Below are 72,089 nucleotides of genomic sequence, written 5' to 3' on the forward strand. Positions count from 1 at the left end.
GTCAAGATACAGTAAATGAAATACACTGGTAAAATAGGTTATGATTTTATATGAAAAAAAGTCTTTAAAAATGTAAAGATTTACCCATCCTGTTAAATATTCTATTTTACATATGCAGAGTAATATATCCAAAACAAACCAGTAATTAATCACCTCAAAATATCAGCATGAATACAGTAACTTTGCTTTTGCTTAACTCAGTGATTTTCAATAGGCATGCTGCAAGAATTTATAAAACATGCAATACCTGACTATTTAGTCAAGGGTACTGACCTCCTTTCCCTTAGATTGTTTTTAAAAAAAAATGGCCCTGACCAGTTTGGCTCAGTGGATAGAGCGTTGGTCTGCAGACCTAAGGGTCCCAGGTTCGATTCCAGTCAAGGGCATGTACCTTGGTTGCAGGCACATCCCCAGTAGGGGGTGTGCAGGAGGCAGCTGATTGATGTTCCTCTCTCATCGATGTTTCTAACTCTCTATCCCTCTCCCTTCCTCGCTGTAAAAAATCAATAAAATATATATTTTTTAAAAATGACAACAGCCAAAAAAAATAGCCATCCAGTGTGAATGCCGTCTTGAACCATAAATATATAGGTCATATAATAGAGTTGCATCTTATTGGTCATGTTCTATATGGTTGCATCTGATTAGTTAATTCTTGGTACCAGAAATTTTTATATCCAAGTATAGGCACCTGATTTCTTAAAAAGTAACTTTGGAGCAAAAAGTGTAGGTACTTACTAATATTATTTTGTAAATCAATCAAAATTATACCTATTTTTTTAGTCAGATCAGCAAAATAATATATTTTTTGGTGCGCCACAGAATATTAGTAATTAGTTTATGTGTATCACGTGATGAAAAAGGTTGAAAATCACTGGCTTAATTGAATACTTCACCCATAAATGTAGTCCTGGGGTACATGTCTGTCATAGGAAAGGCTGTTATACTGGGAGCAGAAGTCTTAACTGATGGATGATAGTGGCTTACGGCCGCTGGAGACCATATCACTTCCATTTTCCTTTGAAGATGACAGCATGACCACTTTAAAGTTGGCAATAAGGATGCTTTCTTAGGAAACTATGCATTGTTATGAGATACTAGAGAATTGGGCAGTAACAGAAAAATACCTGGCAGTACAATTACACATTGCCTTTTTGACACACTCAAGTCTAAATCATGGTATTAAATTGTTGCTGATCTGAAAAGCAGCTTAGTCAAATGTTTTTAAGCTTTTGCCTTTTGTGTCTTAAAGTCAATGTGGTAATGGCTCACTATCAGGAGTTTGCTTTTCCAGAAACCTAAAAAAATCATAAATGAACAATGAAGAAACTAAATGAAGAAATATTTTGGTCTAGTGAGCAAACTGTTTCAAAAGTACCTTCATTTTTATTTCTAAAACTAGAGGCCCAGTGCACAAAAATTTGTGCACTCGGGGGGAAGGGGGGGTCCCTCAGCCTGGCTTGTGCCCTCTCTCAGTCTGGGACCCCTCGGGAAATAACGCCCTGCTGGCTTAGGCCTGCTCCCGGGTGGCAGAGGGCAGGCCCAATCCATAGGTGCAGCCCCTGGTCGGGCTCAGAGCAGGGCCGATTAGGGTGTTGGGGCGCCAGCCCCTGTCATGCACAGAGCAGGGCGGATCGGGAGGTTGCGATGCCACCCCCAGTCACGCTCAGGGTAGGGCTGATTAGGGGGTTGGGGCACCGCCCCCTGTCACACTCAAGGCAGGGTCGATGGGGGAGGTTGCCGCGCCACCCCCTGTCACGCACAGAGCAGGGCCAATCAGGGGGTTGGGGCGCTGCCCCCTGTCACACACAGAGCAGGGCCCATCAGGGGGTTGGGGAGCTCCCCCCTGTCACACACAGAGCAGGGCCCATCAGGGGGGTTGAGGAGCTCCCCCCGTCACACACAGAGCAGGGCCGATCAGGGGTTTGAGGAGCTCCCCCCTGTCACGCACAGAGCAGGGCCCATCAGGGGGTTGGGGAGCTCCCCCTGTCACGCACAGAGCAGGGCCCATCAGGGGGTTGAGGAGCTCCCCCCTGTCACTCAGAGAGTAGGGTGATAGGGGAGTTGGGGCGCTGCCCCCTCACACACAGAGCAGGGCCGATCAGGGGGTTGGGGTGCCGCCACTGTCACACTCAGGGCGGGGCCGATGGGGAGGTTATGGCTCTACCCCATCACACACAGAGCAGGGCCCGTGTGTGTGTGTGTGTGTGTGTGTGGGGGGGGGGGGTTGGGGCGCCGCACCCTGTCACACACAGAGCAGGGCACATCAGAGGGTTGGGGCGCCTTCCCCTGTCACGAACAGAGCAGGGCGGATAGGGAGGTTGTGGCTCCACCCCGTCACACACAGAGCCCCAGGGCGATCAGGGGGTTTGGGCGTTGCCCCCTGTCACGCTGTTCCCGGTGCCGGGAGGCATATTACCCTTTTACTATATAGACTAGAGGCCTGGTGCATGGGTGGGGGCCGGCTGGTTTGCCCTGAAGGGTGTCCTGGATCAGGGTGGGGGTCCCCACTGAGGTGCCTGGCCAGCCTGGGTGAGGGGCTGAGGGCTGTTTGCAGCTGGTCACACACCCTTCAGGGTGGGGGTCCCCACTGGGGTGCCTGGCCAGTCTGGGTGAGGGGCTGAGGGCTGTTTTCAGGCTGGGGGTGACTGAAGCTCCCAACTGCTCCTTTTTTTCTTTTTTAATTCTGTGCCAGCTTTAGCTCTGAGGCTCCAGCTCTTAGGCCTCCGCTCCTGAAAGCAGGTATCTGGTTTGTTTCGGTTCTACAATCGAAACTGTATCAACTCCAGCTCTGAGATCCCAGCCAGCTGAAACCTTGTTTCTGGGGTTTTGTTTAGCGTCTGTATTTGTTACAATGTTTGAAACTGCAGGCTCAGAGGCCTGCTGTGGCAGGCGGGGAACGTTGGAGTCCTCCGTCACTGAAGCAAGCAAGCCTCATGTTAGTTTTAAGCTGCCGGGCTGCCAGCCGCCATCTTGGCTGACAGTTAATTTGCATATCACCCTGATTAGCCAATGGGAAGGGTAGTGGTCGTACACCAATTACCATGTTCCTCTTTTATTAGTGTAGATGATTATATTAAGTTCTGTCATTTGAATTTCTAACCTCAGCTAAAGAGAAGGGGAGGCATAAAGGCAGGTACATATGATGCCTGACAGAGGTAGAAAGTCCATTAAAAAGAAAAACTCAAGCCCTAGCTGGTTTGGCTCAATGGATAGAACATCGGCCTACAGACTGAAGGCTCCCAGATTTGATTCCAGACAAGGGCACATGCCTGGGTTGTGGGCTTAATCCCTAGTAGGGGGCATGCAGGAGACAGCCAATCAATGATTTTCTCTCACCATTGATGTTTCTCTCTCTCCCTCTTTGAAATAAAAATATATTTGAAGCAAAAAAAATGGGGGTGGGGGGAGAAAAACTCAAAATACACTATTTGAGTCTAAATAGAGGGCAGGTTATGGTCTCTTAAGTGCATCATTGCATTAAACTGACATTCTCTGTGATGAACTGAGAGAGAATGGGGCCTGGCTGCCTTATTACAGTGCTCAGATTCCTCATTTATAGAAAGCCTTATTGGTGGGGGGCCTCACAAAATGAGAGCTAGTATTTTTTTGCCTTATATATTATATACTAGAGGCCCAGTGCGTGAAAATCGTGCACTCAGGGGGGTCCCTCAGCCCAGCCTGCACCCTCTCACAGTCAAGAAGCCCATAGGGAATGGGCCTAAGCCGTCAGTCGGACATCCTTAGCGCTGCCGCGGAGCGTTGAGCATCTGCCCCCTGGTGGTCAGTGCGTGTCATAGCAACCGGGCGTTCATCCATTCAGTCAATTTGCATATTAGCCTTTTATTATATAGGACATTTTCTTCTACCTTAGCCACTGTATTTCCACATTGAGAAGGTAGAAATATCTGGGATGCATTTAGGTTAAAATAAAATGTTTTGGTGGTTAGCCCTGGCCAAATAGTTCAGTTGGTTAGAGCATCCTGATTGCCAAGGTTGTGGGTTTGGATGGGATATGTCACAGGAGCCAAGCTGAAAGATCTCCAATGGCCAAAGCTGAAATAATTAAAGCCAAACAATAAATACTGCATGGGATCATAACCTAAAATATAAAATACACATCCATGAGTCCATACTGGTAAATGACTGAATAAATGAGAACAAATTTTCATTACAGAAGAATTCTAAATAAAATGTGAAAATATACCCGCTTCCAGGGGGTAAAGTTTAAACCCCCTGGTGCCACTGAGGGTCGCCTGGACTTAGTGATTACTTCTAAAAAATAGAGTCTGGAAAGGGAAAAACAGTAACTTTACAGTGGAGAAGCTTGGCCGACACCACCATAACCAAGAGATAAAGGTTAGTATCATCTGTGTTAGGTTGATATCATGTACCCCAATCATGATGTGATGAGAAAATTACTTTATATCTGGGGTATTTTTTTCCTAAATCCATAACCCCAGTCCAATCATAAGAAATACACGAAACAACTCAAATTGAGGGACATTCTACACAATATCTGATCAGTCCTCCTCAAAACCCTCCACGTCAGGAAAGACAATAGGTGTCTGAGATACTGTCTGAGTTAAGAAGAGCCTACGGAGACAGGACAGCTGCGTAGTGTGGCCCCTGGACAGGATGCTGGCACAGAAAGAGGACATTAATGCAAAAACTGGTGAAATACAAAGAAAGCCTGGAGTTCAGTTACTTGAAACATAAAAATTTAGGTTTCTTAGTTATGACAAAGGTTCCGTGGTAATGTAAGATGTTAACAATGGAAAGCTAGTGAAGGGTATATAGCTCTTTGTACTATCTGCAGTTTTTCTTTAAATAAAAAACCAGTCCAAAATAAAAGTTTATTGAAAAAGAAAAAAAAGACATAATAGATGCTTTACCTTCTTTATTCCACTATGTATAACTGTTTTGTAGGATCAGAAAATATCTGCTGCAAAGGTGTGCTATGCAGTCTCTTAAGGCCGGTCTCTGTTCCTAAATGTAGAAGTATGGTCTGGATTCATGTTAAGAAATGGGAAATTCTTAAGACATGACACGGATGTGAAGAACACTGACTGACCTACTCTACGCTAGGACAAAACAAAGTCAGGACCCATTTGGAATCACGTACTGTGGTCTGACATAGATGTCTCTAGCATCATGTCACTTTCATTCATTTCAATTTCAAAGGTTTCTTCCAAAGAAGGTCTGGAATCTGGAGTTTTCCTTGAGGTTTCCAGTGGTGTAAGCCCTGTTTCTTCTGTAGTCTGTTTTTCTACTTCAAATTCCCTGAAATCCCACGGAGGTGAAATAATGTTTTTTAGTGTCTTCATTGTATGCACATCAAAGTCATAACATTTTAATTTGTCTTTAATGTCTGCTCCTAAAAAGAAACACCATAATAAGAACAAAATAAGAAATTCCATTATTTCACTATCATTTCCATTATTACATAACACAGCCTTTATCATTTAAGTCAAATGGTACTTTTAAGAGTACAAGTAAAGCTCAGAAAGAAAAAATGTTTCAATCATTTTCCTCCTTTTTTATTTTATTTTATTATCACAAGAGACAACTGGGAAGGCTTCTAGAAGTTCATGCAGTTTCAAGCTCTAGCATGGCTCAATAGCCATCCCGTTCCTAAAACCACTTACATAATGAAAGGAACCTGTGGGCGTTTTTTTCTCGACTGATAGATAAGAACTGCCTGTTGGCATTTTGGCATTGGTATATAGACACAAGTCTTATGCATATAAAAGCCACAGTGAAGGGAAATATATTTTCCACATATCAAAATCTTTAGAATGAAAAAAGGACTTTCAACAGATGTATGACATTCAATCATTTCTGACATAAAAACATGACAATTTTACACAGTACAAACTAATAGGTGTTTTGATAATGACATATAAGCCTTCTAAAAATATATTTTTATTTTGTACTATTTTGTACATCATGGTGACTATCCTATATAATAAAAGCCTAATATGCCAAGTGTCCGGTCGTCTGTCCAACCAATCAAAGCGTAATATGCTAATGATATGCTAAGGCTGCTCAACCGCTCACTATGATGTGCACTGATCACCAGGGGGCAGACGCTCAACACAGGAGCTGCCCCCTAGTGGTCAGTGCACTCCCACAGATGGAGTGCCGCTCAGCCAGAAGCCAGGATCATGATTGGCGAGCACAGTGGTGGTGGTGGGAACCTCTCCCACCTCCGTGGTAGCGCTAAAGATGTCGCAACTGCCGGCTTAGCCCTGGGCCTAAGCCGGCAGTTGGACATCCCCCGAGGGCTACTGGACAGCGAGAGGGCGCAGGACAAGCTGAGGGACCCACCCCCACCCCGAGTGCTCAAATTTCGTGCACCAGTCCTCTAGCAATTAATAATATTGTATTATATATTTGAAAGTTACTAAGAGAGTAGATCTTAAAAATTTCAGCATAAGAAAAAAATTCTGTAATTATGTACAGTCATGTTAACTAGACTTATTGTGGTGCTCATTGTGCAATACATACAAATATTGGATTATTATGTTGTATAGCTGAAACTTATATGTTACATGTCACTTATACCTCAATAAAATAAAAAGTAGTACAGGATATAAAATCATAGAGGAGACTTCTAAGTGTAGTGAATGGTAGACTTGGAAATCTCCTCTGTAAAATCATTACCTTTGTGAAGACAGGCAAAATATCTGCCTTACTCAGTATTGTATCTCCAGACCTCACTTAGCTGTATAGGAATTTTGCATTTAAGCCTCACAACTTGGCCAAATGAAGAAACATACTCAGATATGCCCCCAAACCACAGGGCTACTGAGTGGCAAAACTGAGATTTCAACCTAGGTTCTTCAGGATGCCAGAAGTCAAGCTTCTTTTTTCCTTTTTTAACTTTAAAAAACTGAGTCATAACCTACAAACCACAAAGTGTACACAGCTGGATGAATTCTCACATATGTATAAATCCACATAATCACCACCAGACCCAAACAGAACACTGCTGGCTCCAAGAAAACTACCTCATGCTGCTTTCAGTGAATACTTCCCTTTCTAAGCCAGAAGTAATCACTGCTTTGATGTTTGCATCATCAATGATTAGTTTTGCTTATTACTAATCTTCATATAAATGAAATTAATCAGTAAATATTGGGTTTTTTTTGGTCAAAATCTGTGAGATTCATCTATATTACGTGATTCAGTAGTTAGTCCTTTTAATTTTAATTGTGTAGTATTTTTTTGTATAAATATACCATAATTTATTTCTCCATTCACCTATTGGTGGACATTTGGTAATTTCCAATTAGATGCTTTTAAGAATAAAGCTAAGGCCCTAGCTGGTTTGGCTCAGTGGACAGAGCGTCAGCCTGTGGACTGAAGGGTTCCAGGTTCGATTCCAGTCAAGGGCACATGCCCAGGTTACGAGCTCAATCCCCAGTGGAGGGCATGCAGGAGGCAGCTGATCAATGGTTCTCTCTCATCATTGATGTTTCTATCTCTCTTTCCCTCTCCCTTCTCTGAAATCAATAAAAAGTATCTACACTAATAAGAGAAAAATGGTAATTGGCGTACGGCGATACCTTTTTCATTGGCTAATCAGGGCTATATGCAAATTAACTGCCAACTAAGATTGGCAGTTAACTGCCAACTAAGATTGGCAGTTAACTGCCAACAAGATGGCGGCTAATTTGCATATGTAGGCACAATGCAGGGAGGCAAAAGGGAAAGCAGGAAGAAGCCCCCTGCCACTGACAGTGATCTGAAACCCAGGGGGGAGCTAAGAGCTGGGGGGCAGGGCAAAGGCGGCCCTGGGGCCGCCTTTGCCCTGCCCCCCAGCCATGATCGGAGAATCAGGCGCCTTTGCCGCCCTGGCCAGTGATAGCAGGAAGTAGGGGTGGAGCCAGCGATGGGAGCTGGGCACGGTCAAAGCTGGCAGTCCCAGGAGCTAGGGGTCCCTTGCCTGGGCCCAAAGCGAAGCCCACAATTGCGGCGCCCCCTGCTGCCACTGCAGGTCCCCGCTGCCTGGGCCGGACGCCTAGGCCAGAGGCGTTAGGCCTGGGCAGGGGCGGAGCCTGCAACCGCGGGGAGCTGGGGGTCCCCTGCCCAGGCCTGACACCTCTGCCGGAGGCCTCAGGCCTGGTCAAGGGGCCGATCCGGTGATTGGTGATCGGAGGGTGATGAGGGTCAACTCCTCTGGCTGAGGCATCAGGCCTGGGTGGGGGGCGGAGCCGGGGATTGGGGGGATATGATGGTCCCCTTGCCCAGGCCTGAAGCCTGGGTCAGAGGCGTCAGGCTTGGGCGGGGGGTGGAGCAAGCGATCAGAGGGAGATGGGGCTCCCCTTCCCAGGCATGATTCCTGGGCCAGAGGCCTCAGGCCTGGGCGGGGGCCAGAGCCAGTGATCAGGGGGAGATGGGGGTCCCCTGTCCAAGCCTGACACCTCTGGCGGAGGCGTCAGGCCTGGACAAGGGGCCGATCAGGCGATCGGAGGGTGATGGGGGTCAACGCCTGAGGGCTCCCAGTATGTGAGAGGGGGCAGGCTGGGCTGAGGGACACTCCCCCCCCCCCCACCCAGTGCACGAATTTCGTGCACCGGGCCCCTAGTATTTTTATAAAAAAAAAAAAAGAATAAAGCTAAGAACAATCTTATGTGTGAACTTGGGTTTACTGAGGCCCTTGTTTCTGTTGGGCATATACTTGGGAGTAGAACACTACATATTAAGGTCAGTAATGCCCTAATAAGTCACACCTCCTGACACCTTTGCCACTCTTGAATAACCCCCTCCCAGATTGACGCTGCACTTAATCACATGACTCCTTTTGATGAAGAGAATGTGATGGAAGTAATTTTGTGTAACTTCCAGCTTTAAAGAGGGCTGGAATTTTACCTCTTGTCCTTTAGAACCCTGAGACCACCATGCTATGAAGAACTGGGATAAAAGACCACGGAGAGGCCCAGCAGTGTCAGGTGGGGCCCCCCACCTGTGTATGAAGCCATCTCAGATCATCGGCCCTGCCAAATGCCTGCAGACCATAGATACATAACTGAATGAGACCATCAAGAGCCAACTTTGAAAAATAATACATTTTTATTGGAGTGGTTTGTTAAGCAGCAACAGATAACTGATATAATAGGCCTGTTTAACTTTAGTAGATATGTTAAACAGTTTTATCTGTTTATAACCCTCCTGATAATAAAGTACATACAAGAGTTCTAGTTGTACTGTATCTATACTACACCAACACTAGGTACTATCAGTATTTCTAATTTTTAGCCATTCTGGCAGATGGGCAGTGTTATCTCATTATGGTTTTAATTTCATTTCCCTAATAAGTAAGATATTAAGCATCTTCATTTGCTTTGTAACTATATGGATATTCTCTTTGGTGAAGCTCCTGTTCAAGTATTTTGCCTGTTTTTGATTAAACTTTTTCTTACTGATTTGTAGGACTTTTTGTATTCTAGACACAAGTTCTTTGACAAGTCTATGTATTATGAATAACTTCTCTCAGTATATCACATGCCTTTTCACTCTCTTAATATTTGTGTTTTTGACAAATAGATCGTAATTGTATTGAAGCCCAAATAACATTTTTCCCTTTATGATTTTATGTTCTGTTAAAGAAATATTTGCCTATTCCAAAGTCCACATCTCAAGATTTAACCTCACTGTACCCTCTTTACCTTACAATGTTTATAAATAAATGAGTATCCAAGTACACCAATGCCATCCAAATTTATGACTTGCTTGTCATTAAAAAATAATTTAAAGAATTATGAGCACTGTAGCGTGAATGTAAACCAACTTAATATTCTACTAAAATATAAATATGCTATATCCTGCATTATAAAGTATTAAGGCCAGAGCCCTTTATCAGAAAAATGTCTCTAAGATTTTTCCATTATGCAATAAATTAATTCTTATATATCACAGTGCTCTGCACAAATTCTGTAATAGTATTTTGCATATAGCAAATATCCAACTTTAAACTCAATGAATACTTAATGAGTCATTAATTCTCACAGCATTGTTCTAACAAAAGAAAAGGGAGTTTCTTGATATTAATGTAGTTAGAATGGTAGGAAAAATAAACCTAGAACCCCACACAAAATTTTGAGAAACTGAAACAGAGATATATAACAATCTATAAAATGGACTATGACATCAATAATAATAATTGTAATCTTACCAATATAAGCTTCAGAATCACCAATGTACATTTCAATGCAATGACCAAGCATTGTAACAGAAAATGTATCATCTCGCCTAAGTCCAAGGGCCTGCCAGAAAAGATTCAGCATGGTTATTACAAGAAAAAATATTTTCTTCTCTTTTATTTTAAAATATTCTTGCTAAACTGAATTCAATATACTCTAGGGAATCTCAGGTGTGAATAGAAGGAGGTTGTTAGTGGGGATACAGCTAAAACAAGAGTAGCCATGAGTTAATGAATGTTGAAGTTGGGTGATGGTATGTGAAGGGTCATTACATTATTCTCTGTATTTTTTTATGTTTAAAATTCCCCTCCTCCAAAAAATTTTAAAAACTTTATGTCCACATGGAGCCCTTTGATTTGGTGGCCAAGTTAATTGCACAGGCCAGATCACAAACCTTGTGAGGGGAGACACAGAAGATATATGATTTGTGGCTGTTGTCTAAAACTTTCTGTTGACAGCATAAAATTTGCAGAGTCAATGTCTTTAGCTAACAGGGGTGGGGAACATCTGGCCTGTGGGCCATATTAGACCAACAAAATAATTTGATCTGGCCCTGCCAAGGCATTCGGGGTGAGTTAATTAAATGTTTGACCAAATATAGCAGGATAATTTTTAAGTTGATAGTTCTGTATGGCCTATGAATGATGTTTTAAATATTCAAATGGCCTTTGGCAGAAAAAGGGTTCCCCACCCCTGGAGAAGGAACCTGAGTCAATAGCAGGGTATGCTGGCACCACGACACTACTTTGGGAAAACAGGGTAATCACCTGGTACAAAAGTGATTTAGAAAAACCACACTCTGAATGTGAAGAACTGAATATCTTAACTATTTATTTCCCTTATATTTTCTTTTTATGTTGGTACTTGAGTGATCCCTGAAAAAAATCTATATGCTAATATATCCAATAGAGCATGTTTTAAGTACAAAACAGTTGACAGGAAATAATTATGTTAAAGTTTAAGTGGCAGTGATTGTTTTATTTTTGTGGTCAACTTGCTTATTAATGGCATCTTAGATTTGATGAAGCACAGCATATAGATTAAGGAGAGATTCTTTCCTTGTAATAAGTGCATATTGTTTTGTTCATATGTTTAAGTGATCTAAGGAAATTAATTATAACTCATAAATGGACTAAAAAAACCCACTAGAATTTCCAACGGGTTCTCACTGTGCAACACAAACGCCCTGCCTAGAATAACGGCCGGCTCAGACTGGGCTGACAGACATCACTGGATACTACTATATCTCACTGCACACATAAGACAAGTCTCACACTTGTTTCTAATTTATTGAATATTGCACAACATACTTTTCTCTGCAAAGAATAAAATATAAGGTCACCTAAAGAATTTTAAAATGGCAAAGTAACAAAACATTGCCTAGAAAAGATCTCTTTTTTTGTAAAGTGGTAAATGTTAACCAGATTTAAAATTAGGTACAAACAAAAGACATACTGTATGGAAATAGTCCACAGCATTTTCAAAGTTGCCCATCAGACTATGGATATACCCTATGGCAGAATAGGTGGATGCATTTTGCGGAATTAACACCAATGCCTGACGGTGATAATCCAATGCCTCAGCATACTTTCTGTGAGAGAAGAGAGAGAGGGAGTTGGGGAGGGGAGGAGAATGGGAAGAAAGAGATAAAACAATTAGTGAGTACAGTAAAAGTAGTAAATACTAAGTCTAAGATGAGAATACCTATTAAAAACATAAATACTTTCCTATACTAGAACAGTGATGGCGAACCTTCTGAGCTCGGTGTGTCAGCATTTTGAAAAACCCTAACTTAACTCTGGTATCGTGTCACATATAGAAATTTTTTGATATCTGTAACCATAGTAAAACAAAGACTTATGTTTTTGATATTTATTTTATATATTTAAATGCCATTTAACAAAGTAAAATCAACCAAAAAAATGAGTTTGCGTGTCACCTCTGACACGCGTGTCATAGGTTCGCCATCACTGTACTAGAATAACAGTCTAGACCAGCGGTTCTCAACCTGTGGGTCACGACCCCTTTGGGGGTCGAATGACCCTTTCACAGGGGTCGCCTAAGACCATTGGAAAACACATATATAATTACATATTGTTTTTGTGATTACTCACTGCTGGGGTCCAACCCCAGCAGGTCCAGGGGTCCCCAAAGGTGTGGACGGAGTCGGCGAAGAAGGAATGACAAGGAGGCAGCGATCAGTTGATCAGCAGCCTAGCCAGGATCTCTAGCCAGGATCTCCAGCCAGGTTCTGGTCTGGATCTCCAGCAAAGTTCTGTGTCCTTGTTCTCTTGCTAGGTTCTCCAGCCAGGTTCTCCAGCCAAGTTCTGGTCTGGATCTCCAGAGAGGTTCTGCTCTGGATCTCCAGCGAAGTTCTGGTTAGGATCTCCAGCCAGGTTCTGTGTCCATGTTCTCTTGCTAGGTTCTCCAGGTTCTCCAGCCAGGTTCTGTAGCCATGTTCCCTCGCTAGGTTCTCCAGCCAGGTTCTGTCCAGGATCTCCAGCCAGGTTCTGTGTCCATGGTCTCTTGCTAGGTTCTCCAGCCAGGTTCTGTAGCCATGTTCCCTCGCTAGGTTCTCCAGCCAGGTTCTGTCCAGGTTCTCCAGCCAGGTTCAGTCACCAGGTTCTAGTCAGGTTCTCTTGCCAATTTCTGTAGTCAGGTTCAGTCCAGGATCTTTTGCCATGTTCTCTCCAGCGAAGTTCTTCTGTCTCTAGAGAACGTTCTGTGTAGGTTCTGTGCCAATTTCTGTCTCTCTCTCTGTCTTGCTACATCTGTATTTATACCAGTTGATTCAATCCTATCAATCTCTATTACAAAGGTTAGGGTGTTTCTTATCTCCATTCCAGGGAGTAAAGATTATGTAGCTTAAGCATGACTGTTCGTAGTTAAAGTGATTAATTACCCGCCTGGCACTTAGTTAAGAGGTTTTATTCCCTCCCTAACTTCAGGGGGAAATCCCTACCTGGGGAAACAACCTTTCTCAGAGACCTTGGTTAAAACACATAGTGCCAAGAAGGTGAGCAAACATATTAAGAACAGTATGCCATATATGCCAGGTCCCTTGAAACAGCAAGCATGGACCAGCTCCCGGCAACTCACTATGCTTTAATTATGTTCAATTTGTAACAATGAAAATACATCCTGCATATCAGATATTTACATTATGATTCATAACAGTAGCAAAATTACAGTTATGAAGTAGCAACGAAAATAATTTTATGGTTGGGGGTCACCACAACATGAGGAACTGTATTAAAGGGTCGCGGCATTAGGAAGGTTGAGAACCACTGGTCTAGACTGTTAACTGATAACAGTACTTCATATCCACTTTTGCGTATCTTAACACCTCCTTGACATGTACTTTCCTGCCTGCTCACTCAGCCAGCTGAGGGTGCTCCTGCAGGGGTATTGCTGCATTCCTCCTGGTGCTTAATAGGAGACTGGAGCCAGCACCTAATCCCTGACACTTAGGCCTGTGCCCTATCACATGGCAAGGCCTCCTTATGTGAAGTCAAACCTCCTACACCAGAGGTGGTGAAAGGCAACTCAAGAGGTTTGCTTTAAGGTCAAAAGGAGTTACTTGGAAGGCATTTTCAAAAGTTCTCTGGAATACTTTCCCTGTAAAATCTTTTCTGAAAAAAAGGTTTTGTGCTCAATAAAGTTTAGGAAATGTTGCAGCTCATAATACATAGTAAAGACTCCCAAGAAATCCTGAAACAGAAAACCCATTAAATTTTGAGTAACCTAGAGTCTACCAAATTCATTTAACTAAAGAATCTATTTTCATTTTTTTAAAATATATTTTATTGATTTTTTACAGAGGAAGGGAGAAGAATAGAGTTAGAAACCTCGGTGAGAGAGAAACATTCATCAGCTGCCTTCTGCACACTCCCTACTGGGGATATGCCCGCAACCAAGGTACATGCCCTTGTCTGGAATCGAACCTGGGACCCTTGAGTCCGCAGGCTGACACTCTATCCACTGAGCCAAACCGGTTAGGACCAAAGAATCTATTTTCAACTGCCATCTGTTTCTCACACCACAAAACTGTTATCAAGCGGAAAACAGTGAGATAGAATGTAGACATCCTATATAATAAAAGGCTAATATGCAAATTGTCCCCTCAGGAGTTTGACCAGGAGTTCGATTGTTTGCTATGACGTGCGGTGACTGACAGGGGACGGCACGGACCATGGCAGGCGACCAGTGGTTGCAGGGTGCTGAGGGAGTGAGGGAAGGAGGCAGGGAGGCGGGGAAGTGGGGAACCTGATTGGCCCTGATCGCCAGCCAGGCCTAGGGACCCTACCCGTGCACATATTTCGTGCACTGGGGCTCTAGTGGTTTTATACTATCCTAATTCTTCTAAATTAATTTTGAACATTAAAAATTATTTAATCTAAGAAAATAAAAGTGATTATAATTCTTGACATAGTACTAAAAATTATTACTAAAAATTATAAGATTACTGAAAATTATATATTATTATAAATTAACGATAACAAAAACAACTATTTTTCCACAAAAATATGGAAAAGGCTAAAGAATGTAACAATGAAAATTAAGTTCACTTTCAGTCACAAGAATATTTCTGAAAATATTTCACTTACTTAAGTTTTCTGCAGACATGCCCCAAGTTGTTCAACAAAGGTTCCCATTTGTCAACAGTTACCTGAAACACAGCAACATCAAACCCATGACTTCCAGATGTCACTTTTCAGCCTGACCTGTTTGCACTGCATTATTTCATTCATCTATGCGAGTTGGACTCTCTCCTGGTGCTTGCACAGCACTAAGCAGGAGTATTTGCTGTTTTTTCCATCTTTCTTTACTACTACTGAGACTTCCTGAGGATATTACTATTTTACTTGAATATTTATGTATCGCTCTGTCTGGTGTGGCTCAGTTGGTAGAGCATCACCCCATGCACCAAGAGGTCGCCATTTTGATTCCTGATCAGGGCACATGCCCAGGTTGTGGGTTTGGTCCTTGAGGGTTTGGTCCCTGGGGGTTGGGTCCCCAGACTAGAGGGGGGGGGGGTTGGGGGGAGAGACAGGGACAGAAGGCAACCGCTTGATGTTTCTCACATTGATGTTACTCTCTTTCTCTCCCTCTTTCTCTAAAATCAATTAAAAAAAACCACATTTTTAAAAGAAATTACTGATTGGTTGATTTTAGAGAGAGAGAGAGAGAGAGAGAGAGAGAGAGAGAGAGAGAAAGAAAAACATCGATTTGTTGTTCCACCCACCTTTGCATTCATCGTTTGATTCTTATAGGTGTCCTGGCCAGGGCCCCGAGAACATTATTTTACTAGCACAATTTGTCATAGGGCCCACCTATGTTGAAGAAGTTCAAATTTTATATCTCCAGCTCAGAGCTTTATATTCTGTCTAATAAAATATTTCTACTTAGACATCTCAGAAGCACTTCAAATTCAATGAGCCACATGCTAAACTCTTATCGTCGCTCTCTTGCCATCCCAGCTCCCTAACCACACCTCCTCCTGAGTGCCCTCACAGTACATGGCACCCATGTCATACCTGACCCCTCCAAGGAATCACCAAGGCTTGTTAATCAGCCTTCTTGGTATAATTACAACCACCCATTAAAAAGTCTTGTCTGGGCCCCAATCAGACAAGTCTGACCATGCTGCCCTTCTTAAACCTTTTGTTGTCCCACGCCCCTCAGGATAAGGTGCAGACTTTAACATCACCTTCAAGACCCTTAATAGCTTCTGCCCCATTTTTTCTGCCCCATTCTCTGTGAACTCAAAATCCAAGTCATACTAAATTAGCTCCAACTTTGCACACACCGTTCCCTATTCCTGAAATACCCTATTCCTTACTTTTGCCTGGTTAACATCAACCATCCTTTAGGACTGAGGTGTATGATGTAGCCAGGCTTTCTTGATCCACCCCCAAATCTGGGTTAACTGCCCTTCTATGTGGGTTTCTTTATTTCCGCAATCACAACCCTTTTGTACCACAAAATTATTGCCAATTTACTTATCTGAATTCCCCAATCGATCTGAGGGCAGGAAATAGCAAACAAATTCCCTCTTGCCTCTCAATGCCTAGCTTAGAGCTTAGGGCACAGTCAATATGCATTAAGTAAGTCTGATCTGTAAATGAATACTCAGATCTGAGCCACTCTCTCTAACTCTCCTGAGCCTGGTACTGGGAGGAACAGCCCACTTGAATGAAAACAAACTCTTTGTGATTCTTTTTTTTTTCTTCTTCTTTTTTTTTTTAACTACCACTAAAAATATCCTCACCCGAGGAATTTTTTAGAGAGAGTGGAAGGGAGAGGGAGAGACAAAGAGAGAGAAACATCGATATGAGACACATCATCGATTGATTGCTTCCTGTGAACCTGCAACTGAGGTACGTGCCCTTGACCAAAATTGACAGGCTGACACTATCCACTGAGCCCAACCAGCTAGGGCCCCTTTGTGATTCTTCAGCATGACTGCTTTCCTGTGGCTATTTTGACATTTTCAGCAGTTGATTAACTAAGGTCAAACAATGTTTTCCCCTTTTCATATAACTTTCTAATGGAAATTCTGAGTTTAATGGTATTGTGTTTTTGTACTTAAAATCATTACTTCAAATTTCTGTAGAATCCTAAAATGCCTTCTGATCATCAAAGAATATAGTTTAAATTTTAAGTGTCATTTAAGACAGTGCATTTCAAACTTTTCTGTACATGAGAAATCACCTGGGGATCTTGCTAAAACTGCAGATTTTGATTCAGTAGGTCTGAGATTCTGTATTTCTAATGAGCTCCCAGGTAATGCTGATACGGCTGGTCCAGTTTGAGTACCAAGGTCCTAAGGTATTCAATTGTATGAAAACTGGCAAGGTGCTAAGTAGCAACCCTATATTAACAAAAACACATGTATTATCCAGTCCATCCAAGACTGTGCTGTGGAAGAACCTGTTTATATACATACATGTGCAAACACACAGAAATACAGTGTTTTTAAGTTCATATGACAAGTAAGAAGAGACCAAAATAAACAAAGCGGTGTCTATGGGGACAGGTGAACTGCCACCTGACAGGAAGCCCAAGGGAGCTGTATCTGTCTCAGCAAGGAGGAACTACGACCAAAGAAGATGTGGACTGTGGGCAAGTATGCCCAAGTATGTAACTGGAAAGTGGCAAACAGAATAGAATAAAACCAAATAGGTACAAGTAAAAAGATTCAGGAACCAGAGAGTAGAAACATGCAAATTCCTTATCTACAGAAGTTTACAATATCTAAAACTGTTAAAATAATATAGTATATACACATCCATGCTAGATGGAAGGTTAATTCATGAGTGCAAATTCATGGGGTACATCTTTCATACAATAGAACCTAGTAAATTTTTCAAATAGTTAATAGTCTAAATATATGTTAAGTACAAGGTGAGGAAAAACAATAATAGGTCTGAATTTGAATGACAGCCCCATTTCAGTGGGATCAGCTGCTATATTTAACCACTTATCAAAGATGAGGCTCTTTTGGGTGCTAGAGGACATATTATGTTATGTGCTGCAGTGCCCACCAGTTTCCACGAGTTATCACACATTCCTTGTATCAAATAATCATCAAATATATTCTGATTACTCCCACCTATCAAAACTAGAGCACAGAGCCAACACCTGCCCTCCTCTCCATTAGAAACAAATTCATTTTGTACCATGAAGTAAAACAGTTGATTGCCTGACAATTGTTACGATAAATATTAGGTTATTATATGATATTAGGTTACTTTTTTCTAAGCAAGACAGATTATCTATATTATTTTCCTCATTCAATAGTACACATACTTACGAGTGTGCGTATTTATAGATATTACATAAAATACCTCATTCCCAATTGCTTTAATTTTTTCCAAAGCATCAAGAAACCATTTTTCTGCTGTTTTCCATCTAAAATAGAAGGAAAAAAGATTGCAGGTTATTCAAAGTTAGAAAACTTAATAAACATTTTAAGAAAAATTTGATTCTCTTTTTAGTAATATAAAATGAAATGAGGTAAACCTCTGTAAATAGTACATTACAATGTACTATTTGCAATAGCAATTGTAATAGATGATGAATTTATGGCATTAATATCACTGGAGTTCAAGATGTTAGGAGATACAGTCGATTCTCATTATTCTCTGTGTTCTCTAGTCACCATGCACACTGTTAGTGCAGTCAGAACTACTGCTCCCAGTGGAAATACAGGGCTTAGGTTCCCAAACCTCTGCTCACATTTTTTACCAAATGTTCAACCTATAACCTGTTTTATATATGCTTGTGCTTAGTGATGCCTAATTTAACATATATTGTTGCTTCATTAACACTGAACTGAAGGCACTGTAACTTATGCCTTCACAAAGTTTATCTAACAAATGTATTTTCTGCAAGGCACAACACAACACAGCCTTCTTGTGCTTAGGAACACTAGACAGATCTCAGCACTACACTTGGGGGCCATTTTAAACAGTGAAATTACCAACAAAAAGCACAAAAACGTGTCACAAAATTGAATGTAAAAAAGAACACTTGTTTAAGTAGGAAAGTGGAAATAAGAAGGAAAAACATCATTTGTTTGACCTTAGCTGGGAAAACGCACATGTCCGCACAATGTGAAAGCACCTTGATTGACTTTGGGGGTAAAAATGAGTTGACTGTATATTAAAATATTATTATACATTATTTTTAAATCTCCAAACTTTCTTTTATAAATACTAGGTAACCCAATTTTTCACGCCACAACAAACCATTACAGAAGTACTAATTTACTGTTTTAAATTCATGTATAATTTAATGCAAAGAGCTATACATATTTTTCTCTTTGAGAATGACATTGAACTACTTATTCTATAAATGTTCAAGGCTACAGTTTATGCCTCAATTGACCAGTAAACTCAGGTTAGGCCATCCTAGTTTAATTTTGAGGTTAACTGGAAGCTAAACAGAAAACATTTTCATTCCAAAGTTGTAGAGAATGTTTCTCAAATGCATGACTCCAGCTCCTAATCAACAAGGAGATAGATGACTGAGGAATCTGCAGTGCCCAGGCCATCCTGCAGGGCTCAAGTGAGTTGACAGCAACAACAGTCCAATCTCAGAACTTAGGAGCTTGTAATAGCCCACATTAAAGGGGACCAAACCGGAGGTTTAGCATTTTTAAAGAAATCCAAGATAACACTTTCTATTTCTTTTTTTTTTAACTGTACACCCCCTTCTCCTAAAGAATACACTTTTAAAAATCTACTGAAGGGTCACTCTGAGCAGTTAAACTCTAGTGATTGAGGTTTTATTATACTAATAAAAAGGAAACAGAAGGGCTTTTGGCCTTTCAGTACTTACTCTCCATTTTGAAATGCAACCACGCCAACTTCATGCATAACAAAAGGATCTTCTGGTGCAATGCTTAGAGCCTGGCCAAAGAATCTTTCAGCCAATTTTGAGTTATTGGTTAATCCATATTCTAATCCAATATAGAGCATTGGCAAATGACACCTAAAAATATTGGAAATTTTCATATATTCAACACCAAAAACAATAATCCAGTAGAAATTAATTTATTGGCTTCAAATCCTGTCTGCAAAATAACTTAAATATAGGCAAAAACAGAGCATTTACTTTTTTCTAAAACTTGGTTTACTAATATTTAAAGAATGTCAAATGGACTTTTAGTTTAATCAGCTGCCACTTCTGGAACCTTTCAGCAACCTAGCCTTTATATCTCATTATTCAACAGTAAACCCCCAAAATCCTCTAAAGCAGAAAAACAAGTCTATGCTGACTGTTTTCCTACACTATGCTAATGTCATGGCCCTATTCTAGACTGTCCTCCTCATTCTCCTTTATGGACTCAGTACCATGTATCCTTCATGACTGTGTTAAAGTTCTGCTTCCCTTCATGAAGCTGCTTCTGACTTTCTAACTGAAATGGCTCTTCCTGTGTAGATTCCAATATACCAGTTATTATCAGTTCCACTGCAAAGAGTTCTGAATTATGTCATGTCTAGTCCATTTTCATGTTCTCTGAGATAGTTTTACATACAAAGTACAGAGATTACATTAAAGCAGAGAAAACATACTTTTTCTTTGCAGATGGATCTAAGAATGTCAATAATACTGACTGAAAGGTTGGTATGTGCTTTGGTTCAAATCTAGAATTATGACTCAAGAATCTATGTTCTACAGAAAGGTCAGGAAGAATGCTTTAAAAGTTTTTACCTGGAGGATGTATTTCTGAAATGGCAGAATACTATCTACTTCTCCATGAAAACAACAAAAGCATTGCCAAAAATCATCAAAATAAACTTTTTCAGAACTCTGGAAGTTAAACAAAGGCCTACAACAATGTGAAGAGTGTTTATTCTAGAGAAACAGCTGAGTCTCAGCAAGAACAACGGATTGTATGATGTTTTAACTTGTTCCTTTCCTGTCTCCCTTTTCTCAGCTCCACACTAGCCTAGAACATCAGCAGCCCAGAAGCCCCTGGAGGAGAATGAGCTTGGAGATCCTGATATGTGCCACAGAGAACTGTCACTAATAAGTCACCCACCTATCAGCTCCCTGGAAAACCCCCATTCATAGCTTGATTTTCTTTGACCTGACTCATAGCCAACTCAGTGAGATAAGCTCTCTCCCAGGGCAGTTGTTGAAAACAATCAGTGGTAACTGTTTAATATTAACCTGAGGCAGCCATACCAGTGGAGGCAAACAAGAGGCTGACCAAAAACTTAAAAGGAAATCGGGAAATGAGATGTCTGTAAGGGAACACACAGAGATGTGTGTCAGATTTGTAGCCAGTCAGTCAGAAGTATCATTGGCCTGGGACTTGTGATTGGCACCTGAAGTGGGGAGGGGCAGTCTTGTAGGACTAAGCCCTTACTTAACCTGTGAGGTCTGCACTAACTCTGGATAGTCAGTTTGAGAAATGAATTGACTTGGAGGTTCCAGTTGGTGTCTGGAGAATCAGAGAATTGGTTGTTGGTGTTGGAAAGAACCCTAGTTGTTATTAATCCAAACAAAATTGTTTTAAAATGTTACTTATAGTCCCCAAGATAATCACACACACAAAAAAAATTCCTCAAAATTATAAGAAAACAGGGAATTAAAATGGTACATTACAAAATATCTAACACAAAAGAAGGCAATACTGGCAAACAGAAGAACACAGAAGATAAAAGACATAAAAAACAGAGCAAAATGGCAAATAAACCCTATCTTATCAGTAATTATATTATGCATAAATATATAAAACTCCACCAAAAGATAAGAAACCAGCAGAATAGATAATAAAACCACAGTCCAACTATATGTTGTTCACAAGAGACAACTTCATTTATTTTAAAAATATGTTTATCTTTAATGACCCAAGATTTTGCAAAACACACTGATATACCCTGAACTGGGTGGAAATACAGCATTTTAGCAGTGCTGCTGCCAAGCCGGTGGATGCTTGCTGGAGACACTACTCCCCAGGTGGGGCCAATTCCAACCAACTGCACAGGGAACCTCAATGCCCTATCTCCATGGAAACCAGTCTAGCACAGAGATGGAGCTCTAAAGAGCCTGTATGAATGTCTCTGACAGGTATTTCCCATCAAAAACAACCATGAGTGCCCTCCCCACCCAAAGCACATGCCCAGCTTCCCTTCTTCCTCCTCAGCCACCACATAGAAGAAACAGAGTGACCATAAAATGACAAAAGTAACTGCCCTTGCCCTAGCCAGTTTGGCCCAGTGGACAGAGCGTTGGCCTGCGGACTGACGGGTCCTGAGTTCGATTCTGGTCAAGGGCATGTACCTCATGGTTGCAGGCTCCTCCCCGGCACAGGCCCTGGTCAGGACTCATGCAGGAGGCAACCAATCGCTGTGTTTTTTTTCACATCGATATTTCTCTCTGTCTTTCCCTCTCTCTTCCACTCTCTCTAAAAATCAATGGAAAAATATCCTAGGGTGAGGATTAAACAAAAAAGTGAATGTCCTTTATTGTGGAAGATAAGAGGGTAAAGGGTAGCAAGGTGGCTGTGGAAAATGAGGGTGTCATGCTTGCTAGAGAGCTGGGTGCAACCCTACCCCAGAGGTACCCTCTGTTGTAGTGGGGCCACTGCTGCTGGGGCACAGAAAAAGGCAGGGCTTCGAGGGTGCTTCCTCTTCTAGAGCTGCCCAAGGTTTGGGTCAAAAGGGGATGCAGCCCAGAAAGGCTCTATCACCCCAGGAGGTGGTCACATCCACTACCACAGACAGTGCTACCTGCATCCTGATGTGGTGTCAGGGATGTGAGCCCACACACCTCCCTTCCCAGCCTGCAGGACTGTCAGAGGTCTAGGTGGAGAAGAACGCCAGGGAAGACCAAGGCAGTGGGGGGACAAGAAAATTCTCCAAACTTGGCATCAAAACAGAGCAAGTTCAAGGAAACAAAACCTTGATTTATACAGCAGCTGCTCCTGGCCAGCTCACGACAGCAGACCTTCACCCACTTAGAGTTGGCACAGTAAAAAGTTGGGCAAAGCTGAGGCATGGCTGCCCTCAGGGCAGTGCAGAGAACTCAGAAAAGTGAGTTTACAGGATACAGGAGACAACAGCAGAGCTAAAGCCCTGCTGCTCACTGACACATGCTCCACTAGCCCCACACGCCCTGGGCCTTGACTCCACACCGCCTGTAGGAGCAGCTCTTTCAGTCTGAGTTCTGGCAGGGGAGAAAGTTCCCAGGCAGGTCTCTGGGAAGGGAAGTCTAAAAGGGGTTCCAGAAGGAACATGTGAATGTCCTCTGAAGGCCCCTGACTGAGTTCTTCAGGGGAGATGGAAAGGAGACCACCCACCCCCCATGACAGGCTGCAATCACTGTGCTCCCCTGTCCCTTTCAAGATAGGGAAGGAACCAGTACTGTGGGGCCTAGGTAAGGCACCCTGACTCTGAATGACTGTGTTCAGCAGGAGTGGGCGTCCTCAGGCGCTGTGTCTGGATATAGGAGAGGATATCCTCCTTGGACAGCTTGTCTGGGTCCTGGGGTTTCTGGGAGTCACGTACACGGATGCCATCTCCCCACTCCCAGAGGCGCCGGCCATAGTGGCAGGTGTGAAATGGGGCAATGGCATCTGCAGGGAGCTCACAGGTAGAGGCCTTGGTTTTCTTGTAGAAGAACTTCCTCTTAAAGCTTCTGCTGAATCCCATAGTCCATGGCTCAGTCCCTGTCCTAACAATGTAGAGACCAGTGGGCACAAGGTGTAGCTGAGCTTTGGTTTGCCACTGGAGCCCTTAATGATCTTCGTCTCCAACCTGCTAAAAATCTTCTCCATTTCCTCCAGCCTATACACCTCCTTCATCCTGATGGGATTCATGTCAGGCCAACTAGGCTTAGAAACAGCTTTCACAAATTTCTCAGCGAACTGAATTCACTGGTTAAAGTGTTGCTCCCGCACATCACTGCCATTCAGCACGAGGACATCAAGCTGGGCCTTCCCCTCCCCTTTCAGCTCATGGACAATCTCCACAGCGAGCAAAGTGTCCCAGGGTAGCTCTGTCTTCAGGTCCTACTTGACCCAGCAGTCTGATTGGCGGCCATCCCATGTGTAGATCTGTGACCTCACCAGGATAAGGAGGAATTTCTGCTCACTGCCAGACACCATGCAGCAGTAGTTGAGCACTGGGCGGATCTTCTCCAAGGTTTTGGAGGTGAGCAGCATGGGCTTAGAGCTGAAGATGTCAATCTCAGTGCCCTGTATTAGGTCAAAGAACTTAGATTTTGGGTCTGAGGAAGTAGGAGCAATTCAAGCCTGGTCTGGGAACCCCGAAAGACGAAGGCACTGTTTCTAGATCTCTGCCTGCCGAGGCTCAGGGTCACGTCTTGAACAAAGGCATAGATTTTGGCCAGAACTTTGATCTGCAGACTATAGTGACTCTCACTGGACTGTATCATGTAGTCAGTAAATTCATGGTCTCCCTTGATCACCTCCAAAGGAACCACAAGGTTGACATCAGAATCAGTGTTCTGCAGCTGGTTGAGTTTAATACTGATTGAGAAGAGGTAATCCTGTCATCTATGCCCACCTTCAGGCCCTTGCACACCACATACCTCTCCGAGTTGGTAGGACGGCTGGTAATGGGCTTAAAGAGACATACTCATTCAAATGAACAGCGCAGTAGGTAGATGAGCCCCATGCTGAATGGTGTGAACAGGTCAAAGGTTTTACAGATGAAGTGGCCTCCTGTCCAGACACAGAAAGTGCCACGAGGAACTGACAGAGCAGCAGCTGCTTGCTGAGGATCTCTTGTAGGTCCTCCTGTCCCACCACAGAGAAATCCCCATTGGCCATCAAAAAGTGGACACCCTTGCGATCTGTTATCCAGGACAAAATTCCTAAAAGCAGTGATGTTCTCTGGATGGGTGATGTCTCCATCAATCCCACCCTCGCCATAGTAAGGTTCAAAGAGTTCCCTGGAAGCTGAGTAGAAGGCCTCCAGCTTAAAGTTGTTCGGGCCCTGCAGAGCCATTCCAGAGCCCTTTGTGTGCCACTTCTTCCTCCACAGCACATACTCCGAGAAGACAACTGGGCCTGCACAGATGTCAGCACAGTACAGAAGCTCAATATCTATGCCTTTGTTCCCAGTCCTTCACCAGTGGTTTCCCACAAGAGTCCCTTGGATTTGTAAAAATGTGATCAAATACAAAATCCATGTTAGCCATCTTCCTTGCGCCCTGTTTAGGAAGAAGACTCCTTGGATCACCTCATAGGGATTGGCCCGGTCTGAGCTTGCTGCATCTCCTCCCCATCCAGGACATCAAACACACTCTTACTCTGCAGCGCATTGTGAAGCACGTCTTCCACACAAAACTCTGTTTCATCTTCAATAACCATCTTTCTCTTTCCCACAACCACCCAATCACTCATTTCCTCAGTGTCAGGAATTTCAGTGGTACATTCTGGAAACCATGACACCTGCTCATAGGCGCTATGCTCTGGCTCATCTTGCCAGTCCAGATTCAACTCTGGTCAAAACCTTGCAATGTCAGACACAAGCCTTTCTGATTAGAGGCCTCAACAATGTCCTCCCTACGCTGACTGTATCTACCCAACCCTTCACTTTCCCTGAAGCCCATTTGGCTTCTGGGAGATGCTGCTATACATGGAACAGCGGGAAAAAGTTCCCCCCACAAAAGAGTCTGCTTTGAATGCATCACCAAGAGAGCTGCGTTGCTTCCCCTTGGTCTTACTATCAGGCTTGTAGTAGATACTTTTGCTGCATGATTCACAGAGAAGGGAAGTTCATCCTCGGATGTAGAGCTGAGGTTCAGGCTAAGCTCTGCAACTCTTTTCTCCTGTTTTTTGATCATTTATCCCCTTCATTGTTGACTGAGGGGAAAGGGCAAGCTACCAGGGAGTGGGAAGGGGAGGGGTCAGGCAATTGCTGCCATTGCCACTACCGGGTCTGGCCCTGCTCCTGCCAAGAGACAAACTTTAGATTCAAAGACACAACAGGTTGAAAGCAAAAAGATGGAAAAAGATACAACATGCAAACAGTAACAAAGGAGAGCTGATGTGACTAGACTAATATCAAAGTACACTTACGACAAAACTTATTACTAGAGACAGTGCATGACCCAATATATACATGTAGTAAAACCTGCCCGAATTAGAGGGGAAAATAGACAATTCAAAAATAATAGTTGGAGACTTTAGTACCTCAGTTGCAATGATGGCAGACAATCAAGATGGAAATCAAAGATGTGAACAACACCATAACCCAATTAGACCTAAGGGACAGCTATAGAATATTGTACCCTACAAGAGGAGAATTCTTAAGTGCACCTGGATCAGTCTCTAGAATAGACCATGTCAGGTCACAAAACAAGCCTCAATAAATTTAAAAGGACTGAAATCACAGAAAGTATGTTCTCCTACCACAATGGAATTAAATTAGAAATCATAACAAGGATATTTGGGAAATTCAAAAATATGTGAAAATTAAACAACACACTCTTAAATAAGTAATGGATCAAAAAAGAAATCATAAAGGACATTTTAAAATATTTACACAATTTCATTTACCCAGACACAGGGCAAATTAAGAGAATGCAATGCTATTTTGACAGGGAAGTAAAACAAAGTAATGCTTATCTTGAGAAGCTGATTTGAAAATTTAATTAAAGTTTGCCTAGATTGGGGAACATTAAAAGTACTAATCAGATCATTAGTTATCACTGGTTTTTATTCTTAGCTAGCAACTAACAACTCATAATAACTAGTCTGGGTTTTAGAGAACCCAGAATAGAAAAAAAAATACATAAATAGCAGACCCTAGCATGTGCTGATGAGAAAGAACTCATAGTAAATTATTGAGATTTTTTTTTCTGACAACTTAACAGATTGACAGACTAAGGGTATATGCAGACGCTGGAGCCACACTTCAGCAAAGCGCTGGAAGAGGTTTCACACATCTTGGTGGACAGGATGGAGAAACCTGGATCACTTACAGGATCAATAACCAACTGAACAATTTTAATCTGGAGGATTATTTCTAGTTATAAGTGTTATGGACTGAATGTATGTATCCCTCCCGAAATTAATATGTTAAGGCCAAACAACCCAACATGACTGTATTAGTTAAATAAGATCATCAGATCATAATGCTGGGACCTTTATAAAATGAAGAGACACCAAAGCTCTCTCTCCACTATGTGAAGACACAGTGAGAAGGCAGCCATCTACAAGCCAGGCAGAGAGCTCTTATCTGCACCTGGGCATTACACTTTCCAGGCTCCAGAACTGTGAGAAAATGAATTTCTGTTAAGTCACCCAATCTGCGATATTTTGTTATGGCAGCCTAAGCAAACTAATATAGTTAGGGAGCTATCTCCTTTACAATGTTTTCATGGATGACTAGTTAGATTTAAAAGTCATATATCAAATTTAATATAACTAAAAAAATAAAAAATAATAACTTGAGGATCATCAATAATTTTGATGCAAACTGGGTACCAAAAGGAGTCTGATAGTCTGAAAAGGTAAATCAAACCTGACAAGATGAAATTCAAAACAGATAAATATGTGATCCTGCTCCTGAATACAAACAAACAAATTAAAGTAGCTAACTTTTATCAAGGTTCTTTCTACATGGCAGACACTGTCCTAAGTCTTTAACTGGTATTATCTCAATTACTCCTCATTGTAAGCCTACGAGTGAGTATTGCTGGTATTCCTTTTTTTCAAGAGGGTAAATAACTTGCCAAGATCCCCAAACAGTCTGATTCCAGCCCAGACCTCTGAACAGAGATGGAGGCAGAGAACAGCGAACACAGAAAGAACACTGCAAGGTGTAACTAATTTTGAGTCCAAAAGGAGTCAACAGGAGTAAATAGTAACACTTTACTCTCCAAAGTAACACACTCTTAGGGTACACTTACATTAACTTATTATATTAGTGATCCTAATCTCATGTAAAATAAAATATATTGAATGTTGATTTCAACCTAGAACATTGGCAAATATAGTCCTATACTACCATTAAGCCACATCAAATACCTTTTAGACATAAACAGAATACAAATAATTTTGCTAATGAATAATTTCATTCTCGAATGAGCATGTGAAAGAGAGCTTCCTTCCTCATTTGTTCCCTAGCCCAGCGGTTCTCAACCTGTGGGTCGCGACCCCTTTGGGGGTCGAACGACCCTTTCATAGGGGTCGCCTAAGACCATCAGAAAACAAATATATAATTACATATTGTTTTGTGATTAATCACTATGCTTTAATTATGTTCAATATGTGACAATGAAAATACATCCTGCATATCAGATATTTACATTATGATTCATAACAGTAGCAAAATTACAGTTATGAAGTAGCAATGAAAATAATTTTATGGTTGGGGGTCACCACAACATGAGGAACTGTATTAAAGGGTCGCAGCATTAGGAAGGTTGAGAACCACTGCCTTACCCTAATTTCCTAGTTCCCTTTTGTACTGGTTAAGATAAAACTGCTAGGCAAAATCACTACATCAGCTTCTTCCTCCCTCCATTTCCATAGTTATTATATAATCACAAGTCTTAGCTAGATGCAAGGAAGATATTTTCTTTAGTTTACCAACCAAATGACAGTGATAATAATAATAGAAATTTCATTTTGTTAGCAAAAAATCTTTTCATGCAGTTTGATCAATTTGCTCTGCCATACCCTTTCATCAGCTGTGCTGCTGTGAAGTAAGCAGCCATTGCTTGATCATGTTCACTTTCAACTGCAAATGAATGTCCATATGCTATCCACGCAGGCCCATAGGTCTTCTCAAGTGTCGTAGCTTTACTAAAATAAGAAACTTCATAAAATTAATATAATATTTATTCTTAAATTGTCAATTTTATGTAAGCTGATGGTTTCAAGGACATTCAAATTAAATAAATGAGCTGTCAATACATGAAACACTAATGTAACATTTGTGTTAATTTATTTGAAACTAGAGGCCCGGTGCATGAGATTTGTGCACTCGGGGGAGAGGGGGTACCTCAGCCCAGCCTGTGCCCTCTCACAGTCCGGAGCCCTCAGGGGATGTCCAACTGATGGCTTAGGCCCGCTCCCGGACATCCTTAACACGCTGCCATGGAAGCGGGAGAGGCTCGTCACTACACTCGCCAGCCATGAGCCCTGCTTCTGGGCTTCTGGCTGAGCGGTGCTCTCCCTGTGGGAGTGCACTGACCACCAGGGGGTAGCTCCTGTGTTAAGCGTCTGCCCCTTGGTGGTCAGTGCACGTCATAGCGACCAGTCGTTCGGCTGTTCTGTCGATTTGCATATTACCTTTTTATTATATAGGATAAAAAAATATTTACTAGACCAAGCAAAATTTTAAGAAATTTTAGGAGAGGTCCACACTTTTTAGGTACTATAGTTGAACCCATTAGCATTCTGTATAGAATTTATAAATATTACTTAATCCAGGAGCTTCATTTCACAACCGAGTAGGTAAATGGTGGTAGTAGCAACCATTTAGGGCCTGTTTTGTGCCAGGCAATATGACAGATGCCTTATATGCATCATCTAATCCTAATAACTTGCACGATAAATTATTATTTATATTTTAAAGATAAGTATACTGAGGCTGGAAGACTGACATCCTACAGAAGGTGCTAGGAGATTCACCGTGGTTCCATGAACAGGACTATATAGTCTTAAACGGTCAGTCTTCAATCAGTGGCCCATTGGTGACCCCAAACAGGAAATAAAACAAACATTACAAGACATGGAAAATATAAAGGGTGAGATTCACACTTCCTAAGGTTTTATTTTCTAAGTTTTCTTTCACCCAAATGTTCCCTGTTTCATGTAGAGTCCATCACTGAAGAAGCACAGTAATTCAAAGAAGCATAGCTCAAAGAACAATTATAACACACATCATCTTCTTACTCCAGCAAAGAGCACAAGCAAGGTTTTCTAAAATACTTTACACAACTAACCAGAGAACTCTCCCTATTTTCTTCCTAGAGCAGGATCCTTTCAAGTCAACTTATTAATTTTCCCAATAATCCTGGGATACAAGTATTATATCATTTTCATTTTTACAAAAAAAATAGAGGAATTAACTTTCCCAAGGGACTGTGGCTAGTAAGTGATAGAACTTGGATGAGCATTCAAGTCAGTGTCCAAAGTTCACACGTTTTCTCTTAGATCCATTTTCTATTTTGTTTACATGGAGGAAATCACAAATATCCTTATATTTTTAATCTTTAGTAATTAATTTTTCACAAACAGACATTTTCCTGTAATTGAATAATTGAATAATACTGGTTAAGTAGCTTGATTGGGCTGCATGGAGTTCCTTAAACTAAAACCACAGCAGATCCTTATATAAGCCAGTTCACTATGCCAAGAATTCTGTATTATAGTCACTTTTACTGATCCTAATCTCATGTAAAGTTTTATGTAACTTCACGACTAATTAACAAAAGACGTTCTAAAAGTAAGCAGTTAATAGTGTCTCTGTAAATGAAAAACAGAACCTTTCAAACTATTTTATAATGTTCTCTACTATTTCACATTTCTCATTTATAAATAAAAACTTAAATATGTTACAAGTTCCTTGAGAACAAGGTCTACACCACTGATTACTTTTGTCTCCCTCATGACATCATATAAAAGCAAGGTATATAACTAATGCAACTGAACTAAATCTGCCAAAGAAAACATTTTTTCTTTTACACTACTTTTAAAATACTTTCTACTTATTGCATTAAAGCAGATGAGCAAAAAAATCTCTCTACAGGTTCATTACAGAGTGAGGAAGACAATAAATTCGTACCTGAGATATCTTCTGGCATGTTCATTCTTATGACCAACCATGAGATAATAGCATCCCACTGCAAACCAAGAAACCTACAAAGTTCAAAATTTACCATGACCAAAGATCTGAACTTTGAATTAAAAATATCTAGCAACTTAGGCCAGAGGGTGGATTAGGTGTTCCATCCCATATTCTAGTTCAAGTTAGAAGAGAACCAAATCTCCACAGCCCTTACTCAAGAGGCCTTCAATCACTTCCCTGAAGCACTGAACACAAGAGGAGGCTACTGAATACTTCCTATTTCAAACCCACTCTGAGTCCTGGCCTCTCACCTGCACTACGAATCTTCCCTAACACTGGTTCCATATTGCTAGCTGACATCTCTTGCACTAGTTTTGCCTCTTTATAAATTATTTTCACACTGGTCTAGGTTGTAAACTGAGACTTGGGCCCTGATTCTTGACTTTTGTCTTTAAGGACAGTTTCTGATTCCACTTTCAATTTCTAGGTCTTAGTTCTGATCCATGGCCGTTTGGAAGACACGATGATTCAAATCAGTGCACAATCCAGTAAGGTACCTTATGTATGCAACATGAGAAAGCTACCAAGCATTTACTAGCATTACTTATGAGAGGTGGGAGTGTGATTTTGACTTTTAATATTTTATTTTTCTGTATGTTGAGTATTTTTAATAATAAGCATATACTGTATAATTTCTATAATAAAAAAATAATCTTTGTTTTAAGTTATGTTTCAATACACTAAAAAAAATACCTTCATGGATTGAGAAAGTTAATGCTGCTTCTATTATCATAAGCATTAGGAGATTCTGCTCCAACACTTCAAAATAAAACATATTTGGTTACATTTAAATATAAGCTGTCTAAATACTAGTTAAGCATTTTCTTTAAATTCAAGTAAGAAAAAACACTGTAAGAAAAAATTGTTTATATTTACTTACAGGGTTGCTAGGATATAAATCCACCAATTTATGAGAAAGATAGAAAAGTTCTACATTAGGAAAAAAAAAAAGAAAAAAATTATTCACACCAAATGAATTTTAAGACATGACTTTCCCCAGTCATAACTCTTCACAATCATATAAATGTTGTTCTCACAGCAATGATTTCATTCTTTTTTTTTTCTTTTTAGAATCAAAATTAATTTACCCAATAAAATACAAAAACTTCAAGGGTAGGATACTATGGCTGTTTTATCCAAACCCCCACCCCTAGACACAATTCTTTACCTGGTGCCCGACCCGTAAGTAGGCACTGAGCACTTGCTGAGTGACTTGAAAATTAGAATGACACATGGTAAAGCACTTCATGGTCCTTAAGAGGTGATTTCAAAGCACCTACCTATCTTAACAACTCATGTCTCTTACTCCAGGGGCCTATCATGGACCATCTTAATCACCCACAACCAGTTTGGTTGACCAAACTTTCAAGTTTATGATTTCCTCCTGAATAATATGTGAGTCCTTGGCATGTCACGATGGTGTTTCCTACATGCAGCCTTGGATTCATTAGACCAGGGCAGCTGGAGCACCTGCATCTCCAACAAGCTGCCAGGAGATGTGATGCTGTCGGTCACAGACCACACTGAAGCGGCAGGGATCTGGAGTTAAGAGTGGCTGGCTCTTTGACAGGACTCATTATTCAGCCTAAAAGATTTAAAGGCGAATGCAGTCCAAACACAACTAAATGTTTCTAAATGTAAAGATATGAAAAACCCAAGCAAAAAAATCTGCCTGCTTCCAACTTCTAAAAAGTTACTGAATTTTGCCATATCAATTTGCTTAAGAATTTTACAGAAAAAAGAAAAAAAAAGGCAGAACTGCCACTTAAGACGTAAACCACAAATTACTTTTGAGACAAGGGAGCAGAAAGCAGGGATAAAGAAATAGAGTGTTCTGTTGAGATAACAGAATACACCATTGGTTGCTTTGATAAGCATTTCTTCTTCCAGTTGTTACTTTTATTATAGAACTTCATTATGTTATGACCTATGACTTCAACTATCCAGGACTTGTAAGACAGAATTTCAAGAGTTAACAGAAAAATTCTTACCATTTGCTTTATTCAGCTCCACAAGTGTCCCTATATGTACAGGTAAACAATTTGCATGGAAAGGATCTTTTTCCATTACTCTGAAAGTTAAAGTAACACATTACTAACCCAGAAACAGTACAATACTCATAATTAGTTATGATTAAGTAGTCATTATAGCATTATGTACAATATTGTGGATTATAATAATTCTTTTACTTTCTTAACACATTATTAGGTTATAAGTGAAAAGGAAAATTCCAATTTGGAAGGAATAAAAATAAATATCGCCTACATTTACTTTAAATCAACAGAACTGTAACATTATGCTGGGGTCCAACCCCAGCAGGTCCAGGGGTCCCCAAAGGTGTGGACGGAGTCGGCGAAGAAGGAATGACACGGAGGCAGCATTCAGTTGATCAGCATGGTTGGGTTCTCTTGCCTGGTTCTATTGCCAGGTTCTGTAGGTTCTCCAGCCAGGTTCTGTAGCCATGTTCCCTTGCTAGGTTCTCCAGCCAGGTTCAGTCACCAGGTTCTAGTCAGGTTCTCTTGCCATGTTCTATCCAGGTTCTGTAGCCAGGTTCTGTCTCTAGGTTCTTCAGCCAGGTTTCGTCTAGTTTCTCCAGACAAGTTCTGTAGCCAGGTTCTGTCCAGGATCTTTTGTCATGCTCTCTTGCTAGGTTCTGTCTCTAGGTTTTGTTGCCAGTTTCTGTCCAGGATCTTTTGCCATGTTCTCTCCAGCGAAGTTCTTCTGTCTCTAGGTTCTGTGTAGGTTCTGTCTTCTAAGTTCTGTCTTGTTACATCTGTATTTATACCAGTTGATTCCAATCCTATCAATCTCTATTCCAAAGGTTAGGGAGTTTCTTATCTCCATTCCAGGGAGTAAAGATTATGTAGCTTAAGCATGATTGTTCGTAGTTAAAGTGATTAATTACCCACCTGGCACTTAGTTAAGAGGTTTTATTCCCTCCCTAACTTCAGGGGAAAATCCCTACCTGGGGAAACAACCTTTCTCAGAGAGGTGACCTTGGTTAAAACACATAGTGCCAAGAAGGTGAGCAAACATATTAAGAACAGTATGCCATATATGCCAGGTCTCTTGAAACAGCAAGGATGGACCGGCTCCCGACAAATCTATGCTGGGGTCCAACCCCAGCGGGTCCAGGGGTCCCCAAAGGTGTAGACGGAGTCGGCGAAGAAGGAATGACACGGAGACAGTGTTCAGTTGATCAGTAGCCTAGCCAGGATCTCCAGCCAGGATCTCCAGCCAAGTTCTGGTCTGGATCTCCAGAGAGGTTCTGCTTAGGATCTCCTGCCAGGGTCTGTGTCCATGTTCTCTTGCTAGGTTCTCCAGGTTCTCCAGCCAGGTTCTGTAGCCATGTTCCCTCGCTAGGTTCTCCAGCCAGGTTCTGTGTCCATATTCTCTTGCTAGGTTCTCCAGGTTCTCCAGCCAGGTTCAGTCACCAGGTTCTAGTCAGGTTCTCTTGCCAATTTCTGTAGTCAGGTTCAGCCCAGGATCTTTTGCCATGTTCTCTCCAGCGAAGTTCTTCTGTCTCTAGGCTCTGTGTAGGTTCTGTCTTCTAAGTTCTGTGTGTAGGTTCTGTCTTCTAAGTTCTGTGTTCTAAGTTCTGTCTTCTTACATCTGTATTTATACCAGTTGATTCCAATCCTATCAACCTCTATTCCAAAGGTTAGGGAGTTTCTTATCTCCATTCCAGGGAGTAAAGATTATGTAGCTTAAGCATGATTGTTCGTAGTTAAAGTGATTAATTACCCACCTGGCACTTAGTTAAGAGGTTTTATTCCCTCCCTAACTTCAGGGGAAAATCCCTACCTGGGGAAACAACCTTTCTCAGAGAGGTGACCTTGGTTAAAACACATAGTGCCAAGAAGGTGAGCAAACATATTAAGAACAGTATGCCATATATGCCAGGTCCCTTGAAACAGCAAGGATGGACCGGCTCCCGGCAACATTAAATAAGTAGTCCAATTATTTAGAATAAAAAACAATGTGAAATATAAAATAGATCACAAGTATTTATCAATTAAAATTTTTGTGAATTCAAGGACTTATGCAACCCTAAAGATCCACTAAAATTGTACATGTGATTTAGAAAAGAACAAGTTTGAACTATGTACACTGGAAAACTTGTAAGATGGTTGGCTAGTCAGTGAGCCTGACTGAACACTAGTACCTATTGGATTTTATTAGTCTCTAACAAAGAAGAGATTTTATAAAACTAGTTCCAGAATGGTATTTTCAAACTTGCAGACTATCAAAGACTGAAACAAGGGACATGTATACCCCATAGTTAATGGAATAACCCTCTTTCGTATTCTGCAAAGTAATAAAGGCAACTTAATTACCATCAATTAGTACAAGATTACTTAGAAAGCATGCCCCATGCATATCTTAGATGAAATGTTCTACAGAAAAATAAGTGAATATACTTACACAGAAGTAAGCTTGTAGCACATTTTAAAATCACAGTTATAATAATGTCTTTCAGCTAAAGATACTACCACATCCAGATTCTCTTGCAAACCATCTACAGACTCGGGGATGATAGTTTCACTCGGTTTATTATACTGAAACAGAGGAAGGTAAACGTAAACTCAGTGAGCTATACCAAGTCAAAAGGCAGATTCAATTTGACCCAAGTGTTTAAAGGATTTACATAAGGACACAAGTGAGCCTCTGGAAACATTTTTAACTTCAAGACTCATCAGTACTCCTCCCAATGAGTTTAATTTTATTCTCAATTTTATCACAGAATTCCATGATAGGAAGTATTTTACAAAGTAGAAGTTCAGGATGCATACGAAAAAAATCCTCATTTTCATGCAACATCATTCCATTTATCTGATAGCTCAATCTTTTTTAAAAAAAATATATTTTATTGATTTTTTACAGAGAGGAAGGGAGAGGGATAGAGAGTTAGAAACATCGATGAGAGAGAAACATCAATCAGCTGCCTCCTGCACACCTCCTACTGGGGATGTGCCCGCAACCAAGGTACATGCCCTTGACCCGAATCGAACCTGGGACCTTTCAGTCCGCAGGCTGACGGTCTATCCACTGAGCCAAACCAGTTAGGCAGTGGTTCTCAACCTTCTGGCCCTTTAAATACAGCTCCTCATGTTGTGACCCAACCATAAAATTATTTTCGTTGCTACTTCATAACTGTAATGTTGCTACTGTTATGAATCGTAATGTAAATATCTGATATGCAGGATGGTCTTAGGCGACCCCTGTGAAAGGGTCGTTTGATCGCCAAAGGGGTCGCGACCCACAGGTTGCGAACCACTGAGTTAGGGTGATAGTTCAATCTTTTAGTGTAAGGAGTACCTGGGAGGAAGACATATTTTTGGAAGTTTTTTAAGAAATCATATATTTTAAATAATCTAAATCTATTCTTGCAAATGTGCTAGATTAATAAGAATTTCTAAAAATGTAACTAGTAAAAGAATAGAGGCCAAATTGAATGAAAGAAATAAGGTACTTGCATAATGCAAATACTAACTTTGTGTTTTCACTTACCTTTTTTAATTTGTTCTCAAATAGAAAACGTAGCAATTCCTGTTCTTCAGTACAGAGCTTATTAAGAGGTAGTGATTCAAGAAGTTCTTTTTCTTAAAAACATTGAGAAAAAATGTCATCACAATATTTATGGGGGGGCTGAGTCAGCAACGAAAAATATTTATCTATAGTTCTTGGTCTAAATAATCAAACTCAAAAAAGAAAATAACAAGATCAACGTGTACTAGAGAAAGCTAAGACAGTGGTTCAGGCCCAGGTGATGAGGACTACCTGGTGGGTTATGCTACCACCAGGCCATTTCCCAGCCTCAGCACACTGCACTTTGTGTGGATAAGTCTCTGCTGTGTTGGCTGTCCTATGCACATAGGATATTTAGCACGATCTCTGGCCTCTGCCCACTAGCAATCAGCAGCAACCTCCTCCCTCCCTCCCCATGCCCAAGTTATGTCAATCAAAAATGTCTCCAGATCCTGCTCAATGTCCCCTAGGAGGCAAAAATCACCCTGTTTGAGAACCACTGCCCTAGGCTAAAATATGTTTGAATCTCATTAATGTAAGAACCCCATTTTCTCTCTGTTTCCCTTGCTTATCCACCTCACATCACTGCCGATGCTCTAGGTCAGTAATTTTCAACCTTTTTCATCTCATGGCACATACAATCTAATTACTAAAATTCTGTGGCACACCAAAAAATATATTTTTTTTGCCGATCTGATAAAAAAATTGGTTAAGTTTTGATTCATTACACCAAATGGCTATTGTGTTTGCCGGCTGTTGTCATTTTCTTATTTGACAATCTAAGGGAGAAGAGGACTAAATAGGTATTACTTTAGAATTTTTCTTGTGGCACACTGGTTGAAAATCGCTGCTCTAGGTCAATGGTTCTGGGCCCTTATTGTACCTTAGGATCATCTGGAAGCCTTAAACCATGCCACAGCCTCCCCACCAGAGATTCTGATTCAACTGGTCTGGAGTTGGGACCTGTACATTGAGGTTTTTAAAGCTCTTCGGGATTTAAAATGCAGTCAGGTTGAGAGCCACGTAATTAGATACTGAAATCTTGTTTATATTACCTCAAATCACTTCTCAAGGTCTCACCACATCACAATCCCTCAAGATTCTGACTGCAACAGGAACTGCCCAGTATTGTATTCTGTCATGCATCTCATATTTGAAGACATTAAGGAAGTTAATAGGTCTGTTTAAATCTAAATCTGTACATAGCCTGCTGTTGACTCACGGATTTCAGGGGAAAAACACACACAAAAAGAATATCAATTGTGCTAAACATACAAACACCTGAGTTTCCAAACCTTCTTGGGCTGTCAACATGTGATGTGATGTCAAAAGATCAAATGCTTCAAAACAATAGACATCGAGCTTCAAAGCTTCTTTATAGCTATAGGTAGCTAGGGTTCGGTTATCTAGAGCGTCATAGATTTTCCCTCGTAAAAGACAAATAGAACTCTTTATCTGTTGGAAAAATATGATGAGTCACATACTAAGCCAATACTTTTAAACTTAATTTATCAAAAATGTTATATAATCTAAAGGCCCAGGACTTTTTTTTTTTAATCTAAAAGGATTTTTCCACCCCACTGTCAGACATAGTATAAATAGAAACACAAAGGCAAATGAAACTTCTCTAATCCATCTTCCCTAGGTTCTCCTCCCTTCAGCATTTCTTTATAGTGAACGTGTCACTGCTACTTCTTTCATTACCTGTTTTTCTCAAATAGAGTAAGGATTTGAGACAGCAAACAGCACCGATATACTGAATCAAATTTTAACAGTTTAACAGGTAGATCTCAATGAAAGGATCTTAGTCACTATTAGAAAACTGGCAGCAATGTAGCATAGTGGTTAGGAGCATGGCTTTCTGGAACCGAACAAACCTGAGTTCAAATTCCAGTTCTGACACTTAGTGGCCTTGGACAGTGATGTAACCTCTCTCGGCCTCCGTTTCCTTTTCTTAGCTAAAGGGCTCTGTGAGGAGTGGAGGTGACAGTCTCTGTAGAGCCAGCACATGGTAAGGTGCTTACACGGTAGTTACCTCACTATCATCATCAACAAGAGAATGTAAAAATCTGATTGATGTTCCAGACTCCGAATGTCAAGAAACACATAACTGAGCTTAAAGGTTAAAACTGGTACAGGGCTGAAGAATATTCATCATAAGATCAAAATTTAAAAACACTGGAGGACCTTATGAGAGAATCTTAGACCTATGCAGTATCCAATAAGTTATTTTCAAAAAAGTATTTTAATAATACATTACAAATAAATCATGTATTTCTTAGCAGATAAGTTAATGGATAAGAAGTCCAAAGATGATGATAATACCAAGCTCCCTCACAAATGCATTTCTTAGCAGAAAAATGAATGTGCACTTCTTACTACATAAAATAGACAAACAATACAAAAGAGAGAGAAACACCTAAAAATGTATAGTATTAATACATTTTTGAGGTGACTTACAAGTTCCTTATTAACAGTTATAAAAAATAACTGGAAAAATGGGGGAAGTGATGGGTAACGGCTACACAGTCCAGGGTTTCTTTCTACAATTGATTGTGGTGAGGGTTGTACAGCTCTGTGAATATACTAAGAGCCAAGCAACTGTACATTTTAAATGAATGAATTACATGGCATGTGGATTATTTATCGAGAAAGCTGTTAAAAAAAAAGGAATAACAGTCCAGATTAGTAATCTGAATATGGATGTCACCTATTATTATATAACCTCTGCCAGCAAGGAATTTGCAATTTCATGCAAACAGAAAGTATACAAACTGAAATACACAAGTATCCTATATAATAAAAGTGTAATATGCTAAGGCCACTCAACCACTTGCTATGACGTGAACTGACTACCAGGGGGCAGTCAACCAGTCAACCAATTGCTATGACATGCACTGATCACCAGGGGGCAGACACTCTGACCGGTAGGTTAGCTTGCTCCTGGGGTCCAGCCAATTGGGACTAAGCGAGATGGGCAGGACATGCCTTGGAGTCCTCCCGTGGTTCCTTCCCAGCTGGCCAACCTCCCGCGTCCCTCCCTGGACCCGATCGTGCACCAGTGGGGTCCCTCAGCCTGGCCTGTGACTTCTCGCAATCTGGAACCCCTCGGGGGATGTTATAGAGCCAGTTTTGGCCCAATCCCACAGGCCAGGCCGAAGGACCCCAGTGGGCATGAATTCGTGCACCGGGCCTCTAGTCATAAATAAAACACCGAAGTTTCTTGGGAGTAGGTACAAACACTGTTGAAACTCAGTAAGGTAAAGACTATGCCACCTGTGGGGAGTAGTTTAAGGCATCAAATGGAAGGAAGATCTCAAGTCAGCTCAGATTCAAGCATCTGAGAACATGATTATTACTGCTTCCAACATGGCTCAAAAAGGTCTCGAAATCGTTTTGAATTTCGGTGGGCAAATTAGTAGGCAACCAATATGCTTGCTAATTCTTACTGATGTTACTGAAGCATTTTTGGTATAGTATTACTTACTGAGGACTGTGACATTTCCCAGTCATTGGGGGTGTCTTTCAAGCCACTTTCATCCTTTAAGTACTTCTCAAATAATCGTTTGTTGATAGGCTCCTCCATATCAAGAATATCGAGAGCCTGCTGATGCTCTTTTGCAGCATACTATGTAGAAAACAGAAATACCGTTCGTCAGCCATGACTTCAAACACTAAATATAGACACAAATACTGTAGATTTTATGGAATTTTTTTCAAAAGAGACTATGGGAGAGAAACATCGGTAGCTGCCTCTTCTATCTGCCCTGACCGAGACTGAATCTGCAAATTAGGTATGTGCCCTGACCAGGAATCGAACTCACAACCTTTTGGTGTATGGGATGACACTCCAACAAACTGAACCATCTGACCAGGACAATACTATCCTATATAATAAAAGACTAATATGCAAATCGACCGAACAGCAAAATGACTGGTTGCTATGATGCGCACTGACCACCAGGGGGCAGATGCTCAACACAGGAGCTGCCTCCTGGTGGTCAGTGCACTCCCATAGGTGGAGCACTGCTCAGCCACAAGCCGGGCTCACAGCTGGCGAGCGCAGTGGTGGTGACAAGAGCCTCTCCCACCTCTGCAGCAGCGCTAAGGATGTCCGACTGCCAGCTTAGGCCCGCTCCCTGGCTTCCTGAGGCAATTGAGAGAGCGCAGGCAGGGCTGAGGGACCCCCCTCACCCTGAGTGCACAAATTTCATGTGCTGGACCTCTGGTAGATTTTAAAAGGTTAATGAATATTATACCCATTCATTACTTAAATTGAAAAGTGTCTAGCCCAACCAGTGTGCTCAGTGGTTGAGAACTGACCCATGAACCAGGAGGTCATGGTTCAATTCCTGGTCAGTGCACATGCCTGGGTTACAGGCAAGAGGCAGCCAATCGATGATGCTCTCTCATCACTGATGCCTCTATCTCTCTCTCCCTCTCCTTTCCCCCTCTGAAATCAATAAAAACATATTTAAAAAAACTTTAATGTCTAAAGTGGAATTATCTTCATGCATGCAGAGAATCAATATTTTATAGCAAGCAATATTAAAGAAAAGAACATTTCCTCACAAAATACTAATCTGCCAAACTCTGTCATTAGAATTCTTACACATATGTGAGGAATGCATAACATTCACATAATTGAACTTTTACCAAATAAAAAGGAAACTGATAGGATACTTACATGACATCTAGCTGCAAGGTAGCGGCAAGATTCATACAACTAGAAAAGAAATTAATCTATTAAAATAGTGGTCAAGATACTGTGCATCTTCACTCTAAAAGAAAATTATGAGGATGAAATAACGCTATTTTCATAATTTCTCCTTTTACTCTTGTAGAGAGAAAAAAAAAATCCAGCCTTTTTTAACCCCTACGCACCATAAACCTACTGTTTACTAGGCACTGAAGAGTCAAAAAGGAGCGAGGGCCTGCCCTCTGGGAGGTTACAGCAAGGGAGACACAAACACAGCAGTTTCTTTCACAAACGGAAAGAGGGCATAAAGAGTACTTGCCACTTGAGGAAGAAAACACCTGCAGGGGAGAAGGTAAGTGAGGAGTTACTCAGCATTCTAGGCACTGAGTCTGAATAATCGCCACTAGTACAAGGTAGTACAAGTATTCAGTGCGTATTACATGTGCTGATGATGGTAGGCGGTTAGAAGTAGACTGGTGAGCAATCATAAAGGAGTCTATTCATGCATCTGATCTTATCCTGTAGGAAATGGGAAATCACTGAACGATATTGTCAGTGGCACCACCAGATCTGTGTTTCAGAAAGACCACCCCTGTGAGAGTTTAAAAAATGAACTGGACTCGGAAGGTGGGGAGTGGGAAAGATGTTACTGGAGAAAAGAGACAAGAGAAGAGACGAAAACAACAAAACAGACAAATTAAAGGCCTGACATGTATGAGTGGTAACAAGGTAGAAAGGACTATCCATAATTTCAGAGCTATTTTAGAAAACAGAATTTTCAAAACTTGGTGACTAAAGATGGGGAAGGAAAAACAAAGTGACTGAGATTAGGAATAGCAAAATTAAATCCTTTTAAATAATTTTCACATAAAACAAACACCTATGATACTAATTTACGGATACTATTCTTAAAAAGCTTTGAAAAGCTTTAACGTTCATACAATCACTTACTTTATCTAGTTTTCGTGACCGAAGTGCATGAGCTGCTCTATGATATTGTGCTGTCAGGTAAAGACACTGAGCCAACCAATAAATGTCCTGGGGTTCCTCTGGAGGGAAAAATTACATAATTGGTCAGAGGTACAAGGTAAAATAGAAAGATTTTTAAAGATAAAGAAATTTAAAAAAAATAGGATTTGTCACTTACCATGAGAGAGTGAAGCTACTTTATCGGCCCAAAATAGAGCACTTTGATACTGTTGCTGTAGAAGAAAAAAGTGATAATTCCCCTGTTATTTCAACTTTTAAACAAATATCTAATATTATTAGAACGTGATTCTTTTTTTACATGTAGTAGGGGTCTATCAATTATATCTTTATCTTATATCTCAGCTAGGTAAGTTTTAGTTCAATGGTATAATTAAAAAAATTATTGTAAGATCATTATATATACAGGTCAACAAGGCAATGTTTAAAAATAAACTTACAGACTGCAAAAATGTATCAGCAGGTACTAGCATAAAAACAGAGACAAAGATCAATGGACTAGAATAGAGAGCCCAGAAATAAATCCTCACTTACTAGTATATGGTCAATTAATCTATGACAAAGGAGGCAAGGATATACAATGGGGTAAACATGGTCTCCTCAATAAGTGGTACTAGGAAAAATGAAGACACATGCAAAAAAAAAAAAAAAAAAAGAGAGAGAGAGAGAGACATCAGACCACACACAAAAATAAACTCAAAATAGATTAAAGACTTAAATTTAAGAGCTAAAACCATAAAACTTCTAGAAGAAAACATAGGCAGTAAACTCTGACATCACTCTTAGCAATATCTTTTTAGATATATCTTGGGCAAGGGCAACAAAAGGAAAAAATAAACAAAATTCAACTACATCAAAATAAAGTTTTTTCAGTGAAGAAAACCATCAACAAAATGAAAAGACGACCTACTAAATGGGAAAAAGTATTCACAAGTGATACATCTGATAAGGTGTTAATATCCAAAATAATACAAGGAACTCATACAACTTTAATACCCCAAACACAAACAATCCATTAAAAAATGGGCAGAAAACTTGAATAAACATTTCTCCAAAGAGGACATACAGATGCCCAATAGACATGAAAAGCTGCTTAAGGTCACTAGTCACCAGGGACATGCAAATTAAAATAAAAATGAGATATCACCTCACACCTGTCAGAAAGGATATCATCAATAAATCAACAAAAAATTACTGGTGAGAATGTGGATAAGAAGGGAACCCTTGTACACTGTTGGTGGGATTACAAATTGGTGCAGCCACTGTGGAAAACATATGGAGTTTCCATTAAAAATGAAAAACAGAACTACCTTATGACCCAGCAATGCTGCTTCTGGCCAAGCCCTGGGTATTTATCCAGAGAAAACCAAAACACTAATTCAAAAAGTTACGTGCACCCCTATGATCATTCCAGGATACTCACAGCAGCCAAGATGTGGATGGAAGTAACCTAGTGGACATCAGTAGATGAGTGCACAAAGAAGATACGGTGTGTGTGGTGGGGGGCGGTGGGGGGGGGGGACATCCCAAAATATGTATGCACACTCTTTGAATAATTATAAAGGCTGTGTTTATTAAAATACATTTCATTTTCAAAACTGAACTATCACTGCTCAAGTGTGTGTCCATTTCTTGGGACACCCTATGTATATAATATTACTCAGCAGTAAAAAAAAGATTGAAATCTTGCCATTTGCAACAACATGTATGGACCTAGAGGGTAAGTGAAATAAGTCCGACAGAGAAAGGCAAATATCGTATGGGTTTACTCATAAATGGAATCTAAAAAAAACACAAAACCCCAAAACAGAAAGAGACCCTTAGATATAGAGAACAAGCTGATAGTTGTCAAAGGAGGGGAGTGAGAGGATGGGAAAGAATAGTTTTAAAAACAGAACAAAATTATGAGCAGGTATCTTAAAACAGGTGGACATTTAAGTGATTATTTTGCAGCAGCTAGTCACTAGCAGTGGTTCTCAATTTCTCTGCAACCCTTTCCTCAGTCCTCCGGGATTCAAGTCAGGAGCTCAGCTGCCCAAGTGGGAGGAGGAATGCTGCCAGGTAGATGGTTACAAATCTGCTCAATGTTAAGGCGGGACCCAGGCCGGTCTCACTCCGCACAGCACCCCGGGCGCCAGCGGAGAGTGCTCGGGAGCATGTGTGCAGCTCACTGGCTCGCGGTAACCGAACGGCGCCCTGCGAAGTCCTGCGGACACCCGGCAGCAGCGTCTCACAACCCATCCTGGACGTCTCCCTGAACAGGCTTTCCCTCCCTCCCGTGGTTTCCAATCTGTTGGGAGAGCGTGCATTTTACTAAAACTTAAGTGACATCCTAGAATCTAGGACCTAGATTATTAAACTGATGCTGCTATTCTGGAGACGCTTCTGTCCGTACGCGCTGCTGGCTGCTCACTGCAGGGCGGTGCAGGGAACACAGATGTAGTTTCCGGCGCTGATTTGAGGCCACGGGCTTGTCGGTATCTTTATTTCGCTTAAATTCGGCCCCATGAGAATGACAACTTCTCCCACATTTTCTATTAGCTAGCGAAATTCAAAGGCCACCCTGCAGCTTTCCTCCTAAAATAATGCTTCAATTTCCACTCGGCAGCAAGTCGGCAGTGAGCACCTACTGTGTGCCCGGGAGTCAGGCGGCGGCCGGCGGGGCCTCGGGTGCCGGTAAGGCTCCCCTTGCATTTAGGGGGCTTTCTTCCATTTTCCGGGTCCCTCGTCCTCCCGGCTGCAGAGACAGCCCAGGCCCGGCCGAGCCCTGCACCACCGAACCCCAGACCGCAGTTCCCCCGGAGGAAAAGGGCCGCGGCGGGTTCCCCTCACGAGTCCCGCGGCCCGCGCTCCCCGGGTCGCCCAGCCCACCTGGTCCAGGTACTGCCGGACGCGCTTCCGCAGCCGCTCCAGGTTCATGGCCGCGCTGCCGCTGCCGGGGGTCCGGACGAGCGCCCTCCACCGCGCGCCTTCCTTCCCGCTGCCGGCGGAGCAGACCCGGAGCCCAGCCCCGCGCTGCGATCGCCCTAACCCCGGCTGAACTGACAGGACCCGCGCTGCAGCCGCCGAGGTCTTTCCGCTCCCGGCCAGGCCGCTCCCCGGAAGTCCTCCGCAAAGGCGTCCCCTCCGGCTCCAGAAACTGGCGTCGCGCTGTTTGGTTCCGAGGCGCTCTCTGAGCCGTGGGTGGCCGGGGTCTGTGGGTGACCTGGACGCCTTTGCTCTGCGACTGGGGTGCCCGAGCCCGTGCAGCCCATTTACATGTCCCCGCATCGTTCACGCGGTGACTGGTTCTCGGCGGGGCGCGGGCACCCGGGGTCCAGGCCTGGCTTTGAGTTCAGACCCGGTTCCCTGGTGTTGGGTAAGTTCCATGGTTCCGATGTGCTGCGTTTTTCTCACGTGGAAAATTAACGGTACCCACCACAGAGACTGATCGTGAGGGTTAATAAGCGCTCACTTGATGTATATAAACTTTTACTATTGTCGCATCCAAGTGTCTCTTTCAGATCGTCTTTTGGCAAACAAACCCGAAAGGTAAAGAACACTGTGATAAAAAAAAAACAAAAAAAACAAGTAAAAACTAAAAAAAACTTGATCTAGTCAAACTTTGGATCCATACAATGGAATATTATGCAGCAATAAACATGAATTACGTGTTGACACGTGCAGCACGCTTAGTGGAAGAAGCCAGTCACAATGGCCCCACGCTGTATGATTCCAGGACAAAGATTCTCCCATCCACCAAACCTTAGGCAAGCTCCCTTATCAGGAAAAAGGCTGAACTCTTTACCAACAGGCCTGACTTTTGGACTTGCATGTTCTTTTATGTGTCATCCAATTTTACTAAGAATTCTGTCAGTTTAGCCAGAATCCCCCTCCCATACTTCAACAAATGCCTCTCCTCCTTCCACTCCCCAGATGATGTCTGATCACCCTGGCCTGCCTTCCCCAAGAATTCTGTGAGATCAGTTTAGACAGAATCTGAGGGCAAATGCTGGGGGAGAAAGTGAGAAGAGGAACATAAATAGAATTTCCTCCATTAGTCAAACCACCCCTGAGCTTGTAAACATTTGGCAGAGTTCTCATTTTGGCTCCAAGGCACTCTCTTAGCCATGGGTGGCCCTAACCTTCAATCACTATCTAAAATGGATCTCACCAGGCTCATGTCAAGGTGTGGACAGGACTCTTTTCCTTCAAGCGGCTCCAGTGGAGAATACAGTTCTTTGCCTTTTTCTGCTTCTAGAGGCCATCAGCATTCATTCGTGGCTTCTTCCTCCAACTTCATTGCCAGCAGAGTAGCATCTTCAAGTCTCTCTCTGACTCTGAGCCTCCCTCCTGCCTCTCTCTTTCTCTTACAAGGACCTGGTGATTATGGTGCACTCCTCCAAATAACCCAGAATGGTCGCCTCATTTAAAATCCTTAATCACACCTGCAAACTCCTTTTTGCCATTTGAGGTAGCATATTCACAAGTTTAGGAACTAGACGTGGGCACCTTGGGGGCTGTTATTCTTCCCACCACATTACCTAAACATGTCAGCCACCCAAAGGAATGCCTTTATTACAACTAGGTATATATACGGATCAAAGAAAATTCACCCTTCCAACTGGAAACAAACTCAAAGTACACGGACAACCTTTTCCAGGACCATCTTTTCTATCCAACACTGTAGCCAAGTGATTTACCTACTCCTTATTCGAGGACTGCTAGGGTGTGGGGAGGAAAAACCTCTTAAATGCAGCCAGAGGCATAGGTGTAATAAAAATGAAGGCCAAGGAAGACCTATGAAAAAACAGAACCATCCTGCAGGGCCACACCATGGGGGCGACAACAAGTGTGTTGTTTGGTGAGAAAGGGAGCACTGGCGTTAAACTGCCTTGGTTCAGATTTTGGGGAAGTTTCTCAACCTCTCTGTGTGTCATTTTCTTCATCTGTAAAAGGGGGATGGTAATAGCTCATACCTATAGCAGGGGTGGGGAACATTCGGCCTGTGGGCCGTGTAAGTCCTGGGAAATGATTTAGTCTGGCCCTGGCAAGGCATTAGGGGTGAGTTAATTAAATGTTTGACCAAATGAATAAAACTAAAAAAAAAAAAAGACCGTACCCTTTTATGTAATGATGTTTACTTTGAATTTATATTAGTTCACACAAACACTCCATCCATGCTTTTGTTCCGTCCCTCCGGTCCAGTTTAAGAACCCATTGTGGCCCTTGAGTCAAGAAGTTTGCCCACCCCTGCCCATGACTATTCTGTAACAACCAATTTATACTTATTAATCCCTTCACTTTTTTCACCTATCCTCCCAACCCCCCCCCCCCCCCCAATCTGGCAACTGTCAAAATATTCTCTGTATCTATGAGTCTGTTTCTGTTCTGCTTATTTTGTTTTTTAGACTCAACTGTTGATAGACATGTATTTATTGTCATATTTTTAATATTTTTTTTCTTCTTCTTAAAGAAGAACCTTTAATATTTCATGTATTACTGGTTTGGTGATGATGAACTCTTTTAGTTTTTTCTTGTCTGGGAAGCTTTTTATATGTCCTTCCATTTTAAATGATAGCTGTGAACCAAGGTTGGCTGCTGATAGTGGTGGACCTGGGGCCACTTATTGTGAGGTACACGGCATGCTAAGGCCAGATGCTGCTTGTTTGAGAGATTTTAGGAGAGCCTGAAGCATGAGCCAAGACAAGTTGTTCATATGGAAAAGCCACTGAAAACAGCTTGGGTGGGCTCCCAGGTTGGGTGGGGCAGGGTCTCAGGGAATCACCAGGGGTGAACAGTGTGAACTTGGTTGATAGAGACTCAGATATGGTGCCCCTCTTCTGGCTCTGTGAGGGGGTTGGGGCTCAGAAAAAGAATAATGGCCTCTGCCAGAAAGCTGCCCCTGCCCCCAGCTCTTACCATGATGCCAGACAATTCAGTTTCTCCCCATATGTCCCTGTTTCAAGCTACTGCCCCAGTGATGGAGCTCAAAGGGAGTGAGTCCAAGTAAGTACGTGTGCCGGCCCTTTAAGAGGAACTGCTTGGGACTCCAGCAGCCTGCTGTCTTAGTCACAATCCCTGCTGGTTTTTACAGCCAGAAGTCATGGGGACTTCTTTTCCTGGCACTGGATCCCTGGGCTGGGGGGAGAGTTATGGGGCAGGGACCCTCACTCCTTAGGGGATACAACTGAGATATTCCTCTGGATTTTTATCCACCACAAGTGGGTGTGGGACCAGTTCCTTCCACATGTCCACCCCTCCTGCTAGTCTCGATGTGGTGTCTTCTTTAAATCTCTGGTTGTTGGACTTCCACTGATGGTCATTCAGTTTAGTTGTAATTTTGATATGGTTTTGGAAGGATGTTAATACCACATTTACCTACTCCGCCATCTTGACCAGAAGCCCCTACATTATATTATTAATTGCACTTATTAGTAATGATAGTAGTAGTAGAAGTTTTGCTAATAATTCTGAGAGACAGAAATTAGCAGCATGAAAATCTGTCCTAGCTATTTCTCAGGGTCTGTTTCAAAATTAGACTATTTGCCCTGGCCAGTGGTTGCTAAGTGGTTAGAGCCTCAGCCTGTGCACCACAGGGTTGCTGGTTCAATCCCTGTGTGGGAGGCAATCAATTGATGTGTCCCTCTCACGACATTTTTTTTTTCTCTCTGTCTCTCTCCCTCCCCCTCCCCCTTCCATTTTCTCTAAATAAATCAATGAAAAAAATACCCTCAGATGAGGATTAACCACAAAAAATTTAGACAGTTTGTCCAGTTCCATTTGAGGTCCTTGTGCCAAGACAGTTTTTATTTACCTTCTGGCCTGCTTAACTCTATGGGATGACTAAAAAGCAGGTTTGCCAAACGAAGTTTCTGGGACCTCAGATAGGCCTAGAATTTCTCTATTGTAGTAAAGGTGGCCAGGCGATTTGTCATAGCTGATTTCATGCTTAGAGTTTTTACTGAGCATTTTTTAATTAACCTAAATGTCCTACTTAAAGTCTTATGTTTGAGATGAGTAATTAGTAAAATCACAGATATAGCCTTAAATTTTCTTTCCATCAAACTTACTTTTAAAAAGACAAAATAAAATAGTGAATTAAGTTTGAATTACAAGCTCTTGGTATCTTGATCATGTTGACATTACCCAGATGTGCTTGAAGTTCATACATCTTCTATTTCATTCTGTGCAGCCAAGCTCTCAAAATGTTTTCATGTCTTAAAATCTTTGCTGCAAAAGATTTAATAATGTAAACACATACCCTTGAGGGCACAATTTATCGCTTCTTTTTTCCCCCCAGTTTGTTCTTTTCAGCTCTTGACGGCAGCTCCAGAATCCTCTCCACAGCACTCAAATCAAGATGACTCAGTGACATTCGACTATCTGAAGAATCTAAACCTTGGAACACTTCATTTCAAAGTCCTAACAAGCTTTAAGGAATAACCAATATCCATATGAGACACCCCCCTCTTCTAAGTCCCTTCCTGTGTAGCATATCTTTCACCTCGCACCTTCCTGTTTTGTGGGCGCCAGCCATGTTATGCAGGGTGGGCTCTGACTCTCAGAGGTTTGCTGAGACAGCACCAGGAAGACGACTCGTTCTGCATCTTGTGCTTTTCTGGGTCACCTCCCCTCTCCCCCGAAATAACTATTCAGAAGTCAATGATTTGCAAACATGTCTGTTGTCATTTTACAATGACAGTTCTACAAATTTGGAAATAATTTCTATCCAAACATTAATCTCAATTTACTGTGCATTTCTCCATGTCTTGATGGGCTTGCTGCAGGCATGAGACTAAGGGTCTGAACCAAACACCTACTTAAAAACTGGCTGGTTGGATCCATCTGAGCTCTGATGGGCTGCTAGTGTCTCCTTCAGAGGCAGGCGGTGGAAGCTCAGTGCGCAAGCCCTTCCACCTGTTCGAACACCAGCACCACAGAAAGGCTTTGTCTGATGACACAAGTAACGGCGGCCCTTAAGGAAAGACCCAGAATCTTCTCAATCAATAACTGTCCTCTGAATTAACTCTATCCAGATAAATAATGTTTGAGAAATAAATGCGTGTTCATTTACATGGGAGCCATCTGTTGGTTTATAAGTGTGTAGCTTATGATACTTTATGCAAAGTGAGCCCTGCAAGGATCACTTGCCTGTGCAATGTCATAGAGCCCGTCAGTACCAAACACAGTGGAAGCTCGGACGTTTGACCAACAATGACTTCTGTTGTCTGACTCATTAGTGGCTCTACCTGTGGGGTTTTAAGGCAAATGCATGTTCTGGGGGAAGTATTTGGGGGGTAAATAATCATCTCCGAATCTTCAGAGTATTGCTGACTGCTTGCTTCTGTGACCCTGTGTTCACTAGCGCACTGGAAAATTGATTACTTCTTTGTTTCGCCTGGCCTCTCACAGTTGAATGAATGTGGTATATTAGTTTGAGCATATTTTCATTATGGAATACTATTGACTTATTCAATTGGTCAAAGTTAGGGCATGTGATTGGGGTCATTTCCTTGTCAGTGAGAGTCGCAGCTAACTCATTTGCATGGGACTTTACAGAAATACCAGTGTCAGTGGAAGAAACATCCAAACCTGTAGAGAATTTTTCTGAGTTTATTTGAGCTGAGTTGATGACAATTGCTGGGAAGCAAAATTGATGACAGTTGCTGGGAAGTAGGTTATAGTAATCTCAGCAAATGGAGAAAATGCTCCAGAGAATGGCAGTTGTTGGTTTTTTTTGTATTTTATATATCACAATCAAAGGAGGAAATGTAAGGAGGATTACATGAAATTCATTGGTAGGTTAAGGGGGCAGGAGAAAGCAAAGCAGGATGGGGGAGTCTCTCGGACTGGATAAATAGCTAAATAGAAAAGGCATCCTTCTTTTGCGTCGGTGGGTCCAGGATAGTTGGCAGCGAACATGCACAGCACATGGATGTGGTGTGGGGAACAAGATAACAACGGGGGAGAGGGGGCTTCCGGGGCCTCATGGTTTGGTGCCAGTGGTTGTGCCTTGAGGGGTCTGGAAAAGAAGATTACTCTGACATTTCGAAGACACCTTATTTTAGATACAAAAAGACAAGAGAGAGGCTCACTTGAAGACTGACTTTTGTCGAGGAAACTACAGACCTAGAACATGACTACCCCACCATGACCCATATTTAGTTAGGGATTTTTTTTAAAAATTAAATTTATTGGGGTGACATTGGTTAATAAGATGATATAGGTTTCAAGTGTACATTTCTATGATACATGACCTGTATATTGCATTGTGTTCCCACCACCCGAAGTCAAATCATCTTTTGTCACCATATACTAGTATTTGGTTCCTTTTACCCTTTACTGCCCCCCCCCCCCACCTTGCTTCCCTCTGGTAACCACCATACTGTTGTCTGTGTTTATGAGTTTCAGTTTTATATCCCACGTATATTAGTTAGGAAATTTTATGTTCAGGCCATCCTCTGTGGTTACTTTCAGTTCTGAGTTTGTAAGGCCTGCTCTGCAGGCCTCCCCTGAGCTTGTCAGATTTAGTAAATGGCTCCTTCGTTCTCACTGGGAATTACTGAGTCTATTGCCAGGGATTCATCTTGCGGGGGAACTGGGTTTGAGGCTTGGGAACATGAGCACATCAGCATGGTGTTTGCTTTGTGCAGGGGATAGCTTGACCAAGAGAAAATGCCTTCGTGTTGGGGCGGGGAATGATCTTATTCGGCCTGTGCAGGTAAAGTCTTGCCAGGTAAAGGGATGCCTGGAGAGGCTTTACCGTGTCTCCAACCATCACCTCCTGGAACTGCAGCATTCGCATGACTGCAGAGCTGCCTGCAGCAAGCTACGTCACCTGGGCAGAGCATCTAGTTCTAACCAGCAGTCAGCACATCCTGCCACACTGTCTGCAGGACAAAACAATGACGGGTGCCCCACTGCAGCTTTGCAGTCTGTGGATGTGGGCAGCTGGTCACGTGAAGGTGGCAGGCCTGACCAGGCCTTTACATCAGGTTAAACATCCAATTCACAAATGTCTTCTCTAGCTGGTTACCTTGTTAACTGTCTAAATGTATCAAATTAAGTGAATAAATCTCCGATGTGGTGTTAAGCAGACACGAACCTCACTATTAGCTAAGGAGTGGTCATCAGTCTTAGACTGAATTTCAAATTGAGGAAAGCATCTTTTAATATAAAGTATTCTCTTTGCTTCATTCACGTGTTTAGTTTAGTCTCATGTGTCCACTGCTGAGCCAGGAGCTGGGATGACAAAGAGGGAAAGGACAGAGCTGTAAAAACAATGAGGAGAGGCGGTGAGAGAAGCACGTTTCTGAGCGTGGAGCCTCACGAAGGAATCGCAGTGGGCTCCGGGAACAAGGCCCATGTCTGGAGGGGGTGTGGAGTGTGGGGAGGAATAAATTCCAATGAGAAAGGTGCCCTCCTTGCACCAAGAAGAAGAGAACATTATTGTCACCAGATACGGAGGCAATGCAAGATGAATCTCTACAAACACACCTACTAAGCTAACCCTTACTTCCATAATTTTCCCCATATATTTCCTATCCAATGTCACACCCCTGGTTCAAGCCCCTTTGTCTTGTGACATTCCCACAATTCATCATTATTTGTTCAAAAATGTATATAAACTTTTGGTCTAATGGTTTCTTCAGGTTTTCATTTTCCTTTTGAAGACTCCCATGTGCACGTGAGAATAGTGAATCAATTTGTGTGCTTTTCTCCTGTTAATCTGTTTTATGTCAGCTCAGCTCTTAGGCCAGCCGCAGAATCTAGCAGGGTAAAAGGAAGTTTCCCCCTTCTTACTCCTACTGCTCTTTACACATGATTTTGTTTAGATTCTTGGGGAATCAAGTATTTTTTCCCCCAAACTGAATTTCATAATTTGGAGAATCTTCGTATAAAACAACAGTCCATAAACTGTGCTGAGGAATTGCTGGTTTCAATGAAAGTAGCACTTGGTGACTGGATGTATTCTTCTTGATCAGGTCTCAGTTTTCTGGGTTACTTGGTACATATTGGTTGAGAACAATCAATTCTGCTGCTACAATTTACAATTTGATGAAGATATTGAGGAAAATGTGAAAAAATAGATGTTAATTAGAGGAGTTGAAGTGTGGGCTCCTTAAAATTCCTCATCAAACTTGTAGAAAGAGCGAAAACTTTAAATTGTCCTTGAGTGATTTGGAAATGCTTTGTGGTTTGCCTCTTCCACCAATCGGAACATCTTCAAGTTGGCTACGCAGTTCCAGAAAACACCACTAGTGGGTGCCCCTTCTCCATGAATCCATTGGCTTTTCCCCAACCTCTGTGGGGGACCACAGCTGGCCCAAGACATTTAATTTTTGTGCAAGTCCCTGGCCAGACAGGTGCTTGGTCAGGCTAGGGACGTTGGAAGTTTGTCATGAGGTCCAGGTTAGAGCTTGAGAATCAACAAGGACTACTAGGGTTCTTTTGAATTTGAATTGAAATTATTAAAGGTTTTGCTGCCCTGGCTGGTTTGGCTCAGTGGATAGAGCATTGGCCTGCAGACTGAAGGGTCCTGGGTTCGATTCTGGTCAAGGGCATGTACCTTGGTTGCGGGCACATCCCCAGTGGGGCGGGGGGGAGCGGGGGGGGGGCGGTGCAGGAGGCGGCTGATCGATGTTTCTCATCAGTGTCTCTAACTCTCTATCCCTCTTCCCTCCTCTCTGTAAAAAATCAATAAAAATATATTTCAAAAAAAAATTTTGCTGACCTTGGTGCAGTCATCAGTTTAAATGGAGACTGAAGCCAAGAAATCGAGAGAAGGCTGAGACTCAGAAGGGCAGCAATGAAAGAATTGGAAAGATTGACAGGAGTAAAGAAGTGTCACTAGAGCCCAAGGCTAAGATCATGCACACCCTCATATTCCTATGCTTGGATGCGAAAGTTGGACAGTGAAGAAGGCTGGTAGGGAAAAATGGATTCATTTTAAATTCAGTATTGGAGGAGAGCTCCACAGATACCCTGGGCCACCAGAAAGATGAACAAGTGGGTCCTAGAGCAGATTTAGCCTGAAACATCACTGGAGGCAAAAATGACAGAACTGAAGCTGGCCTATTCTGAGCACATCATGAGAAAGTAGGGTTCTTTGGGAAAGACAAGAATTCTGGGAAAGAGAGAAGGCGGCAGGACAAGAGGAAGACCCAATATGAGATGGATTGACTCCATCACAGAAGCTGTCGGCATGAGTCTCCAGGAGCTGGGCCGGGCAGTTGAGGACAGGACACAGCGGACATAACATAGTCACAGGGTCATCAGGAGTTGAAGCCGACTCAACAGCCCAAAACGCATCGGGCTTTGAAGATTGGTCCTATTTGTGGTTTTCCCTAATTTACTGAGGGTTACATAAAAATTAATGTGGTCCTTAAAAATGTATTACTGTCTGCAGTGTTTTAGGATATTATAGTGAATGCTGAGGGGAGAAGACATTAAACGCTACACACAGACCTAGTTGACAAATACTGGGAGCTTCTGCAGTTTGTGAGAAAACCAGGCCTCAGCGGATGGCTCACACTCAGTGTGACCCAGGACAGGCTCATCCACGGACCTGAAAAACACCGTGTAATTTGCTTTTTTCAAGTTATCTTCAAACTCAGCCGCTCTCGTTTCCTGGTGGATTAAGCCCGTGTCGCAAGATCCAGTTTCACTTCTGTTTCTATACTCACCCCTGGTTTCTTAATACAACCCAGTTTGTGGAACCCACTTTATTATTATTTTAATTAAATCTTTATTGTTCAGATTATTACAGTTGTTCCTCCCCCCCTCCCATAGCTCCCCTCCACCCGGTTCCCACCCCACCCTCTACCCTTACCACCTCCCACCCCCACTGTCCTCATCCATAGGTGTACGATTTTTGTCCAGTCTCTTCCTGCACCCCCACACCCCTTTCCCCCCTGAGAATTGTCAGTCCACCCTTTCTATGCCCCTGATTCTATTATATTCACCAGTTTATTCTGTTCATCAGATTATTTATTCACTTGATTTTTAGATTCACTTGTTGATAGATATGTATTTGTTGTTCATAATTTGTATCTTTACCTTTTTCTTCTTCTTCCTCTTTTTAAAGGCTACCTTTCAGCTTTTCATATAATACTGGTTTGGTGGTGATGAACTCCTTTAGCTCTTTCTTATCTGTGAAGCTCTTTATCTGACCTTCAATTCTGAATGATAACTTTGCTGGGTAAAGTAATCTTGGTTATAGGTTCTTGCTATTCATCACTTTGAATATTTCTTGCCACTCCCTTCTGGCCTGCATAGTTTCTATTGAGAAATCCGCTGACAGTCATATGAGTATTCCCTTGTAGGTAATTGACTGTCTTTCTCTTGCTGCTTTTAAGATTCTCTCTTTGTCTTTTGCTCTTGGCATTTTAATTATGATGTGTCGTGGTGTGGTCCTCTTTGGATTCCTTTTGTTTGGGGTTCTCTGCACTTCATGGACTTGCAAGTCTATTTCTTTCACCAGGTAGGGGAAGTTTTCTGTCATTATTTCTTCAAACAGGTTTTCAATATCTTGCTCTCTCTCTTCTTCTGGCACCCCCCATAATTTGGATGTTGGTACACTTGAAGTTGTCCCATAGGCTCCTTACACTATCTTCATATTTTTGGATTCTTTTTTCTTTTTGTTTTTTCCGGTTGGGTATTTTTTGCTTCTTCATATTTCAAATCTTTGACTTGATTCTTGGGATCCTATAGTCTGCTGTTGGATCTCTGTATAATATTCTTTATTTCAGTCAGTGTATGCTTAATTTCTAGTTGGTCCTTTTTCATATCCTTGAGGGTCTCACTAGATTTATGGAGAATCTCACTAAATTTATCAGCGGTTTCTAGAAGATTCTTTTTTAAAAAATATATATTTTATTGATTTTTTTACAGAGAGGAAGGGAGAGGGCTAGAGAGTTAGAAACATCGATGAGAGAGAAACGTCAATCAGCTGCCTCCTGCACACTCCCCACTGGGGATGTGCTCACAACCAAGGTACATGCCCTTGACCGGAATCGAACCTGAGTCCGCAGCCCAATGCTCTATACACTGAGCCAAACTGGTCAGGGCTAGAAGGTTCTTGAGTAACCTTATAACCGTGGTTTTGAACTCTATATCCAGTAGTTTGCTTTCCTCCATTTCTGTCATTTGTGACCTGTTTTTTTGTCTCCTCATTTTGGCTGCTTCCCTGTGTTGATAGAGTGGCTTTCTGTGCTAGGTGTCCTATAGGGCCCAGTGGCTCAGCCTCCCCAATTACCTGAGGTGGACACTCTTGGGGCACCCCTTTGTGGGCCGTGTGCACAGTCTTGTTGTAGGTAAGCCTTGATTGTTGTAGGCATCACTGGGAGGAATTGACCTCCAGGCCAATTGGCTATGAGAATCAGCTGTGTCTGCAGTGGGAGAACTTCTGTGCTGGAGACACCCTTCTGGGGCAAGACTTGCTTCAGTGGGGCTTTGGTGCTCACTGAGTCTGCCCCCTGAGTGTGTCCCTTATGGATCTGAGGAGTTGTAATCTGGATGGTCCCACTCTGACCACTGGGTACACTGGCTCTTGGATCTCTAAGGAGGTGCTAATTTAGCCTCTTCCTGAGGCTACCCAGCAGGAGCTACGGAGAGATCTGAAGAGTCCTCTTCTTTGTTTGGGGTTTGGAGGTGCCTAGATGAGGCCCAGCTGAGAAGCAATGCAAGCTGCTGTGGGGCCTTGGGCCTTCTTTTGGAGGTTCTGGGTCTGTCTGGCCCAGCTGCAGTTTGTTAGGTAATTTTCAGATTGCAAAGGGCCAGGTCATTCATATGCAAAAGCCTCTGTCACAGCTTGGGTGGGGCGGGGTCTTGGGGAATCAACAGGGCGGGGCAAACAGCTATGGCTGATCCTCAGTCCTGCCCCAAGAGGCACCTGGTCTCAGTGTTTCTCGGTATTCGCTGCAAGCACCTCTGAGAGAAAGCTGCCCTCAAGTTCCACCTGATGCCAGACAGTCCAGTTTCTCTCCATATGAGTCTGGGTCCCCAAAGACTCCCCCGGAACTGGAGTTCAGAGCAGTCAGGAGCTTGTGTCTCCCTCCAGATTGAAAAAGACAACTGCGTCCTCAGTTGCCAGCCCTTTCCGGGTGCGCCTCTGTACCTCTGCACTTTACTTCCGCACCTCCTCTGAGTCTCAGTGTGCTTTTCTCTTTCCTTCTACTTGTAGAATTTCTGCTCAGCCAGCCTTCCTGTGATTCTGGATGGTGTCCGTTTTGTCTTTTAGTTGTATTTTTGAAGTGGTTGTGCAGGGCAGCAATTTCTGGTGTTTACCTATGTCGCCATCTTGGTTTCTCTTCTGTGGAACCCACTTTAGCTCAGAGGAGTTTGCTCCTCTGCTGGGCAAGTCTAACCATCAGGCCAGACCGCTATTTCTGGAAGTAAAATGTTACAGACCTTCAGCACTGGAAGGGCCACCCACACCTGCATTTCCAGAATATTCTCTCGCATTCAGGACTCTACTAGTATCTACTTGGCAACTAGAGAGGTCTTCATGTACTCCAAGGCCAAAAGAAACAAGACTGCCTTGGATCGTGATCTCCTTCTTCTCTGTTTGGGAGACAGGGGACATAGGAGCCCCAGGGAAGCCTTATATGGTCCTTTCAGACACCTTTGGCTGATTTAGCAGCAAGCAAGAGGGTGAGTAGTGTAAAACTTGACAAAATTGGCCCCAAATAGACTTTGTAGTTTCTGGCAGGCACATATCTCACTGTCCTTGAGAAGAGAGTGGCCACTGCATTGTGGCACTCGCACTGGGGGCTGGGTTACAGAGGAGGGCCCCCCAAGTTCAGGGTCAGGCCCTGAGGGGAGCACCTTCTCCATGAGGCCTCTCCTTGCCTCACCCGGTGCCCTCCTGGGCCACAGCACCCAGCATGGCATGGGTCTTCCAGGCATGGCTCCCTTCTCTTCCTCCTCTTCCCCCTTTCTCCTCCCATCCCCCACCCCCCTCACTGCTTCTGTTTATTATCTTTATGGTGGTTTAAAAGTATTTCAAAGTTCTATACATTTAAACTAATTTGATGCACGGTGTAATATAGGACTAACCCATTTCTTCACGTGAAAACATACCCGATATGTACTTTACTTTTCCAAGTTATCTTCAAAATCAGAGCTCCTGGATAACCCATTTTCATCCTAAGGGGTGTCTATGGAATAAGCTCCATTTGGAAAATGGCCAACTAAAGACTCTCTGAGCAAGGTTCAGAGAGGAAAGAGCTGCAGTCACCTCATAACCGGAAGACTTGTAAAAAGTCTGGTTTCCAGTAGAGAGAGCAACTTCTTGACCACGTGTAGTAATTGGACCATCTTTAGAAACTGTCAGCTTTCTGGGCAGTGGCAGGTGGAAAAAAGGATTATGTTCTCATGACTACATAGCACTGCTTCTAGTTCTGTGATAGATTTTTAAAATTTCATAGCATTGGGGTTTTTTGGAACAAGATCGTAGAAGCCAAGGTACTAAAAAACAGCTCAGAGTAATGTGCTCATTGGGGTGAGGAGCAAGACGTGAAAAACACCGACTGTAGTCAGAAAGTGCACTGGTGTCAACTCTAAAATTGCCACCATTAAAAAGGAGGCGCATATATGAAAGCTCGTAAATCAAGTCAGCAATCACTACTAAAGGGCCATCTCTCTATCAAATTTAGCACTGATCTGGACTCTTCACACAGCACTTTGCCCAGCTTGAAGTTTCACAGTAGGAAAGGGAAACTTTACTACCGTGGGAACTAGGAGAGGTTCTGAAGGTGCCCCTACAACGCACTGAAGGCTCAGCCCACAGTTGAGAGCCAGGTTCCAGCTCTGCTTTGCTCTATGAGGAGAGGTTCAGAGAGGTTGAATAATCTGCTCAAAGTCACTCAGAGAGTGAGCCAAAATTCCCATCCCATCTTTCCGACTCCAGATTCAAGATTAAACACCATGGATTAACAGGCCTGCTGCAAGGAAGAGAACAGACCTGGGTTGATTCCGTTTAGATACAGAAACCTGAAATGAGACTCTCTATTGATCACCAAGTATGCTTAAAAGGGTTTGTGTATAAAGGAATAAAAGTACGTTCTTCTTCTTCTTCTTCTTCTTCTTCTTCTTCTTCTTCTTCTTCTTCTTCTTCTTCTTCTTCTCCTTCTTCTTCTTCTTCTTCTCTCTCTTCTCTCTTCTCTCTTCTCTCTTCTCTCTTCTCTCTTCTCTCTTCTCTCTTCTCTCTTCTCTCTTCTCTCTTCTCTCTTCTCTCTTCTCTCTTCTCTCTTCTCTCTTCTCTCTTCTCTCTTCTCTCTTCTCTCTTCTCTCTTCTCTCTTCTCTCTTCTCTCTTCTCTCTTCTCTCTTCTCTCTTCTCTCTTCTCTCTCTCTCTCTCTCTCTCTCTCTCTCTCTCTCTCTCTTTTTGTAGAGAATTCAACCCAAATCTATAGCATGAATTAAATATAGGAAAAGTAATTAGATACCGTGATTTTAAGGAGGGGTCTGGCTCTGTGAGGTGGAGACCACATATGTCTTCCTCCTCTTGAGTCCCAGGCTGCCCTAGTATCTGGCACATACACAGAGTTTGTAAAATAAATGAATGAATGTGAGACCGAGTATTTAAATCATTTTTTGAGGCCCTAACTATGAGATTATTGTGGAACGGGGTAAGCATGATTGTACCTGGCTGGGCATGACAAAAAAGAACCATTTATGAGACTAAATGTTCTTTTTTGTCATGCCCAGCCAGGTACAATCATGCTTACCCAGATATGTTCTTACTCTAATCAAGACCCACTGATTTCTTTACATCTTATGTTATGTATCCAGGAGTCATGCTATAGTTTCATCATGGTGAGGAGTTTTTATCTGATTTATGTAGGTATTTGTTAAAGTAACAGTCACAGGTTTTCAGGGTAAATTATACACATCCACCTGGGAATCATAACAGAGTAAGTATTAATAGCTAGAGAAAAAAACACAATACAAAGCCCTTGAACTGCCCTGGCCAGAGTGGCTCAGGTGGTTGGAGCATTGTCCCATGTACTGAAGGGTTGTGAGTTTGATTCCTAGCTGGGGTACATGCCCAGGTTGCAGGTTCCATCCCCAGTTGGGGTACATGCAGGAGGCAACCTCTCTCACATTGATGTTTCTCTCTCTCCCTCCCTTCCTCTCTCACTAAAAATCAATAAAAGCATGTCCTCAAAAAACAAAAAAAACAACAAAAAAAAAAAACAGCACAACCACAAACAAAACACAGAAAAACCCTTTTGAACTCCCAATAATCCTGTGCATAATTGTTTCCAGCTATCAGTCTAAGAAGCACAAAAAATAGTTTTGCTACATCATCCGGTCAAGCACATTGTGTAAATGCACAGTTGTAGGGTGCTGCCTCATGCACAGTTACAGCTGTTCTTGGTGTGATAACAGTGGAGAGGACCTGGCCAGCTTCCCCCAGACCAGCCGCTGGCTTGGGCATCGGGGAGCCCATGGCGGCCTTGCCATTTCCTCGTCACTGCTTCTCGTACTTATCTTCTTCTCCCAGTTTGTGTTCTGAGTCCTCCTTTCTGCTTCGCATTTTGGATCCAGGCTTGAATGTAGCCTTGCTTAAAGTTCAGTTTAATTTCCTACTGGAATCAAAAATATACAATGGAAATAAATACTTTCCTTAGGCAAGGACAGTAAAATATCATTATATTAGAATGCTTGGGAAATCGAGTATTTCAATTCATTGACAATTCTAATCTATTTAGAATTAATCATATTATCTTTTTAAAAAAATAACAGCTTCATTGAGACATAATTCTATACTGATTCATCCTTTTAAAGTGCTTATGTCAGTGGTTTTGGTATATTCAGCATTGTGAATCATCAGCAAATCCAATATGAGAAGAATTTTATCACCCCTCCCCCCAAAACCCCATACTCCTTACCTATCATTCCCCATTCCCCTTCCCACCCTGGCAATCACTAATCTACTGTGTGTCTCCAAGGATTTGCCTATTCTGGGCATTTCATATAAATGGAATCCTACAATATGTGGCCTTTGCATCTGGCTTCCTTCACCCAGCATAATGTATTCAAGGTTTAGCTTACCTGATGTAGCATGTGTCTGAATTTTTATTCCTTTATATGGTTGTATAATATATCATGGTGTGGTTATATCACATTTTGTTTATCTGTTCCTCAGTTGATAGTCATTTGGGTTATTCCTACTATATGGTTGTTATAAATAATGCTGCTATAAACATTTTTGTACAAGTTTTTGTGTGGGCATATGCTTTCAGTTCTCTTGGGTATATACCTAGTACCGGAATTGTTAGGTCTTATGGTAACTATGTTTTGAGGAACAGTAGGCTGTTTTACAAAGTGGCTGTACCATCTTACATTCCCACTAGTAGGTGTGAAGTGAGGTCTTGTGGTTTTGAGTTATATTTCCCTGATAATATTGGGCATCTTCTCCTAGGCTTATTGGCCATCAATACATCTTATTTGGAGAAACGTCTATTCAAATATTCAGGTAATCCTTTATTATAATAATAATGGTGTTGAAATATCTTTCTAAAATGCATCAAAGTACTTTTACACTAAACCGGTGCATCTACACTTACACTTTGAATGTTGTCTGCTTGTTGGTATTGGATGTGCAGAGCCTTCAGGATGTCACCCAAACCCCAGAGTTTTTTATTTTTTTTATTTTCCTCATCCCTCCCTGAAGGCTGTTCTGGGAACCATCTGTGGATAAAGTCTGGAGTAGTGGGACCTCGTGTGCAGGTCTCTCAGGGAGAAAGGTGGAACGGGGTTCTTTCTCTGCTATGGAATCATTTGGACTTGGAAAAGGGGAAAATTAAGGCTCACTGCCATTTCCTCCACTGAAGAGTGTCCATTTACCCTGACCTTCCATAGTGTGTGGGGTTACATTGCAAATATCAGTGTTTCATCTAAAATGCTAGTTGAATTCTTAGAGTTGTATTTATTTGCACAATAGAGTTAAGATATAATCAGGCAAACAACCCACCAAGGCATGGCCAATATAATCACAAAATTTTCCCAAAGTTTCTATATAGCTCAAGGGGTAAATAGAAAAGCCACCTCAATAAACACAATGATGGGTTCCTGTGGCTTAAAATAAACCACATTAAATTTTTTTCTATTATCTTAAATGGTTAAAACCTTTAAACAGAACCTATTGGATTATCTTCAACTTTATAAGCCTAAAACAACAAATCCCTATTGGGAGCTATGCTGAGTCTTTGATTTATAGTAGGCTCTCAATGAGCACTTGTTGACTGATGACACAGGAATATTTTAATAATTAAATTCTTGATTCCAACTACCTATGTAAAAATGTCAACCTATTCCTAGTTCTATACTTTCATAAAGTAATTGAAATAACTTTAACAACAATCACTACTTTTTCATTATCCCACTTATTTCCACACCCCCTTCTTCAACACACACACACACACACACACACACACACACGTGCACATGCTCACCACATACACTAAATCCTTGAGGTGGTAAATGTCTTAAGGTACTGCCTGCCCACATCTTTTTTTATTATTATTTATTGTCTACAGTTTTACATATATGTCTTTTTTCCCAGGTTGACCGCCCCCCCACCAGGCCGTTCCCACCCCAGGCAAGCCCCCACTACCCCAGTGTCTGTGCCCATTGGTTATGCTAATATGCATGCATACACGTCCTTTGGTTGCTCTCTAACCCCCCCCCCCCCCCACCTCCCCTGCTGTTTGTCTCTGGATCTATTCTTGTTCATCAAATTATGTTGATCATTATATCCCACATATGAGTGAGATCATGTGATATTTATCTTTCTCCAACTGGCTTATTTCGCTTAGCATAATTCTCTCCAGTTCCATCCATGCTGTTGCAAATGGTAAAAGTTCCTTCTTTTTTATAGCGGCACTAGAGGCCTGTTGCATGAAAAGATTCGTGCAGTAGGCCTTCCCTTCCCCTGGCTGCCAGCACCAGTTTTCCTCCGGCACCTGGGACCCAGGCCTTCCTTCCAGCTGGAGCCGCCTTCAAGCCTTTGCTGCTCCGGCCAGAGCCGCCTTCAGTCTTAGCTCCGCTGCTTCGCGCCTACGTATGCAAATTAACCACCATCTTTGTTGGCAGTTAATTTGCATATCTCGCTGATTACCCAATGGGAGGTGTCGCGAAGGTATGGTCAATTACCATGTTTTTTTTATTATTAGATAGGATAGTATTTCATTGTGTAGATGTTACACATTTTTTAATCCACTCATCTGCTGATGGGCACTTAGGTTGTTTCCAAATCTTAGCTATTGTACCCACATCTTCTTAATAAATGATTTTTGATAAACAGAATTTAGGGTTTGCTTAAACATTAAAGGCACTGTCCTCACTTCTTTATTTTAACCTTTTGAATTCCTCCACCTATTTCTCTTACCCATCTCCTGCCTCTGGCAACCACTAATCTGTTAACTTGTTTTGTTTTTCAAAATTAAACATATAGGAAATCAGGTTGTATTTGTCTTTCTCTGTCTGACTTGTTTCACTTAGCATAAGGCCCTCGAGGTCCATCCATGTTGTCTCAAATGGCAAGACTTCACTGTTTCTTATGGCTGAGTTATATATATATATATATATATATATATATATATATATATATACCCCACAATTTCTTTATCCATTTATCCATCTTTGGAGAGTTAGGTTGTTTCCATGTCTTGACTATTATTCATAGTGCTACAATAAACTTGGGGTGCAGATATCTTTTTTAGTTACTTTTTTTATTCTTGTTTTTATTCTGTGTGGCAGATGCATACAGTAAAGAAGAAAAAAAAAGATTGCTTGCCAAGTAAATGCCAGGCACTTTTATAGTCATGTTTGCAAACACTACTTATTTAAACCTGATTTGAGTTCTGGGACAGGGTTCGTATCCTCTCCACAAACTAGAAATGGAGGTTCAAGGGGCTGAGTGAGCTTGGAGGCAGCCTCACGTCCCCTGCATCTCATCATGCCACTCTGCACTCATCAGTAAACATTCAACTGTTGCTCCTTGAGATCACTTGTGTTTTATTTTTGTTTCCTGCTCAGGTATGTGGGTTCTTTGGGGTTGAGGCACTAGATTAGAGTAATACATACTAGATGTACCAGTTAATAATGCTGATTATTTTCAATATATGGAGTTACACATATGTTGATATATATGCGATTTGATATGTATGTTATTTTGTTGTATTGCTCCTTCAGATTACCACTTGTTCTGATCGATGGCACACGCACTTTCTGAGCAGCACTTCAAAACATACGAAGAAGTGGAACAGGTCTGTCTCAAAACAAGGAAAGTTCTATTGGGACGGTATCCACAAATTATCTGAAAGATGGGGGACATGCAGAGCTAGCGATGGACATTACTTTGAATAAAGAACTTTTGATGTTTCTCTTGAAATTAATGTGTTTTCTTTGATTACAAAAATTCACATTATTACAGTTAATAATGCAGATTAATGATTAACAGTTAATAGTGCGGATTAATTATTAACCGGTTAATAATATGGATTTTGTAATCCAAAGAAAACACGATAATTTCAAGAGAAACATCAAAAATGCTTTATTCTGAAGCGATTTGGCCTTGCAGTCAATGTTGATAGTTGACCTGGATCTACCCATGATTTTGTGCATTTGGGATTCTCAAAATAAATCCACTTTTCATCACCAGTCACAATTCGATGCAAAAAAGACTTTCTTTCGTGCCGTTGAAGCAACATTTTATTGATGACTTTTCCATTTGTCTTTCGTTCAGTTGATGTGGCACCCATTTTCCGTCCTTTAAAATCTTTCCCATTGCTTGTAAAAGATCGGAAATTGTTTGCTGAGCAACGTTTAATCTTTCTGCAAATGAAGAAACGTACAGGGTTCCCTTATAGTGGTCCTCAACCTTACTAATGCCGCGACCCTTTAATACAGTTCCTCATGTTGTGGTGACCCCCAACCATAAAATTATTTTCGTTGCTACTTCATAACTGTAATTTTGCTACTGTTATGTAATGTAAATATCTGATATGCAGGATGTATTTAGGCGACCCCTGTGAAAGGGTCGTTCGACCCCCAAAGGGGTCGTGACCCACAGGTTGAGAACCGCTGCCTTAGGAGATGCTGCAGGGAGAGAAGGAATCTAGGCTCTAAGGGCAAGTCAATGAGAGAGGGCATATTTTCTGAAAATTTAAAGGTAAACTGTGTATATCCTGCCTGTCCGGGACCAGCCAAGGCCCCAGACTCAGCTGACCTGGGAGGTGGCATCTGGTCTTCAGATGGCTGGGAAAGGGCGGCTACTGGGGTTTCTTTGGGCCACTTTCTAACTTTCTTGTCCTATAAAACACTTCTTTCCTCCCTTAACCTGCAGTTTTTAAGTAGCTGACTTTGTTTTTCTTTTTAAAGGGAAGAGCCTTACATAAAAAATGTCCTGCTACCCTGTCCCCACCTCCTGCTGACTAAGTGCCTGATGTTTGCAAGGCTGGGAGGCAGGGCTAGTTCAAAGCCCTCAGACCTGACAGCAGGAAAGGGGGTTTTCTACTGAGGAATTCCATAGCCCTGCTCTCTGCCTATGTGTTTGTCACTCCCTCCCTCCCTCCCTCAGGGACACCCTGAAGCAGAAGGCCCTGGAACCTTATAAGCAGGGTGTGACGTCGCGTCACTCCTGACAGAGCTGCCTGTTGATTTGGGGCGCTCAGATCACAATTCCGACTTGGGAGGCAACGGGCTGGCAGTTGTTTCTTTCTGCTTTCCATGCTTGTCTTTCCACGAGGAAGGAGAGCACAGAGCAGCGATAACCTCCCCGGGCCCAGTGCTGGGACGCCTGCCACCCTGGCTGCTGGCTTGTGGTCTTCGTCAGAGCTGCGTGCTCCTCAAGGCCTCTTTGTCGAGGCACCATTCCTTAGGGCTGCATCACGGGGGCCAAACCTGCAACAGTCAGCAAGCTGGTGACACTGCAAATAAATGCAGTCTCGGGGCTGCAGCTGCAGGAAACCCCGTCTCTAGAGGCTTGTTCTCCCTTTCTTTGTCTTGCTTTATCTTAACATCTCTTGGGCTTTATCTGTTTCCTGTTATGTAAAAGGAGACTTTCAAGAGAGTCAAAGTAAATGAATGAAGGATGGATTTGAAGCATAGGTTCGGAGTATATGTATATATATGATATCTGTTAAAGAAAACAATATAAATGGGAAAGAAGTAAGGAAATGAAAACAAAACAAAAAAAATCAGAAATGAGCACAAACATAATACTTATGTCTGTGGACGAAAGGGGCTACATGCTAACCTGACAAGCTCAGCGGAGGCCTGCATGGCGGTCTTACAAACTCAGAGACCTAAAGTAACCACAAAGGATGGTCTGAAATTAAACTTTAATTAAAAGCAGTTATGGTGGGTAGTTACATCCTAGGCCGGTATCTTCACTGACAAGGTCAACCTTTGCCTTAACTGAGCCTGTCTTTTTGCATCTATAATAACATACCCTTGAAATGTCTGGGTAACTTTGTAACTTCCCTTTATCTGGACCCCTTGGGGCACAATCTAATGTGCCTGGGCACCAGGACGGATACCACAGATTCCTTCGTTGTTATCATGTTAATTGTTTCTGAACCCACCTAAGTATGTGTCTATCATTTTACTTTTTATCCAATTCCAGGATTCCTCGCCCCCCTACACCTTTGCTTTCTCCCACCTCTCTAGTCTGTCACTACCAATGGATTTTATGTAGCCCACCTTCATCCCTCCTTTGATTGCAATCTCTACTAATAATCGAGGAATATGCAAATTGTCCATGATGCCATCACAGTAACAGTAACAACCGAACAGTAGGCTGTGTGGGGCAACCAGGCCGGCAGGGGGGCAGTTGGGGGTGACCAGGCCTGTGGGGGAGGGCAGTTGGGGGCGATTGGGCTGGCAGAGGAGCAGTTAGGCATCAATCAGGCTGGCAGGGAAGCAGTTAGGGGGCGATCAGGCTGGCAGGCAGAAGCGGTTAGGGGTAATCAGGCAGGCAGGCAGGCAGGTGAGCGATTAGGAGCCAACAGTCCTGGATTGTGAGAGGGATGTCCGACTGCCAGCAGTCGAACATCTCCCAAGGGGTCCCAGATGGAGAGGGTGCAGTTCAGGCTGAGGGACACCCCGCCCATGCATGAATTTTGTGCACTGGGCCTCTAGTCCTATATAATAAAGAGCTAATGTGCAAATGGTTGTCGCACCCTCATGCCCTCACACCCTTGCACCCTCGCGCCCTCACGACAGGGCCAGGGGACCTGGGACTGGGCTGGAGTACCTGAGGCCATGCCCCCCACCCCAGTGCTGGGGCCAGGGAACCTGAGGCTGTGCCCCCCACCCAGCAGGGCTTGACAGGGCATCTGAGGCTGTGCCCACTGCCTCGCGGGGCTTGACAGGGGTGAGGCTTGCTGTGTCTGGGCCTTACGCAATTTTGAGGTGCACGTGGGTGGGCGGGGACTTGACTCTGGGTCCTGTGGCGTGACCCAGACTCTGACAGGAGGAAGATTTTCATGTACATTTTACTGATTTTCTTTCATCTCTGACACTTCTATTATAAAAGGCAAATAGCAATATTAAATTATTTCCTCTAATTAATTCTCTTTTAATGTGTACGAATTTTGTGCACTGGGCCACTAGTGTATAAATATAGATGTAACCCGCCATTCTCTGGGGCATTATCTCAACTTGTTGAGGTTCTGGTTCCCAGCAATTCTTGACAGATTGGCTCAAATAAACTCACAAAAATTCTTTACAGGTTTGAATGTTTTTTCTTTATGTTATATGTCAATAAATATAACTGGATAAAATGGAGAGGACAAAAGCCTCTTAGACTAGAATAAAAAGCACAATCACAGTGTTCTTAGAAGACACAAACCTGAAATAAAGTGACACAAAAGTACTAAAAAATAAAATGTCACCCAACTGGCATGACTTAGTGGTTGAATGGCTCAGTGGTGGATACCGGTCAGGGCATAGGCCCAGGTTGTGGGCTCAATCCCCAATGGGGTGTGTGCTGGAGGCAGGCAATCAATGATTCTCTCTCATCATTGATGTTTCTATCTATACTCTCCCTTTCCCTTCCTCTCTGAAATCAATTAATATATATGTATTTTAAAAATGTCAAAAAACAAATTCAACAGATGTAAACTGAAGGAGGGCAGCAGAGATAGCAATGCAAATAACAAGATCCCAGTGGAAAAGGGTCCCAGGACATGGAGAGCTCACTTGACCAGAACAACTTCAGTGGCTATCATGGAGGCGACTCCTGCTAGCGAGGACCTAGGAATGCCCTGTGTACTGCTGGGGCACGTAAGCCCCTGTAAACCTCTGGAAACCAGTTTGCAGGAAGTATGAAGAATATGATAGGTTTCTGATAATGTAAACTGTTTTTTATTTAACTTGCAATAAATTTGTGGAGGAAATGAACTTTGATCTCTACCTTACACAATGTATAAAAATTCCATATTTATTAAATTCTGTTACTTAAAGTGAATCAAGAAAACTGTAAAAGCATTAGGAAAATATTTTTCCAATCTTAGCCTGAGAAAGATAAGGGGCATGCTGAGGCCAGCTGCTGCTTGTTTGAGAGATTTTAGGGAAGTCAGAAGAATGAGGAAAGAGAGGTCAATTGTATGTAAAAGCCACTGGAAATAGCTTGGATGAGCCTGCAAGTAGGGAGGAGTGGGGTCTAGGGAATGAGGGTTGGTGGGAATGTGAGCCAGGTTGATGGAGATTCAGATATGGCCCCTGCCTGTTGGCTCTGTGGCAGGGAGGGATTAGCAAAGGAACACTGGCCCCTGCCAGCACTCTGTCTGGGAGAAAGCTGCCCCTCAACCTCTTGCCCTGATTCCAGACAAATTAGTTCCTCCCTGAATGTCCTAGGTTCCTTTCAAGCTGCTATCCCAGCACTGGAGCACAGAGGGAGTGAGGCTCAGTAAGTCTGGGTGCCGGCCCTTTAAGAGGAACTGCCTGGGCTCCAGCAGCCACAAGCCCCCCCAAGTTTTTACAACCTGAACTTTCAGGGAATTCTCTTTCAGGCACTGCAACCCGGGGCTGGGGTGCTTCGTGTGGGGCTGGGACCCTTTGCTCCTCAAGGAAACCTCCAAAGCCAAGGTATCCTCCCAATTTTAAACCACTGCACGTGGGTGTGGGACCAGGCAGTTCCTGATTTCCACCCAGCATCTCTGCCCCTCCTACCAGTCTTGATGTGCTTCTTCTTTAATTCTCTAGTTAAGTGGTTCTCAACCTTGGCTGCACATTAGAATCACCTGGGAATCTTTTTAAAATCCTGATTTCTGGGCCTCATCCTCTGGAAATTCTGTTTCTTTGTTATGGGGTGGGGCCACAACATTAGTAACAAAGAAACAGAATTTCCAGAGGATGAGGCCCAGAAATCAGGATTTTAAAAAGATTCCCAGGTGATTCTAATGTGCAGCCAAGGTTGAGAACCACTGCTCTAGTTGTAGGACTTCCTTCAGATAGATTTCAGGTGGTTCTGAATGATGGTTGTTCTGTATTTTAATTGTAATTCTGATGTGGTTGTGGGAGGCAGCAAGTACCGAGTTTATCTACATAGCCATCTTGTTAAGAAGCCTCCATTGATTTTTAGAGAATGGAAGGGAACAATACCTGATTATTTAGTCAGGGGCACTGACCTCTTTTCCCTTAATGTCAAATAAAAAATGATAGTAGCCAACACAACAATAGCCAATTGGTGTGAATGAATAAAAATTATACCATTTTTTGTTAGATCAGCAAAAACATGTATATTTATTTTTGGTGTGCCAGATAATTTTAGTAATTGGCTTATGTGTGCCATGAGATGAAAAAGGTTGAAAATCACTGTGTTATTGAACAAAATGAGAAATTTACAGAAAATTATATAGAGTATGGCCCACTTTTGTTTAAACAAACAACTAATGAAATTAAAAATAAAGATTTGAAACAAAATGTTCGAGTTTTCAATGTAAATTGCAAAACAAACTTAATTGTCTGAATACCTTAGTGATCAGTAATTGCTTATTAGTTAAGCTTCTTTGCAAAAGATATTTGTTTCCTCTGTGCCTTAAGATTTTATAAGAAATGTCCAAGGCAAGCAGGCAGGAAGGATTTGGCTTCTCAAGGTCCCTACCAGGCAAGGAAAAAAGTGCTGGTGGAGCCAACAACTCCAATGCCTGTGGGAATAGCAAGGACCTAAAGGAGCAGTCCCTTTCAGGGAGGAGCATGGGATGGGAGCCTGTGGGGCCTGGAGCATGTTCAGGGGGTGGCGGGTGGGGGCTAGGAGTGTTTGTTTAAACTTTGATATCACGCATTTTTCTCCATGATGGACTAAATTTCAAGGGAAAGCAATGTGCTGAAATGTTCCACTGCATAATGGCTATATATCCAGATGAGGAGTGAGTGGAGATTTTACAACTCTTTCATTTGATTTATTGGGACATTCATGAGCAGGATAATTAATGACAAAATTAAAATTTCTTTTTGTTTTCCATTCAGAATTATGGTTGTGTCACCAGAAAGGATAAGATGAACAGGGAGAGTTTAGAGTTTAAATTATCTGGCAAACTCTTTCAAATTACTGGTTTTCTTTGCTTTTCTGGTTGCAAACTCTTTGCTTTTCTGTACTAGCAGTGTGTGGCAGCTAATTCAGAATTGTTACTTGATTTCTTAATGAGATTTTATGCATACTATCCTGCTAAGTTATTATTTTTCACTAAATCTTTCTCCCACAGCCTATAATCAGTCAACTGAGCTCATTTTTATCTCCTCACAGTTTTTGTTTGTGTGGAGGAATTCATCAGTTGAGTCATTGTTCCGTGTCTTCTATTATTAGGGTATGACCATTTGGCATAGGCTTGTTGACAACAGAATAAAATGCCCTAAACAAGCAAAGAATAAGTGAGGCCATATGTTTGATAAATCTGAGGAAATAAATGGAGATTTGAAATAGCTATGGATTTAAAATGAAAAAGAAACCACAGTTACCTTTTCCCTTGCCTGTCTGCCCAGTCCCAGGATACTTCTCGAGGGCGTGCCGGTACTTCTCAGTCCTTGCCCAGTCTTCTTGCCATTTTTTAGCTCCATACAGTGGCTCCGAGTCTGTGGTCCTTCCCAGACTGACTTTGTTTTCTCTTTGCAGCACACTGCTTTCCTTTGAACTCTGCGAAGTTTCTGTTCTCTTTTCCCCCTGTTTAGACTAAAAACAGCAACAACAACAACAACAAAAACACCATAGATATGTCTTGGAGTAGTGAGAGAGGTACAGCCAGGGACAGAGTTCTCATTCTGCGTTCATGAGGGAAGCCTGAGCGCCAGCAGGGCAGGAGGGGCTCTCAGAGAGGGAGTGTACGCTCTTGGTGGCAAACACTTAGTAGCCCATTCTTCTCCGGGTGCCCAGATTGGGAGATGCTGGGTTTCAGAGATGAACTAACATACCAGTAGCTCTGAACTCAGGGACCTCATGGCCCAATTAAGGGAGATTAGGTGTAGGGGAGAAGATGTAATGCAATGTTACAGATGCGGGTGGGGACACAGAGGGAGGAATGCTCAGGACTTCCTGACCGTAGTGGGAAGAGGTGCAATCAGAAGTAATGCTGGGACAGAGGCTTGGAGGAAAAGTGGGAGTCACCAGGCAAGCAAGGAGAGCAATGACATCCCAGGTGGCATGGCACATCTGGCAAGAGGGCAGTGGGAAGCTGACAGAGGCTCGTGTGCAGCTCAAGGAGTTCTGACCTACATTGAAGGCAATGTAGAGTCATCGAATGGCTTCAAACCACAGTCACATATGCCTTTTAGGTCACGATTTGTGAAGTCACCTGTTCAGCTGATGCTCAGGGTGACAACAGGGCTGAAGACGTGGATGTGTGAAGAAATCTGCAGCATCAGAGCGTGTTGAAATGAAGGAAGGGGTACAGGAGAGGCACTGGCGTTTACTGATAAGGAGGAACTTTTGCCAGCTTTCTATTTGTTTTCCATATGCTGTACAGTTTTTTTGTCCCTCATTTCCCGTATTACTGTCTTCTTTTGTGTTGGATTTTTTTCTTTTTGCAGTGAAACGTTTAAATTCCTTTCTCATTTCCTTTGGTGTATATTCAATAGCTGTTTGATTTGTGCTTAATCATGGGGATTTTGTGCTTAACATCCTAAAGTTATAACACTCTTAATTGAATTTATACCAGCTTAACTTCAGTGATATACAAAAACTGTTCTGTTATAACTGTCTTCATCTTTTTGGTTATTGATGTCACAAAATTACATCTTTATAGTTTATTCTTCGGTTGACGGGCATTTGGGTTGTTTCCACTTTTTGGCTATTATGAATAATGCTGTTGTAAACATTTATGGA

General features: G+C 42.2%; 1 protein-coding gene and 1 pseudogene across 3 annotated transcripts; both read right to left on the reverse strand.

The window, feature by feature from the left end:
- Positions 1-4,842: 4,842 nt before the first annotated feature.
- Positions 4,843-44,872, reverse strand: CDC16 (cell division cycle 16). 2 transcript variants are annotated; one of them, XM_081085048.1, is made up of 18 exons: positions 44,643-44,872; positions 41,932-41,986; positions 41,736-41,833; positions 40,773-40,811; positions 39,573-39,713; positions 37,381-37,540; positions 36,068-36,159; positions 34,982-35,115; positions 32,548-32,627; positions 31,437-31,486; positions 30,494-30,567; positions 28,381-28,506; positions 19,554-19,706; positions 18,059-18,122; positions 14,816-14,877; positions 11,664-11,799; positions 10,181-10,271; positions 4,843-5,377 (listed from the first exon to the last, which is right to left on the reverse strand). In XM_081085048.1, exons 1-18 carry the CDS (start codon positions 44,688-44,690, stop codon positions 5,118-5,120), a joined length of 1,863 nt encoding a protein of 620 aa, XP_080941174.1. In that variant the 5' UTR covers positions 44,691-44,872; the 3' UTR covers positions 4,843-5,117. The 2 variants fall into 2 exon arrangements, with proteins under 2 accessions (XP_080941174.1, XP_080941175.1); XM_081085049.1 differs by lacking the exon at positions 19,554-19,706 and having other exon boundaries at positions 44,643-44,858.
- On the reverse strand, positions 23,099-25,538 carry LOC308511543 (cap-specific mRNA (nucleoside-2'-O-)-methyltransferase 1-like; annotated as a pseudogene). Its single transcript has one exon. The product of its transcript is annotated as a cap-specific mRNA (nucleoside-2'-O-)-methyltransferase 1-like (transcript).
- Positions 44,873-72,089: the final 27,217 nt, after the last annotated feature.

Source organism: Myotis nattereri, assembly GCF_964212035.1.
Source record: "Myotis nattereri genome assembly, chromosome: 2".
NCBI lineage: Eukaryota > Metazoa > Chordata > Mammalia > Chiroptera > Vespertilionidae > Myotis > Myotis nattereri.

What these genes read in the sequence shown, in the direction of transcription:
- CDC16 (XM_081085048.1), bottom strand. Translation starts at nt 44,690, where the DNA reads ATGAACCTGGAGCGGCTGCGGAAGCGCGTCCGGCAGTACCTGGACCAG. An exon ending in GGGAAATGTCACAGTCCTCA is followed by an intron (nt 37,541 to 39,572) that starts GTAAGTAATACT and finishes TTTTTCCAACAG; the next exon opens with ATAAAGAGTTCTATTTGTCT. An exon ending in CATGCCAGAAGATATCTCAG is followed by an intron (nt 28,507 to 30,493) that starts GTACGAATTTAT and finishes TTCTTATTTTAG; the next exon opens with TAAAGCTACGACACTTGAGA.